The sequence below is a fragment of the Heteronotia binoei genome, chromosome 6 (genome assembly GCF_032191835.1).
Source record: "Heteronotia binoei isolate CCM8104 ecotype False Entrance Well chromosome 6, APGP_CSIRO_Hbin_v1, whole genome shotgun sequence".
In the NCBI taxonomy this organism is placed as follows: Eukaryota; Metazoa; Chordata; class Lepidosauria; order Squamata; family Gekkonidae; genus Heteronotia; species Heteronotia binoei.
This window is the reverse complement of record NC_083228.1, coordinates 143,328,579-143,394,412: the sequence shown is the minus strand read 5'-3', so window position 1 is coordinate 143,394,412 and position 65,834 is coordinate 143,328,579. Positions and strand designations below refer to the sequence as shown.

At 50.0% G+C, this 65,834-nt stretch overlaps 1 protein-coding gene across 1 annotated transcript; it reads left to right on the top strand.

Moving 5' to 3' along the window:
• The first annotated feature begins 5,224 nt into the window (after positions 1-5,224).
• TFRC (transferrin receptor) lies at positions 5,225-54,383 on the top strand. Its single transcript, XM_060242842.1, has 18 exons — positions 5,225-5,297; positions 8,164-8,377; positions 10,200-10,425; positions 10,527-10,667; positions 11,888-11,987; positions 12,843-12,965; positions 14,145-14,243; positions 14,677-14,816; positions 18,270-18,436; positions 25,423-25,542; positions 25,643-25,728; positions 30,543-30,606; positions 31,886-31,953; positions 34,343-34,386; positions 35,935-36,016; positions 41,267-41,503; positions 45,966-46,106; positions 51,679-54,383. The coding sequence occupies exons 1-18, from the start codon at positions 5,265-5,267 to the stop codon at positions 51,919-51,921; spliced, it is 2,328 nt and encodes a 775-aa protein (XP_060098825.1). The 5' UTR covers positions 5,225-5,264; the 3' UTR covers positions 51,922-54,383.
• Positions 54,384-65,834: the final 11,451 nt, after the last annotated feature.

Here is a 65,834-nt window from a genome sequence, read left to right as displayed (position 1 = left end):
GTCTTGTCTTCTCAGACGGCAGCGACTCTCCAGGGTCTCAAGCTGAGGTTTTTCCACACCTATTTGCCTGGACCCTTTTTTGGAGATGCCGGGGATTGAACCTGGGACCTTCTGCTTCCCAAGCAGATGCTCTACCACTGAGCCACCGTCCCTCCCCTTAAGTGCTTTGCCTTGGATGTAGTTTCACAATTGCTCTGCAGGTGTAGTAATTCTTGCACAACTAGTTCCTAATGCTATAATCCAGAACCTTGTAATATCATTGTGGAGGAAGTTGAGTAATCGATGTGTCTGGGGTGGAATTTTACTCAGTCCTGGAGATGATGCAGGAAGGTTGTCAAAATATAGCGTGCAGGGGGCATTTGACCCCTTAGAGAATCCCCAGCACAACTCACTGGCAACGGAGAATGCGTCTGCTCCACCCATCCGACGTTCTTTTAAAGACTGAAATGTCAGCAGGACATCATAAGTGTTAGGGCAGCAGAAGTTCAAAGAACAAGGCAACTTAAGCAAAAAGAGATGGTGTTGTAGGGAGATTCTTGGCGCTATAAACCGAGACATCGGTTATCGCCTTCCGTAGAAATCTCTCCGCCCTTCTAGGGAAAGGTGGAGTTCAGTTTATGCTTTATCTAGCGCATAGCAGCTAAACGCTGGCTAGTTTTCCTTGAAGCACTTATCTCCTGCCGCTGCATGCAGAATGCGTTGGGTGCATAGCTGAGATCTCGGGCTGCCTCTCTACGGTAAGGTCGAGCCAATTTGTAGACTTCAGTTTGTAGAAACAGATATTGACTGATTGGTTCCTGTGCGCACACGGTTTCTGTGCAGGTGTTTCTGCTTTGTAAGCATATATGGGCACTGAGATTTATTCTACAGTCTACATTTCTCACTAAGGTGGATTTCACAGTGCAAGTAAGTATAAGCGGTTGAGTGAAGACATAATACAATGGGATTAAGACTTCAGAAATCTGAAACAAGGCATGGTATTAAACAGGGGTGGCACACCTATCGTGTGCCTGTCTCAAAGTCCCACCTCCCAGCTGGCCAGCTTGGAGAAGGCATTTCTCGCTTTAAATCACTTTTCCAAGCCAAACCAAGCGGCAGCTTGGACAATGCATTTAAAAGTTAAAGTTGCTTTATTTCCACTTCTCTCTCCCTCCTCTGCCCCCCCCTCCTCCTGTCCCCCACTTATTAGCTTTCTTTCCACCTTTCTTCCCCCCCCCTTTCTTGTCTTGCGGCTCTCAAGCAGCTGAAATTTATTCTATGTGACTCTTACATGAAACTAAGTTTGGCCAGCCCTGCATAAAACATGATATGTTAATTCGTGAAAATTTACTACGTTCGATGCAAGGACAGCAAGATAAAAATATAGAGCAACAGGTAATGATATGAATAGTATAGTAGTATAATCCAGTCTCCTCCTGTCTTGCAATGCCTTCCTCAGTCACTCTGTTATAGTGCAGCCATATTTCCTTCGTAAAAATGCCCTCGTGAGCAATTCTGTTTTGTGTCGCTTGCAGATAAGAGCCAGTTTGGTGTAGTGGTGAAGTGCGCGGACTCTTATCTGGGAGAACCGGGTTTGATTCCCCACTCCTCCACTTGCACCTGCTAGCATGGCCTTGGGTCAGCCACAGCTCTGGCAGAGAGAGGTTGTCCTTGAAAGGGCAGCTTCTGGGAGAGCCCTCTCCAGCCCCACCCACCTCACAGGGTGTCTGTCTCCTGAGAGCCAGTTTGGTGTAGTGGCTAAGTGCGCGGACTCTTATCTGGGAGAACCGGGCTTGATTCCCCACTCCTCCACTTGCAGCTGCTGGAATGGCCTTGGGTCAGCCATAGCTCTCATAGACCTTCTTTCCCTGTAGTGGTTAAGTGTGCAGACTCTTATCTGGGAGAACCGGGCTTGATTCCCCACTCCTCCGCTTGCACCTGCTGGAATGGCCTTGGGGTCAGCCAGAGCTCTGGCAGAGGTTGTCCTCGAAAGGGCAGCTGCTGTGAGAGCCCTCTCAGCCCCACCCACCTCACAAGGGGGGGTCTGTTATGGGGGAGAAAGGTAAAGGAGATTGTAAGCTGCTCTGAGTCTCTGATTCAGAGAGACGGGCGGGGTATAAATCTGCAGTTCTTCTGCTGCTTCACAGTAATAGGCTTAAATTACTGGCAGAAAGATACCAGCTGGCTGTCAGGAAAAATGATGATTCAATGATGCAGGTGATTCAGCAGTGGAATCAGGTGCCTAGGGAAGTGGAGAGCTCTCCCTCACTGGCCGTCTTCAAGCAGCAGCTGGAAGAACACTTGCCCAGGGACGCTCTAGGCCAAGGGTGGGCAAACTGCGTCTCGGAAGCCACCTGTGGCTCTTTTACGCATATCGTGTGGCTCTCGAAGACCCCACCGCTGTCAGCCGGCTGGGAGAAGGCATTTCTCTCTCGAAATCATTTCTCCAAGTCAAGCCGGCTGGTGGCTTGGAGAATGTAGGTTAAAGTTGCTTTCTTTCCACCTCTCTCTCCCTCCATCTCCCTTCCTACTCTCAAACATCTGGTGTTCACGTCTTGCGGCTCTCAAGCGTCTGACATATTATCTTACGTGGCTCTTGGCGTTAAGCTCTAGGCTGATCCTGCATTGATTGGGAGTTGGACTAGATGGCCTTTGTGGCGCCTTCCAACTCTGCGGCCCTGTATGCAAAAGTCTGCAGTGGAGGCTGCATTGGAAAGGAACAGGGAGCCTCTGACGCCTCAGATACTTGTCAGACAGCTTCCTCTGTTCAACTTTGTCCTTTCTGCCGCGACTGACATTTTTTTTTTGCGCGCTCGGCTCTTTAATGCTGGCCCTGCTGCTGGCTCGTTAGCATGCTCAATGTTAATTAAAAGCCAGTGTTGGGATGGGCTTTTATTACACCTTTACCTGCTGGGAGTGGCCTGATCTTATCGGAGCTCATGAGCTAAGCGGGGTCCGCCAACCTTATTACTTGGATAGGAGACCCTCAAGAAAGACCAGGGGTTATCACTGCCTGCTGTGAAAAGTGACTGGACTTTGGACTTTTGGGGGGGGGGGGAGTTCAGAAGTAGGCCAACAACTGGAATTGCACTCTCTGTGGTGACAAGAAGGCGTATTCTCTCCTATTGCTAGACTAAGGGCAGAGCAAAATGCTGCCGAAGGGATTGATTTGTGCTTTCTGAAAGTGCTTCTGCCTCTCCCCCCCCCCCTTTTCCGGAATGTTAACCTTTCTAATATTGCCACCGAATTATATATGGACATAGGAGAAGCCATGTTGGATCAGGCCAGTGGCTCCTGTAGTCCAACGCTCTGTGTCACACAGTGGCCAAAACCCAGTTGTCATGAGGAGGTCCCACCAGTGGGGCCAGGACACTAGAAGCCCTTCCACTGTTGCCCCCCGCCCCACACCAAGCACCAAGAATACAGAGCATCACTGCCACAGACATAAGAACATAAGAGAAGCCATGTTGGATCAGGCCAGTGGCCCCTGTAGTCCAACACTGTGTCACACAGTGGCCAAAACCCAGTTGCCATGAGGAGGTCCAGCAGTGGGGCCAGGACACTAGAAGCCCTTCCACTGTTGCCCCCCCCCCCCCAAGCACCAAGAATACAGAGCATCACTGCCCCAGACATAAAAACATAAGAGAAGCCATGTTGGATCAGGCCAGTAGCCCCTCCAGTCCAACACTGTCTCACAGTGGCCAAAACCCAGTTGTCATGAAGAGGTCCAGCAGTGGGGCCAGGACACTAGAAGCCTTCCCACTGTTGCCCCCCCCCCCCAAGCACCAAGAATACAGAGCATCACTGCCCCAGAGTGTTCCATGTATACCTTGTGGCTAATAGCCATGGATGGATCTCTGCTCCAGATGTTGATCCAGTCCTCTCTTGAAGCTGTCCATGCTTGTAGCTGCTACCTCTGCTAAAGACAAGCACAAGTTTCTAAGCGCATGTAAGCTAAAGCTCATCTACTATTTAAGAGTGTCTTATTATAATAACTAGATTTTATCCATCAGTTGGCATAGTTGTAGTGCAGAGATCTTGTGGAAATACACCTGGGTGATACTGGCTTAGTCAGGTGCCATAAGACTAAGAGGTTCTGATCACTGATTGGTGCTATTTTAACTTGTATATTTCAGCCACAACAGATCTGTCTAGTGCAGGGGTAGGGAACAGTGAACTCTCCAGATGTTTGGGGGTTTTTTTTGCCTACAACTCCCATCAGCCCCAGCCAGCATGGCCAATGGCTGGGGCTGAACATATGAAGCTGCCTTATACTGAATCAGACCTTTGGTCCATCAAAGTCAGTATTGTCTTCTCAGACTGGCAGCGGCTCTCCAGGGTCTCAAGCTGAGGTTTTTTTTCACACCTATTTGCCTGGACCCTTTTTTGGAGATGCCGGGGATTGAACCTGGGACCTTCTGCTTCCCAAGCAGATGCTCTACCACTGAGCCACCATCCCTCCCCATGGAAGTTGTAGGCAAAAAAACATCTGGAGAGCCACTGTTCCCTACCCCTGGTCTAGTGTAATTTCCACAGAACTTGGTTTACTTAAGCTGTGAGGACCCAAGTCCCGAAACCTGTCTCTGAAACTGGTTCTGACTTACGTATGGCACAGCCTTGTTTAGTCTTTAAAACTGAGCCACAGTTTTAATTTTAGATCTCATCTGTCACTTTTGGAGGTCTTCCTGATGGTGGGGCAAATATGTACCGTATTTGCCGGCGTATAAGACGACTTTTTCCCCCTGAAAAACATGCCTCCAAGTGGGAGGGTCGTCTTATACGCCGGGTGCACTTCAGTTGGGATAGACATAGCTGCCCATAGTGGCCTCCCGATGCCCGCCCCACCTCATTCGACATACCGTCCAGTATCGCGCGGTATCCAGTGCGGCCGCGGCGGGTCATCAGCGTGCCTGCGGCGAGCATCAGCAGCGAGACGGGTGCCAGCCTTTTCGGCGTGACCGGCCTGTTCTGCTCGGCGGGAAGCGGCGGCGCTCCGGCCCGCCCCTTGTCTACGCAGAGCTCGCACATGCGCACTAGTGCCGGTCACAGGGAGATGCAGGGGCGGGCCGTACAATGTTCTTTTACGCTTTATTTGGTGTGTGGAAGGTGTGCGGTAGTCGTATACGGCGAGTATATAACAAACTCTATATTTTGAGTGGAAATGTTGGGGGGTCGTCTTATACGCTGGCAAATACGGTATGTTGCCTACCATACCACTGAAACAGCTAATCTGTTAATCTTTTGAACTTCTAGGTTTCAGTCACATACCTGAAGAAGTCCCAACAATGGATCATGCTAGGAAAGCAATCTATAACTTGGTGAGTGGGATGCATGCAACCGTGTTGGTGTAGATCTAGATGCAGCAATTAGCTCCGTGCTCTCTGCAGTAAGCTCACTGTTGCCTTTGCAACACAGGACAAGTTTTACAGGCTAAACTTGTATTTGAACAGGCAAATGGGGAGGGGGAACGTGAGCATTTTAAACAAGATGAGAGGAACTGATATTCCAGTTCAGACTCGGCCGTTGTCTGACTTGCCCATTTGTGTGTCTGGTGTCAAGCCGCAGTGATGGTAAAGTTCTCAGGTGAGAGCTTAAGGGTGAAGAATCTTTTCTAGTCCTTCCTTCCTCAGTGTAGTGTTATATTTTTCTACCAGCCCGCACTTGGGTCCTGGCTATTTGCAGAAACCTGCCTTGACTGTGTGCGATCGCTCTTGCATGCGCTTCTTCCTCTGTCACAATAATTTTTAGTTGTAATTTTTAGATCCTTGAAGCTCCTTATTCTGTCCATTGTCTGACCATCGAGTGAGCGTGGTGTCTGTGGTTAGAGTGTCAGACTGGAATCTAGGAGACCCGGGTTCAAATCCTCACTCTGTCTTGGGAACTTGCTAGAAGACCTTGGGCCAGGTAACACGCACTCAGCCTAACCAGCCTCATTTGGCTGGTTTTGAGGACAAAATGGAGGAGAGGAGAATTATTAGTATTTATTGCATTTGATCAGTCGCCCTATCCCAGCTAGTGCCAGCCCCAGGGCAATGTACAGTAGTAAAGGAGAGCCAGTTTGGTGTAGTGGTTAAGTGTGCGGACTCTTATCTGGGAGAACTGGGTTTGATTCCCCACTCCTCCACCTGCACCTGCTAGCATGGCCTTGGGTCAGCCATAGCTCCGGCAGAGGTTGTCCTTGAAAGGGCAGCTGCTGTGAGAGCCCTCTCCAGCCCCACCCACCTCACAGAGTGTCTGCTGTGGAGGAGGAAGGTAAAGGAGATTGTGAGCTTCTCTGAGACTCTTCAGAGTGAAGGGCGGGATATAAATCCGATATCTTCATCTACCTCACAGGGTGTCTGTTGTGGGGGAGGAAGGGAAAGGAGATTGTGAGCCCCTCTGAGACTCTTTGGAGTGGAGGGCGGGATATAAATCCAATATCTTCATCTACCTCACAGGGTGTCTGTTGTGGGGGAGGGAGATAAAGGAGATTGTGAGCCGCTCTGAGACTCTTTGGAGTGGAGGGCGGGATATAAATCCAATATCTTCATCTACCTCACAGGGTGTCTGTTGTGGGGGAGGAAGGGAAAGGAGATTGTGAGCCGCTCTGAGACTCTTCGGAGTGGAGGGTGGGATATAAATGGAATGTCTTCATCTACCTCACAGGGTGTCTGTTGTGGGGGAGGAAGGGAAAGGAGATTGTGAGCCCCTCTGAGACTCTTTGGAGTGGAGGGCGGGATATAAATCCAATATCTTCATCTACCTCACAGGGTGTCTGTTGTGGGGGAGGGAGATAAAGGAGATTGTGAGCCGCTCTGAGACTCTTCGGAGTGGAGGGCGGGATATAAATCCAATATCTTCATCTACCTCACAGGGTGTCTGTTGTGGGGGAGGGAGATAAAGGAGATTGTGAGCCGCTCTGAGACTCTTCAGAGTGGAGGGCGGGATATAAATCCAATATCTTCATCTACCTCACAGGGTGTCTGTTGTGGGGGAGGAAGGGAAAGGAGACTGTGAGCCGCTCTGAGACTCTTCGGAATGGAGGGCAGGATATAAATCCAATATCTTCATCTACCTCACAGGGTGTCTGTTGTGGGGAGGAAGGGAAAGGAGATTGTGAGCCGCTCTGAGACTCTTCAGAGTGGAGGGCAGGATATAAATCCAATATCTTCATCTACCTCACAGGGTGTCTGTTGTGGGGGAGGAAGGGAAAGGAGACTGTGAGCCGCTCTGAGACTCTTCGGAGTGGAGGGCGGGATATAAATCCAATATCTTCATCTACCTCACAGGGTGCCTGTTGTGGGGGAGGAAGGGAAAGGAGATTGTGAGCCGCTCTGAGACTCTTCGGAGTGGAGGGCGGGATATAAATCCAATATTTTCATCTACCTCACAGGGTGTCTGTTGTGGGGGAGGAAGGGAAAGGAGATTGTGAGCCGCTCTGAGACTCTTCAGAGTGGAGGGCGGGATATAAATCCAATATTTTCATCTACCTCACAGGGTGTCTGTTGTGGGGGAGGAAGGGAAAGGAGACTGTGAGCCTCTCTGAGACTCTTCGGAGTGGAGGGCGGGATATAAATCCAATATCATCTTTTTTTTCTAAAAAACACACACAGATAAAATCAATTACATTAAAATTTACAGACCGTGATGGCGTCTTTAAAGTTCTCTTAGTTATTACGTCACCTCAGGAATAATGTCAGCTGCTTTGGGTCCCTCTGGGGGAGAAAGGCCAGTCAGAAACGAAACACACGCATATCAGTAAGTTTACTGATAATGAAATAAAGTTCGAATGCAGCTCATTGAACTCCTAGCTGGCAGATGCAACCCCTGAGCCTCGGCAGTGGGTCGTTCCCTCTGTTGCCTGTTCTGTGGGTTGAAACGTCTTTGCCTCCGTGAAAGGTTGCAAGTGAGCAAGAAGTTTTGGAAGGCCTTGTTTCAGATGTCACAGACTTTGCAGATTTCTTGGGTTCTTTGAAACGGAGATGGGGGAGCGGGGAGAAGAGGGCTGTGGCAGAGAAGGTCTTGGAGCAGCTGATCACAAGCTTTGTGGAGGTAGCTCAGAGTTCAGCTGAATACCTTCAACACTGCTCATAGGGCAGCTTTGTTCCGAAAACGTTCCTCGCTTTGGCTTGAGCTTGCTGTGCTGGATGTGTCATCTGTGCAAATAACAGTGTTACTTTAGCTGGCTCGATCTTTCCTTCCCAGTTTGGAGGAGAGCCCCTCTCGTACACCCGGTTCAGCCTGGCTCGGCAGCCGGATGGAGACAGCAGTCAAGTGGAGATGAAGCTTTCCGCGGAAGAAGAGGAAGGAGGCGAAAACGGAGTCGTCGACCACATTCACACCCAGACAGTGAAGCCCCGGAAGACCAGTCGACACCTCTGCTGCGTGTTCTCTGCAGTAGCACTTGTATTTCTTGCAGGTAAGAGCTGCAGGGCTAGGAACAAATGTCATTGACACAGTGAAAGCCATACTTTTTGTTTTGCTCTTGGTAGGATTATCTTTTGGGGACTAGCGTCTTTGGTGTAGTGGTTTGGAGAGCCAGTGTGGTGTAGTGGTCGAGCGTGCAGACTCTTATCTGGGAGAACCGGGTTTGATTCCCCACTCCTCCACTTGCAGCTGCTGGAATGGCCTTGGGTCAGCCAGAGCTCTCTTATCTGGGAGAACCGGGTTTGATTCCCCACTCCTCCACTTGCAGCTGCTGGAATGGCCTTGGGTCAGCCAGAGCTCTCTTATCTGGAAGAACCGGTTTGGTGTAGTGGTTAAGTGTGCGGACTCTTATCTGGGAGAACCGGGTTTGATTCTCCACTCCTCCACTTGCACTTGCTAGCATGGCCTTGGGTCAGCCATAGCTCTGGCAGAGGTTGTCCTTGAAAGGGCAGCTGCTGTGAGAGCCCTCTCCAGCCCCACCCACCTCACAGGGTGTCTGTTGTGGGGGAGGAAGGTAAAGGAGATTGTGAGCCGCTCTGAGACTCTTCGGAGTGGAGGGCGGGATATAAATCCAATATCTTCATCTTCTTCTTCTTATATGTGAGAGAATGGGGCATCAAACCTGGTTCCCCCAGATTGGAGACGGCGCACTTAACCACTACAACAAAATGGCTTTCACGATGAGAGATTGCCTGCCTCTGCGTAGCGACCCACGGCTTGCCTGGTGGCCTCCCATGCAAGTACTGACGACGGCTGACCCTGCTCAGGATCTGAGATCTGACGAGCTCAAGCAGGCCCACTCCGTCCATCTTAGAGCATAGTTGCAGCTATGCACCTGTGTGCGAAGGGCCATCAAGTCGTAGCTGACTTAGTGACCCCATAGGGTTTTCAAGGCAACTGATGGACAGAGGTGGGTTGCCAGTGCCGCCCTTGGCATCGCTGGTATTCCTTGCCAGGCCCCCATCCAAATACTGACCAGAGCGAGCCCTGCTTAGTGCTTGAGATCTTGCTAGTCTGGGCTGCCAGAGCCAGTTCCTGGCCTGGCTTCCAGTCATTTTTATAGCAAAGGCCTCCTATGCATGTACATAGGTTATTTTTTTAATGGCAGGTTTGAGTAGAAGATGAAGATGATTTATATCCCGCCCTTCACTCCGAAGGGTCTCAGAGCGGCTCACAATCTCCTTTCCCTTCCCCCCCCACAACAGTCACCCTGTGAGGTAGATGAAGATATTGGATTTATATCCCGCCCTCCACTCCAAAGAGTCTCAGAGCGGCTCACAATCTCCTTTACCTTCCTCCCCCACAACAGACACCCTGTGAGGTAGATGAAGATATTGGATTTATATCCCGCCCTCCACTCCGAAGAGTCTCAGAGTGGCTCACAATCTCCTTTATCTTCCTCCCCCACAACAGACACCCTGTGAGGTGGGTGGGGCTGGAGAGGGCTCTCACAGCAGCTGCCCTTTCAAGGACAGAGTCTCAGAGAGGCTCACAATCTCCTTTCCCTTCCTCCCCCACAACAGACACCCTGTGAGGAGGTGGGGCTGGAAGAGCTCAGACAGTAGCTGCCCTTTCAAGGACAGCTCTGCCAGAGCCATGGCTGACCCAATGCCATGCCAGCAGGTGCAAGTGGAGGAGTGGGGAATCAAACCCGGTTCTCCCAGTCTGCACACTTAAGCACTACACCAAACTGGCTCTCCGAGTATAATTTGCTGCCTCGATCTTTGATGTTTACATGACATTTCAGTGTCGTGTATCGGTTGCTTAGCTAGCAGGGCTTGACCTCCTTTCATCTGACGCCCCAAATCTCTTAGGGTTCCTGTTTGGCTACCTGAGCTTCCGTGCGCGGATGTCGGCGCCGAAAGAATGCGCGAATGAACTCGAATCGTGTAAGAGTGCGCAGTGTGCGTCCGTGGAAGATCCTGTTCAGCCCAAGGTGCCGAATCTGAGACCTGAGCACGAGCCTGTGATGTACTGGGGTGAGCTTCGAAACAAATTAGCGGAGAAATTTGACGGCATAAGCTTCCAACCTAGAATCAGGTAACCCTCTGCAAAAAGCCCCTCGAACCACTGGCGTGGCAGTGTTGGTTTTTGTCACGATTGCAAACCACCGTTGACGACGCATGGTCCTCTGTTTCCAGAAAGGTCTCTGCTTCTTCCCACGAGGCTGGCACAAGTGGTGACGAGGATCTGGTCAACTACGTCTTCAGCGAGTTTGGCAGCCAGAAGCTGGACGAAGTCTGGAAGAACGAGCACTACGTTAGGGTGCAGGTCCCCGGAAGGTAGGCACTGCCCTTCGTCATTAAGCCCCTGGTCTTCTTGGCTTCTCTTGAACACGAAGGCCTAGTTACGTTGTCGAAGGCTTTCATTAGTTACTGTAGATTTTCCGGGTTGTATGGCCTGTGAGCAAAGCGCCACCTGCCCCAGCCAAGAGGAAACAACCCGAAAACCCAGGCTTTGGAACGAAGGGACTGGGATTTTAAGGAATGCTAAGAAACCGGCTCCATGTTTCCCTGAAAACCGGACTTTGCCGAGCTGATTTGTCATATAGGACAGTTCTCGCAAGATCTCCTAAATAAGTTATGGGTTCCTCACTCCGCGGAAGTTTCACCACACTCAGTTACTCAGAAAAAACTACTCAATCACTCAGTTGCTTTAGTTGCTGTAGGTTTTCCAGGCTGTATGGCCGTGGTCTTGGCGTCGTAGAACCTGACATTTCACCAGCAGATTTAGATCCTTGAAGATATCCTCAGGATAGTAGGATATCTATGTTGTAGGAGTTTCGCAGACTGTAACATGCTAATGGAGCTTTCCTGAGGAGGTTCTACTCCAATCCATATGCAAAAGAACCTCCTCAGGAAAGCTCCTCCATTAGCATGTCACAGCCTGGGGAACACTTACAAGATAACGACTCGGCCATACCCCAACTTCCTGAGTAAGATATACATTAACTGCCTAGCATCTTCTCACTTTGACACAGAGAGAACTTCTGTGTTATACCTCTGAGGATGCCAGTCACAGCTGCTGGCGAAACATCAGATTTGACAATGCCAAGACCACGGCCATATAGCCTGGAAAATCTACAGGAACTAAAGGCCTAGTTCTTCTTGAGCAATTGAGTGTGGTGAAACTTCTGTGGAGTGAGGAACCCAGAACTGATTTAGGAGATTTTGCGAGAACTGTCCTATATGGAAAATCGGTTCTACAAAGTCCATTTTTCAGGAAAACATACAGCTGTTTTCTTAGTGCCCCTAAAATCCCAGTTCCTTCCTTCCAAAGGCTGGGCATGCTGGGCATTTCCTCTTGGTTGGGGCAGGTGATGTTTTGGTCACAGGCTCAGTCTTGGGTAAGCATCAGATAACAAACCAAGCAGGAACTGGAAAGATCTCCCAGACCTGTGATCACAGACCCAGTATCTTGGGGGGCCACTTTGGTGTTCTTTCTCGACAGGGAGTTTTCCTAGTGCCGTTTAAAGCTGTATACCTGTATCTCTTCCCTTTAGCTCTCCAAATGTCATTTCACTGGAAGTTCGTGGCGGCAGCAGAGAAGTTCTCGAAGTGGCCAAGGCTTACGTGGCATACAGCGGAACTGGGGACGTTTCTGTAAGTTGGCTTCGCGTGTCTGGACCACTCGCGTGGTGTTGTAAGATACTAACCCTATAGCCCTATATGGCCTAGGACCTGCCTACCTGAGGGACCGTCTCTTCCCACACGTTCCCCAGAGAGTACTGAGATAGGGAACTCAAAATCTCCTTGTTGTCCCCGGGCCAAAGGAAGCCCGTTTGAAATCTACAAGGGATAGGGCCTTCTCCGCAATGGCCCCTTCCTGGTGGAACCAGCTGCCGGAAGAGGTAAGGGCCCTGCGGGAGCTTGCTCAATTCCGCAGGGTCTGTAAGACAGCCCTCTTCCGGCTGGCTCACAACTAACCGGCACTGAAACCTGAAACCGAGTGTAGTTTGTAAGATCGCTGTATTTTTTTAATGTTTTAAGTCTATAACTGTGTGAAATGTTTAGGTTTTTAACTATGTAAATTGTGAATTGCTTAAACTTTTATGCTTAATTTTATACTCTTACGTTAGATTTTATATGTTGTAAGCCGCCCTGAGCCACCTGGTGGGAAGGGCGGGATATAAATTACAAATAAATAAATAAATAATGCAGCAGCCGGCGTCGCATCTCAGTCTTCCTTCGGCCAACGGAGTGCCCTACGGTGGGTCGGCAAGGCAGACGACAAAGCATTGGACTCCTTCCTTCATGTCTTGACACTTTGTCTTCAACTGTCAGAACGGATGGGCATGCTTTGTACTGCAGTGGTCCTCCTTCACTGCTGTAGCATCGCTGAGTTTTGGAGGGTGTCCAGCAGGGTGTTAAGAAGAACAGCCGTGGTCTTGGCATAGCGGCCCCCTTGAGTTCGATCCAGAGGGATAGGCTGAGACACAATTGTATTTTCTCTCATAGGGCAAGCCGGTTTATGCCAATTTTGGCCGCAGCGAAGACTTCAACACCCTGAGGGAGAAAAATATTTCCGTAAATGGGACTGTGATCCTTGTCAGAGCTGGAAAGATTACATTTGCTGAGAAGGTAAGAATTGTCTGCATCTCATCGGAACTGGGGACTGGAAATATGCTGCATTGGTGGCAGTTTCAGGGGGTTAACAAAGCTGAACGGAAAGACCATCTCAAAAAAATCAACAAGACAGTGACCAGAAAGACCCTGCCTTAAGACTTCAGACCTTCTCATGATTCTCCTAGAGTTCTAGTTGTAGTTTTGTATTATAAGCGGCAAAGAGCAATATAGAAACATAGTCCTAAATGCTAAAAGTTCGGTCCTCAATAAGTGCTGTCTTCCCTACTAAGCATCTAAGAATGTAAGAGAAGCCATGTTGGATCAGGCCAATGGCCCCTCCAGTCCAACACTCTGTCACATAAGAACATAAAAGAAGCCATGTTGGATCAGGCCAGTGGCCCCTCCAGTCCAACACTGTGTTCCACATAAGAACATAAGAGAAGCCATGTTGGATCGGGCCAATGGCCCCTCCAGTCCAACACTCTGTGTCACATAAGAACATAAGAGAAGCCATGTTGGATCAGGCCAATGGCCCCTCCAGTCCAACACTCTGTGTCACATAAGAGAAGCCATGTTGGATCAGGCCAATGGCCCCTCCAGTCCAACACTCTGTGTCACACACTGGCCAAAAAACCCAAGTGCTTTCAAGACGTCCACCAGTGGGGCCAGGACATTAGAAGCCCCCTCCAAGCACCAAGAATTACGAGCATCACTGCCCCAGACAGGGTTCCAATGATAAGCTGTGGCTAATAGCCACTGAAGGACCTTTGCTCCATATGCTTATCCAATCCCCTCTTAAAGCTGGCTATGCTTGTAGCCGCCACCACCTCCTGTGGCAGTGAATTCCACATGTTAATCACCCTTTGGGTGAAGAAGTGCTTCCTTTTATCTGTTTTAACCTGACTGCTCAGCCATTTCATGGAATGCCCACAAGTTCTTCTATTGTGAGAAAGGGAGAAAAGGACTTCTTTCTCTCTACTTTCTCCATCCTATGCATAATCCAGTAAACCTCTTTCATGTCACCCCGCAGTCGACGTTAATCCAAGCTAAAGAGCCCCAAGCGTTCTACTAAATTCAGCAATTGCTTCTTTAGCTTGCAAAAAGAAGAAACCCTCCCTGTCAGGTATGGGGGCAGATTAAGGGGCCTATGGAACAGAATTCCCAACCAGTTCTCCAAACATCTGTCTGTTCTAGGTGGCGAACGCCCAGAAGCTGGGTGCTGTCGGAGTCTTGATATTCCCTTCCCCAGTTGACTACGAAGGCCTTGGAGAAAACGTAGCACAGTTTGGCCATGTGAGTATCTCATCTCTCTCCTGGGTGAACGCGGGTGGGTTATTTTGCCTTGCCCTCCGAGGTGGGCTTTCTCTGCGATTCGTGCAGAGCCAAACTGAATGAGCTTCTGTCTGCCTTGAAGTTGCCAGCTGCATTGTGGGAAATTCCTTGGGCTTTGGGGGCGGAACCTTAAGAGAGGGGTGGGGTTTGGTGAGGGACCGTGGCGAGGTGAAATGCCACGATCAGATTTCCAAGGCAGCCATTTTCTCTGAGGTTACTGACCTGTGTTAGCTGGAGATCAGCTTTAATTCCAGGAGCCTTTTAGGTCCCTCCTGGAGGTTGGTAACCATATTCCAAGTAAATGCAACCACATTCCCTTGCATTAGTGACCTTCTGTTCACGTGCCCCTGTTCTTCGTTACGCATCGAACCCTTGGTTTTTTTCCTTTTGGCAGGCTCACCTTGGGATGGGTGACCCTTTCACCCCGGGGTTCCCTTCTTTCAACCACACCCAGTTTCCACCCGGTGAATCCTCGGGACTGCCGCGCATTCCTGTGCAGACCATCACTAGTTCTGCTGCACTTAAGCTGTTCAGGTAAAATTCATTTTCTCTTTCCAAAGGCAGGCAGACAGTACTCTGTTGGCGTCCTTGGGAATAAGCAGGTGAAGTAGCATGTTGGAGAGAAGCAGAGAGCTGGGAAGGACGTTAGGTGTCTAGTCCAACCCCCTGCACAACTCAGAAAATTCACAGCTACTTCCCCTTCGCTCCCCCAGGGACATAAGAACATAAGAGAAGCCATGTTGGATCAGGCCAGTGACCCCTCCAGTCCAACACTCTGTCACATAAGAGAAGCCATGTTGGATCAGGCCAATGGCCCCTCCAGTCCAACATTCGGTGTCACATAAGAACATAAGAGAAGCCATGTTGGATCAGGCCAATGGCCCATCCAGTCCAACACTCTGTGTCACATAAGAACATAAGAGAAGCCATGTTGGATCAGGCCAATGGCCCCTCCAGTCCAACACTCTGTGTCACATAAGAACAGAAGAGAAGCCATGTTGGATCAGGCCAGTGGCCCCTCCAGTCCAACACTCTGTGTCACATAAGAACATACGAGGAGCCATGTTGGATCAGGCCAGTGACCCCTCCAGTCCAACACTCTGTCACATAAGAGAAGCCCTGTTGGATCAGGCCAATGGCCCATCCAGTCCAACACTCTGTGTCACATAAGAACATAAGAGAAGCCATGTTGGATCAGGCCAGTGGCCCCTCCAGTCCAACACTCTGTGTCACAGAAGAACATAAGAGAAGCCCTGTTGGATCAGGCCAGTGGCCCCTCCAGTCCAACACTCTGTGTCACATAAGAACATAAGAGAAGCCATGTTGGATCAGGCCAGTGGCCCATCCAGTCCAACACTCTGTGTCACATAAGAACATAAGAGAAGCCATGTTGGATCAGGCCAGTGGCCCCTCCAGTCCAACACTCTGTGTCACATAAGAACAGAAGAGAAGCCATGTTGGATCAGGCCAGTGGCCCCTCCAGTCCAACACTCTGTGTCACATAAGAACATAAGAGAAGCCATGTTGGATCAGGCCAGTGGCCCCTCCAGTCCAACACTCTGTGTCACAGAAGAACATAAGAGAAGCCCTGTTGGATCAGGCCAGTGGCCCCTCCAGTCCAACACTCTGTGTCACATAAGAACAGAAGAGAAGCCATGTTGGATCAGGCCAGTGGCCCATCCAGTCCAACACTCTGTGTCACATAAGAACATAAGAGAAGCCATGTTGGATCAGGCCAGTGGCCCCTCCAGTCCAACACTCTGTGTCACATAAGAACAGAAGAGAAGCCATGTTGGATCAGGCCAGTGGCCCCTCCAGTCCAACACTCTGTGTCACATAAGAACATAAGAGAAGCCATGTTGGATCAGGCCAGTGGCCCATCCAGTCCAACACTCTGTGTCACATAAGAACATAAGAGAAGCCATGTTGGATCAGGCCAGTGACCCCTCCAGTCCAACTCTCTGTGTCACATAAGAACATAAGAGAAGCCATGTTGGATCAGGCCAGTGGCCCCTCCAGTCCAACACTCTGTGTCACATAAGAACATAAGAGAAGCCATGTTGGATCAGGCCAGTGGCCCCTCCAGTCCAACTCTCTGTGTCACTTAAGAACATAAGAGAAGCCATGTTGGATCAGGCCAGTGACCCCTCCAGTCCAACACGCTGTGGCTAGTAGCCACTGATGGACCCCCGCTCCATATTTTTATCCAATTTCCTCTTGAAGCTGGCTATGCTTGTAGCCCCCACCACCTGCTGTGGCAGTGAATTCCACATGTTAAACATCCTTTGGGTGAAGAAGTACTTTCTTTTATCCATTTTAACCTGACTGCTCAGCAATTTCATCGAATGCCCACGAGTTCTTGTATTGCGAGAAAGGGAGAAAAGTACTTCTCTCTCTACCCTCTCCATCCCATGTAGAATCTTGTCAACCTCTCTCATGTCACCCCGCAATCGACGTTTCTCCAAGCTAAAGAGCCCCAAGCATTTCAACCTTTCTTCATAGGGGAAGTGTTCCAACCCTTTAATCATTCTAGTTGCCCTTTTTTGCCCTTTTTCCAATGCTATAATGTGCTATGAAGGAGAAACTGCAATAAGTTCTTTTAAAAAAAATAAACTTGAATGGACTTGGGAAAAGAGGCAGTGTAAGCCAGAAGTAGTGTGCGCTGTGTCGGGTTAACAGGGGCACGCTCTAGTGTAGAATTTGAAGCCGTTCTTGGTTGTGCGAGTGAAACTCGTGTCTTCTGGGAAAATTGCTGCACAGCTGAAATCTCTTCTTTGTTGAGCTGCGGGTAGCCTGAGCGGGAGCTACTTCCTGTACCTCCTGAATTTTGCAATGGAGATAAAGCAAGATGGGTAGCTATGTCAGTCTGCTTGCAGCGGTCAAAAAGCTCAAGAGCCTAGTGGTGCCTTGAAGGCTAGCAAAATTGGTGGCAGGGGTGATGCTTTCGTGAGTCGTCGTTCACTTTTTCAGATACCTGAATCTGAAAAGGCGAGCAGCAACTAACGGAACCTCATCCCCTGCCACAAATTGCTAGTCTTTAAGAAGAAGATATTGGATTTATATCCCGCCATATAGTCTGAATCTCAGAGCAGTCAAAATCTCCTTTCCCTTCCTCCCCCACAACAGACACCCTGTGAGGTGGGTGGGGCTGAGAGGGCTCTCAGTAGCTGCCCTTTCAAGGACAGAGGCTCAGAGCGGCCTACAATCTACTTTCCCTTCCTCCCCCACAACAGACACCCTGTGAGATGGGTGGGGCTGAGAGGGCTCTCCCAGTAGCTGCCCTTTCAAGGGCAGAGGCTCAGAGCGGCCTACAATCTCCTTTCCCTTCCTCCCCCACAACAGACACCCTGTGAGGTGGGTGGGGCTGGAGAGGGCTCTCCCAGCAGCTGCCGTGTCAAGGACAGAGGCTCAGAGCAGCCTACAATCTCCTTTCCCTTCCTCCCCCACAACAGACACCCTCTGAGGGAGGTGGGGCTGAGAGGGCTCTCACTGCAGCTGCCCTGTCAAGGACAGAGGCTTAGAGCGGTCTACAATCTTTGTTCCCTTCCTCCCCCACAACCGACAGCCTGTGAAGGGGGCGGGGCTGAGAGAGCTCTGGTACAAGCTGCCCTTTCAAGGACAACTCTTGTGAGAGCTCTGGCTGACCCAAGGCCATTCCAGCAGATGCAAGTGGAGGAGTGGGGAATCAAACCCGGCTCTCCCAGATAAGAGTCTGCGCACTTAACCACTACACCAAACTGGCGGCTGCTGCTGCTACCGGAGTCTCGCTCTTTTCGGCTGAACCCTACAAAACGGTGCAGTCTGTTTCCTAAACCTCTGTCTGCCATCCTTGCGATGGGATTTTACCCACAATGCCTTGATCAGCCTGACTCCTGGTCTCCAGAACAGTGAAAAGAGTCCTGAAAGGTAGCCGAGGCCTCGGAGGGAGGGAAAAGGGGTCAGTGGAGTCAAGACAAAGCGGGTTTCAGGCTCGGGCTCTGCTTTCAGCCGCATGTCCGGGATGACCTGTCCGACGGATTGGAACGGCAGCTCCGCTTGCAAATTAGATTCGGGGGACCCTGCTGGAGTGACCGTGAACCTCCAAGTCAACAACGTTCTCGTAGAGAGGAGAGTCCTGAATGTCTTCGGAGCCATCAAAGGCTTTGAGGAGCCAGGTAAGCCCCGTGCTGCTTCGGCTGCGGAAGAGCTCGTGTGAGAGGCGGTGCTGCGGTCACATGACCGAACAGCTGGAAAACACCAGATATCTCCCTTGTATAATGAAAGGAAAGGTCCCCCGTGCAAGCAGCAGTCGTTTCCAACTCTGGGGTGACGTTGCTTTCACAACGTTTTAACGGCAGACTTTTTACTGGGTGGTTTGCCATCGCCTTCCCCAGTCATCTATGCTTTCCCCCCCAGCAAGCTGGGGACTCCTTTGACCAACCTCGGAAGGATGGAAGGCTGAGTCAACCTTGGGCCGGCTACCTGAATCCAGCTTTCTCTGGGATCGAACTTGTCGTGAGCAGAGAGCAGATCACAGTACTGCAGTACTGCTGCTTTACCGCTCTGCGCCACGGGGCTGCTAAAGAAATAAGGAAAGGAAAGGTCCCCTGTGCAAGCACCAGTCGTTTCCAACTCTGGGGTGACGTTCCTTTCACGTTTTCACGGCAGACTTTTTACGGGGTGGTATGCCATTGCCTTCCCCAGTGTTTTGCACTTCCCCCCCCCCCTCACCAAGCAAGCTGGGTCCTCATTTGAACGACCTCGGAAGGATGGAAGGCTGAGTCAACCTTGGGCCGGCTACCTGAATCCAGCTTTCGCTGGGATCGAACTCAGGTCGTGAGCAGAGGGCTCCGACTGCAGTGCTGCAGCTTTACCGCTGCATAATGAAAACAATGTGCTTAATACCTTCAGCACATAAATAATACACAAAACACTAGTATTACGTATGCGCACTCACTGCATCCCGTGTCTCGGTCTGAATGATGTTTATATCCCTGACACCGCCTTTTCTCGTTTTTGTTTTAATGGTTTTAACTGTTCAATTTTGAACTGTTTTATTTTGTCGTAATCCGCCCTGAGCCCATCTTGCGAAAGGGCAGACTAAATTCACAAAATAAATAAATAGAAGAAGATGGAAGAGATTGGATTTATATCCCGCCCTCCACTCCGAAGAGTCTCAGAGCGGCTCACAATCTCCTTTTCCTTCCTCCCCCACAACAGACACCCTGGGAGGTAGATGAAGATATTGGATTTATATCCCCCCCCTCCACTCCGAAGAGTCTCAGAGCGGCTCACAATCTCCTTTACCTTCCTCCCCCACAACAGACACCCTGTGAGGTAGATGAAGATATTGGATTTATATCCCGCCCTCCACTCTGAAGAGTCTCAGAGCGGCTCACAATCTCCTTTACCTTCCTCCCCCACAACAGACACCCTGTGAGGTAGATGAAGATATTGGATGTATATCCCGCCCTCCACTCCGAAGAGTCTCAGAGCGGCTCACAATCTCCTTTACCTTCCTCCCCCACAACAGACACCCTGTGAGGTAGATGAAGATATTGGATGTATATCCCGCCCTCCACTCCGAAGAGTCTCAGAGCGGCTCACAATCTCCTTTCCCTTCCTCCCCCCCAACAGAGACACCCTGTGAGGTAGATGAAGATATTGCATGTATATCCCGCCCTCCACTCCGAAGAGTCTCAGAGCGGCTCACAATCTCCTTTACCTTCCTCCCCCCCAACAGACACCCTGTGAGGTGGATGAAGATATTGGATTTATATCCCGCCCTCCACTCCGAAGAGTCTCACAGTGGCTCACAATCTCCTTTCCCTTCCTCCCCCCCAACAGACACCCTGTGAGGTAGATGAAGATATTGGATTTATATCCCGCCCTCCACTCCGAAGAGTCTCAGAGTGGCTCACAATCTCCTTTCCCTTCCTCCCACACAACAGACACCCTGTGAGGTAGATGAAGATATTGGATTTATATCCCGCCCTCCACTCCGAAGAGTCTCAGAGCGGCTCACAATCTCCTTTACCTTCCTCCCCCACAACAGACACCCTGTGAGGTAGATGAAGATATTGGATTTATATCCCGCCCTCCACTCCGAAGAGTCTCAGAGCGGCTCACAATCTCCTTTACCTTCCTCCCCCACAACAGACACCCTGTGAGGTAGATGAAGATATTGGATTTATATCCCGCCCTCCACTCCGAAGAGTCTCACAGTGGCTCACAATCTCCTTTCCCTTCCTCCCCCCCAACAGACACCCTGTGAGGTAGATGAAGATATTGGATTTATATCCCGCCCTCCACTCCGAAGAGTCTCAGAGTGGCTCACAATCTCCTTTCCCTTCCTCCCACACAACAGACACCCTGTGAGGTAGATGAAGATATTGGATTTATATCCCGCCCTCCACTCCGAAGAGTCTCAGAGCGGCTCACAATCTCCTTTACCTTCCTCCCCCACAACAGACACCCTGTGAGGTAGATGAAGATATTGGATTTATATCCCGCCCTCCACTCCGAAGAGTCTCAGAGCGGCTCACAATCTCCTTTACCTTCCTCCCCCACAACAGACACCCTGTGAGGTAGATGAAGATATTGGATTTATATCCCGCCCTCCATTCCGAAGAGTCTCAGAGCGGCTCACAATCTCCTTTACCTTCCTCCCCCACAACAGACACCCTGTGAGGTAGATAAAGATATTGGATTTATATCCCACCCTCCACTCCGAAGAGTCTCAGAGCGGCTCACAATCTCCTTTCCCTTCCTCCTCCACAACAGACACCCTGTGAGGTAGATGAAGATATTGGATTTATATCCCGCCCTCCACTCCGAAGAGTCTCAGAGCGGCTCACAATCTCCTTTCCCTTCCCCGCCCAACAGAAACCCTGTGAGGTAGATGAAGATACTGGATTTATATCCCGCCCTCCCCTCCGAAGAGTCTCAGAGCGGCTCACAATCTCCTTTCCCTTCCTCCCCCACAACAGACACCCTTTGAGGTAGATGAAGATATTGGATTTATATCCCGCCCTCCATTCCGAAGTCTCAGAGCGGCTCACAATCTCCTTTACCTTCCTCCCCCACAACAGACACCCTGTGAGGTAGATGAAGATATTGGATTTATATCCCGCCCTCCATTCCGAAGAGTCTCAGAGCGGCTCACAATCTCCTTTACCTTCCTCCCCCACAACAGACACCCTGTGAGGTAGATGAAGATATTGGATTTATATCCCGCCCTCCACTCCGAAGAGTCTCAGAGCGGCTCACAATCTCCTTTCCCTTCCTCCTCCACAACAGACACCCTGTGAGGTGGATGAAGATATTGGATTTATATCCCGCCCTCCCCTCCGAAGAGTCTCAGAGCGGCTCACAATCTCCTTTCCCTTCCTCCCCCACAACAGACACCCTGTGAGGTAGATGAAGATATTGGATTTATATCCCGCCCTCCACTCCGAAGAGTCTCAGAGGGGCTCACAATCTCCTTTCCCTCCCTTCCCCACAACAGACACCCTGTGAGGTAGATGAAGATATTGGATTTATATCCCGCCCTCCACCCCGAAGAGTCTCAGAGCGGCTCACAATCTCCTTTCCCTTCGTCCCCCACAATAGACACCCTGTGAGGTAGATGAATATATTGGATTTATAGCCCGCCCTCCACTCCGAAGAGTCTCAGAGGGGCTCACCATCTCCTTTCCCTTCGTCCCCCACAACAGACACCCTGTGAGGTAGATGAATATATTGGATTTATAGCCTGCCCTCCACTCCGAAGAGTCTCAGAGCGGCTCACAATCTCCTTTCCCTCCCTTCCCCACAACAGACACCCTGTGAGGTGGGTGGGGCTGGAGAGGGCTCTCACAGCAGATGCCCTTTCAAGGACAACCTCTGCCAAAGCTATGGCTGACCCAAGGCCATTCCAGCAGGTGCAAGTGGAGGAGTGGGGAATCAAGCCCGGTTCTCCCAGATAAGAGTCCGCACACTTAACCACTACACCAAACTGGCTCTCCAAATAAAGAAGAAAAATTCAAAATGTTGTAATGCGCACTCTGTTGCCAATAAATACAATAACCAGAATAACATCAACCGAACCGCCAATGTCCATTACAGTTCCAGGCTTCCGAGGAATATGTAAAGACTTGCGCAACACTCAAAAGGTGATGTAAATATATTCTCCCAACTGTGCATAAAGTATGTTCTCAGTGGGATTTCGATTGTTATATTTCCCGTTTCGACTAGTATCTTTGTCAAGAGATGCACATACGAATAACTTAGGCCTTTACTCTGAGGCTTTCTAAACCGTATGTCAGCTTCAAAAGTATTTATTTTAGTATTTCTTATCTCTGGAGCCTTACAGCCTCTGCAATATTCACGAGTCAGTGGTACATCCTTCCTGCTGGGTCAGTAGCTCTTGGTGGTTTGGTTTATGTTGTTCTGAATATTGTAGTTATTGGCAACTGTGTGTGTGTGTGACATTGTGAATTTTTCTCATAAGTAATACTAGTGTTTTGTGTATTATGAACATATGAAGCTGCCTTCTACTGAACCAGACCCTCGGTCCATCAAAGTCAGTCTTGTCTACTCAGACTGGCAGCGGCTCTCCAGGGTCTCAAGCTGAGGATTTTCACACCGATTTGCCTGGACCCTTTTTAGTTGGAGATGCCGGGGATTGAACCTGGGACCTTCTGCTTACCAAGCAGATGCTCTGCCACTGAGCCACCCTCCCTTTCCCTGAATATCATTATTTATGTGTTGGAAATACCAAGTACATTGTTTTCATTGTACAAGGGAGATAGTTGGTGTTTCCTGGTGGTTTAGTCTTTTTCTCCATCCCTGTTTTTTCATTGCGGTCACCTGACCGGGCATAGAGCTGAAGCTGGGGTTACAAGCTTTTGGGCTCATTCTCAAATGAATTAGGCCTCCGTGACTTATCAGTCAGCATGTCTTTGCTTCCCTTCTTGCTACGTTCTCGAGGGTGCTTTCTGCGCAAAAGAGTGGGCAAAGCCGAATCTGAATGTGATGCAGCACAGCTCAACGCACAAGGGAAAGAATGAGCATGTGATGTGCTGTCAAGTTATTTCAGTGACCTTATGAATTCATGACCCTCAGAATGTCCTATCGTTAACAGCTCAGGTCTTGCTAACCCAAGCTGGTGGCTTCCTTGGCTGAGTCTGTCCGTCTTCTGCTGGGTTGTCCTCTTTCCTCGCCGCCTCCAGCTTTCCCTAGCATGGTCTTTTTCAGAGATTTCGTCTTCTCATGATGTGACCAGAGCACAATAGGGAAACAGTACTTCTAGGCGTTTTCCAGGCTACTTTAGGGCTGTAAGCTAAGAGAAGAACCCAAGAGAAGCCCTGTTGGATCAGGCCAATGGCCCATCCAGTCCAACACTCTGTGTCACATAAGAACATAAGAGAAGCCCTGCTAGATCAGGCCAGTGGCCCCTCCAGTCCAACACTCTGTGTCACATAAGAACATAAGAGAAGCCCTGTTGGATCAGGCCAATGGCCCATCCAGTCCAACACTCTGTGTCACACGGTGGCCAAAAAACCCCAAGTGCCACCAGGGGGTTCACCAGTGGGGCCAGGACACTAGAAGCCCTCCCACTTTGTCCCCCAAGCACCCATAATACAGAGCATCTCTGCCCCAGACAGAGAGTTCCAACGATAAAAAAAAAAGTAAAAGTAGTCCCCTGTGCAAGCACCAGTCGTTTCCAACTCTGGGGTGACGTTGCTTTCACGTTAGACTTTTTACGGGGTGGTTTGCCATTGCCTTCCCCAGTCATCTACACTTCCCTCCTAGCGGGCTGGCTATTCATTTTACTGACCTCAGAAGGATGGAAGGCTGAGTCAACCTGGAGCCAGCTACCTGAACCAGCTTCTGCTGGGATCGAACTCAGGTTGTGAGCAGAGGGCTCCTACTGCAGCTTTACCACTGCACCACGGGACTCTTCCAACGATAAGCTGTGGCTAATAGCCCCTGATGGACCTCCGCTCCATGTGCTTATCCAGTCCCCTCTTGAAGCTGCCTAAGCTTGTAGCCGCTTCCACCTCCTTTTCCAAACATAGTGGCAGCTGAGGTCCAACATGAGTTGGCTTTTCAAAATCCATTGGCTCGCGCCAAGAAGAAAGAATACAGCCCATCTTCAGAGGGCAGGATGCCGTCTAAAGTGAAGTGGGAAATGTTGGTGGCCCAAGCCATGGCTTTTGCGGGAGGGGAGGGGGAATTGCTGGTATTGTGTGATGTGGAAATGGGCCCCAACACATCAGTTGGAGGTGTTGGGGTCATGTTAACATTCCAGGGTAGACCCCAAAGCTGTGGCACTGGCCATATGTGAAGCTTCCGCTGAACATACGGAGGGTGGGGAGTGTATGTGCATGGAGCACTAATTGTGCCGTGAGCCCTGGATCTTAAGAAGAGACTGGATTTCTACCCCACCCTTCTCTGAGTGGCTTAAAATCCAGTTTGGCGTAGTGGTGAAGTGCGCGGACTCTTATCTGGGAGAGCCGGGTTTGATTCCCCACTCCTCCACTTGCAGCTGCTGGAGTGGCCTTGGGTCAGCCAGAGCTCTCGTAGGAGTTGTCCTTGAAAGGGCAGCTTGTATCAGAGCTCTCTCAGCCCTACCCACCTCACAGGGTGTCTGTTGTGGGGGAAGGAGATAAAGGAGATTGTAAGCTGCTCTGAGACTCTGATTCAGAGAGAAGTACGAGTTATAAATCTCAGTCTTCTGTCCTTCCTCTCCCCACAGCAGACAACTTGTGAGCGGTGTTCCCTCTAAGCCGAGTTGGCGTGAGCTAGCTCACAGGTTTTTAGCCTCCAGCTCGCACCGTTTTGTCTCAGCTCAGGAAGGATGGCCCCAGAGCACACTAATTTCTGCAGGAGCTCACAACTTTATTGCCAGTCGCTCACAAAGTAGAATTTCTGCTCACAAGACTCCACAGCTCAGAGGGAACATTGCTTGTGAGGCGGGCGGGGTTGGGAGAGCTCTGAGAGAATTGTGACTGGCCCGAGGTCACCCGGCAGCTGCATGTAGAGAAGTGGGGAATCAAACCCTTTCTCCAGATTAGAGTCTGCCGCCGTTCACCACCGCACCGAACTTGGCCGTCTTCGGAATCTCTCCACAATGCCTGGCTTGCACATTTGACCAAATTGTCCTTTTGCGCCGCAGATCGATATGTCGTGGTTGGAGCCCAGCGTGATTCCTGGGGCCCTGGAGCCGTCAAGTCCGGGGTGGGCACTGCCATTTTACTGGAGCTCGCCCGGGCAGTCTCGCAGCTAGTGAAGAACGGTAAGGGTCTTTTCCCCACCCACCCCGGGTTGCCGCGATGAGGTGCTGGATTCTCCTGTACCCGCAAATGATGATTCATCTGCCCTCTTCCGCTTTTCAGACGGCTACAAACCCCGGCGAGGCATTGTGTTCGCCAGCTGGAGTGCCGGTGACTTTGGAGCGGTTGGTGCCACGGAATGGCTGGAGGCAAGTAGGAACTGGCGGCGGGAGAAGGGGGGTCTTCTTCCAGCAGGACTGGTGTCAGTGTGATTGGAGGCGGGGCAGCTGCTGGGACCGGGTCTCCTGGTGATGCTGAGGGGTTCCCAGGTCTGACTCCGGAAGTATTTGGAGACTTTGGGGGCGGAGCCAGGAGCAAGGTTGCGACTGTCAGACGATGGAACCTCAAATCAACCAGACATGATTGGATACAAAGTAGTGGAGAGCCAGTTTGGTGTGGTGAAGTGTGTGGACTCTTATCTGGGAGAACCAGGTTTGATTCCCCCCTCCTCCACTTGCACCTGCTGGCATGGCCTTGGGTCAGCCATAGCTCTGGCAGAGGTTGTCCTTGAAAGGGCAGCTGCTGTGAGAGCCCTCTCAGCCCCACCCACCTCACACGGTGTCTGTTGTGGGGGAGGGAGGGAAAGGAGATTGTGAGCCGCTCTGAGACTCTTCAGAGCGGAGAGCGGGATATAAATCCAATATCTTCATCTACCTCACCCGGTGTCTGTTGTGGGGGAGGAAGGGAAAGGAGATTGTGAGCTGCTCTGAGACTCTTCGGAGTGGAGGGCGGGATATAAATCCAATATCTTCATCTACCTCACAGGGTGTCTGTTGAGGAGGAGGAAGGGAAATGAGATTGTGAGCCGCTCTGAGACTCTTTGGAGTGGAGGGCGGGATATAAATCCAATATCTTCATCTACCTCATAGGGTGTCTGTTGTGGGGGAGGAAGGGAAAGGAGATTGTGAGCCGCTCTGAGACTCTTCGGAGTGGAGGGCGGGATATAAATCCAATATCTTCATCTACCTCACAGGGTGTCTGTTGTGGGGGAGGAAGGGAAAGGAGATTGTGAGCCGCTCTGAGACTCTTCGGAGTGGAGGGCGGGATATAAATCCAATATCTTCATCTACCTCATAGGGTGTCTGTTGTGGGGGAGGAAGGGAAAGGAGATTGTGAGCCGCTCTGAGACCCTTCGGAGTGGAGGGCGGGATATAAATCCAATATCTTCTTCTTCTTAAGGTTTTATTTGATAGTTCATAGTTTCTGAGCATGGCGAGATTGGAACTGAGACATTCTCCCGGGTGAGGAGTCATTTTAACCGATAGTACATCAGAGGTATTCGAAACAAAACTACGCTCCCGAGCATTCTTAGTATGAAGTGTTGCTTTTCACGCAGCTCCTCCCGCTTATCTCTTTGTGGTTCTTGATCTCACAGGCATGGCCAGGCTGCCGTCCCCAGAGGCATCTTCTCTTCAAAGGGGGATTGCCTTTGTTAGTTCTCGGGACAGGAATTCACGCCACTGTTAGTTGTCAAGACGTGGAACTTCAAACAGAGACGGATCATAATGTTGCAAAATGAATCCATTTATTCGAGAACCAGCAGTCTAGCAAAGTAGCAAGTTGAGTTTGATAACAGTCTTGCCCTTTTGTGCATTTCAGAAAGGGGAAACAATACAGCATTCTCACGCCCTTGGAGACAGTCGGCGCTTCCCATACTTCCTTAGCTCTCTCCCAGGAAGCTACCCACTAGTTACCTTGAATATGCTAACTTCAGAGGCCCAGATGGCTTTTAGGCCTAGTGTGAAATTCTTCTCCTTGCAGTTAGGAATTGCCTTGGGGGAAAATGCATGTTGCTTTTTCTCACGGTTAGTAGAAGCAGGGAACACAGCATAGCAGAATGCAATATGGGGTTAGTCATGTCAAGTAGCCGTCAGAACTGGCAGAACTTCAAATAAGGCCCAAGACTTAGTTGCAAAGCATAGGCATTTATTGAGAACTACGGAGCTGAAGGTACAGGATAACACTGATAACGAAAGTTAGCAAGGGATACACTTTATGCGATTCTGTTGACAACAATAAAGCCGTCTTTCACACGGTCGAAGACAACAGTCTGTTTCTCAGGGATTCTTATCAAGTAGGGAGGATGGAGTCCTGCTGAGAAAGTGCAGGCGGCTCGGCTTCAAAGGCCGTCTGCAGATGTTGACCCTGGGCTATCTGTCACCCTTCAGTGATCACAGCTTGTTTGAAATGCACAGAACTACACAAGATAAATGCGGGTTAGTGACTAAGGCAAAGTTGCATGAGTTAGTGTTAGCTTTCAATATGGAGTCGCTCAGGTCAACAGCATACAGGAAAGTTACAATTTCTGACAGTAGCTACACTCTACCCGTTACAGTATTATAGCTAAGTTACACATCTGACATTAGTAAATACTATGTCTCTACTTTGATATGCAAGGCTGCTTCTCTTGGTTAGTAATACAGGCTAGAAAATGGAGTCAGTTAAGCTAAGCATTTCATCACATTCAGTTTAAGCTGGGCATTTTAATACAGTAGTTTTCCAGAGTCTGACGGTGACGAGCACGATTGAACTCCAAAGGGAGCTCTGGCCAGCCCATTCCTTTTAAATGCTTTCCTAGTCCACAGGGGTGGGGAACAGTGGCTCTCCAGATGGTTTTTTTTTTTTTGTCCTACAACTCCCATCAGCCCCAGCCAGCATGGCCAATGGCTGGGGCTGATGGGAGTTGTAGGCAAAAAACATCTGGAGGCCACTGTTCCCCACCCCTGTTCTAGTGGAATTAATGGAGGACGGGGGGGCACCTCCTTTTGGAGCTCATAGAATTGGACCCCCTGGTCCAATAGGGTTGCTTTTTCTCAGATGCTATGCTGAAAATTCAGTGCCTCTACCTCAAAAAAAATAGCACCCCAAGCCCCTGTCACGACTCAGGGGGGTAATACCAATTGTTGCCACCACTCTGGATTAAGGGTTCCCCTTGAGAAGGCCCAGAATTCCCTCCCAAGCCCTTCAGGCCTCTTGTAGCTTAGGCCACAGAATAGGCGTGAGGACCAGGCAGAGTGAACAACAGGGAAAAAATGGTTTCTTTAAAAGATCAGTCAGTGCAATATAACAAACAAGGTGCATTAAACAGTAAAAGGGGTGAAGGGAAAACAAATGCCCTGACGCGCTTCTCTATACAGTCCCTACTCTAATACCAACACTTTACCCCCTTGGGTAAGGGAGCTTTCCCCTACTGCAAGCTCTCCAGGCTGCAGCCTGCCTCCAGCACAGCCTTCCAGGAAAAGAACACCCCCTGCCTGGACTTGGCCCTTTTATGTTCTCTTCCCAGGCCCCACCCCTTTCAGGGCCTGTTTCCCTCCAAAACCTTGCCACCCAATCAAAGGGACAGAAGGGATCCTGGGAAATGTAGGCTGAGTCCGAGGCAGGCTTCCCTGGAGCCTGTAGGGCCTCACTAGGCCCAGGATCATGACAGCCCCAGATACCTGCGGGTTGATTCTCCATTATGCCTTATGGGGAGCAGTCTCCATAGGGCATAATGGAGTGCTCAGCAGACATTTCCTTCTCCCCCTCCCTTTGCTTTCTGATAACTAGGGGAATCCCCTGCCCCCCTTCCCCCCATTTGGGAATTGGCAACCCTAGCACTGGGGCCCGATGCTGCCGGACTCTCACCCGCACACCTCCTCCGGCCTCGGTTTACACGCTGTTCATCACCCGTGTGCTTGGAAGCACTCTGCCACTCGTGTTTTCAGCTGCACGCTGAGCGAAAGCGTGAGGTGTGCAGAGGTGATCCTGCAGCACTTCCAGATCCGTGCGCCAACCAGCCAGTGTTGGTGGGGGGGAAGGTCGCCACAGGCAGTTGAGCATGGGCGGTGGGAGGGGCCTACAAGGGTGAGAAGGTGGGAGGTGGAAGTGTATGAAGCTGGTGGGGCGGATGGGGGACCTCGGCGACGTCTGCGCTCCAAACCCAGAACCCGCTTTGTGCCAGGCTTTGCTCATTCACTGTATCATTAACCATTGCTACTAACCATAATCAGATATGTAGGGGGGAATCCTGACTAACCCGAAATGGGGCCAACTAGGAGGGAGGAGGGAAGAGTAGAGAGCCGTTTCCCAGGACTATCAAAGGCTGCCAAGAGTCTTTGAAGCCACCCGTAGGTGCCAGCTTGGTGTAGTGGTTAAGTGTGCGGACTCTTATCTGGGAGAACCGGGTTTGATTCCCCACTCCTCCACTTGCACCTGCTGGAATGGCCTTGGGTCAGCCATAGCTCTGGGAGAGGTTGTCCTTGAAAGGGCAGCTGCTGTGAGAGCCCTCTCAGCCCCATCTACCTCACAGGGTGTCTGTTGTGGGGGAGGAAGGGAAAGGAGATTGTGGGCCGCTCTGAGGCTCTTCGGAGTGGAGGGCGGGATATAAATCCACTATCTTCATCTACCTCACAGGGTGTCTGTTGTGGGGGAGGAAGGGAAAGGAGATTGTGAGCCGCTCTGAGACTCTTCGGAGTGGAGGGTGGGATATAAATCCACTATCTTCATCTACCTCACGGGGTGTCTGTTGTGGGGGAGGAAGGGAAAGGAGATTGTGGGCCGCTCTGAGGCTCTTCGGAGTGGAGGGCGGGATATAAATCCAATATCTTCTTCTCAACTCCTCTCTGGAGGCTCCAAGGCCAGCGCCTCTGGGCAATGTAACCACCAACGGAAGAGATAAGGGAGAAGGGCTGGGAATGTCTCATATGCAAAAGCAGCCTTTTGTTTTGGGAACTGTGGGGTAGATGTGAATGCTTTGAAGTAGGGGATAAATAGCTATATATTGAAACCCTCGCTATCAGTTCCAATTTACCTGCCTGCTTGGAGTAACTCTGAAGTATCCAATAAATGCAACTTTGTTTTAAACTACCAAGTCTGCGTTCTTGTGAGCTTCAATGAACCCACGCCTGACACTTTGTCTCAGAGCCTTGCGGTACGCCAATAGCAGCTGCTAATCGCTCCCGTGTTCTCTCTCCTGTCTTAGGGCTACGCTGCCACTCTGCACCTGAAAGCTTTTGCGTACATCAACTTGGATTCAGCAGTGGCAGGTAACGGCTCAGGAAATGGGATATCTTAAGATAGGACCCCAACCGAAAGGCAAAATGTAGTAGTCCGAGGGTCACCCCCTGGAATCTTCTAGGCCTCGAAAGACGCTTGGTCTGGTTGAACCCCTGGAAAGCTGCTGCCAGTCAGAGTAGACCAAACCGGCCCAGATAGCTGCTTTGTCCTGTCTTTTAACCGTTTTCGCACACAGCTTACCACGGGGTCACATTCCTGTACTCTCCGCAGCATCCGTCGGATTTCCCATTATCTGCCCCGAAGTTACAGGAAGTACCGCGGCTTTTGCGTAGCAAACGTAAACCGCTAAAGCCCAGTTTACGTTTGCTACGCAAAAGCCGCAGCACTTCCTGTAACTCCGGCGCAGATAATGGGGAACCCGACAGACGCTGCGGAGAGAACAGGAACGTAACCGCGTTGTAAGCTGTGTGCGAAAACGGTCAGTGTATAAAGCACCTTTGTGGGTCGTGCTAAGCTTTTGCTGGTCTCGATGAAGCTGAGATATGAGACACAGCAGCTTACTAAAACAGCCCCAGAGTGCGTTTAGGTCTGTTAAACTGTCCTTGGGTGTGAAATGGGAGCCTATCCCATGTGGGTTCAGGATACGTGACTGGCTGCCAAAGGCATGTAGCTGCCCATGGCGGATCATCTTTATAGAGAGAAGTTTGCTTCCTAGTTCATGCAAGATTTCACGAGCTGGATGAAGAAATAAATTAAGAAATTGCCAATGCCGGAACCTCTATAGCATTGGGAAAAGTCCAGAAAAGGGCAACTAGAATGATTAAAGGGTTGGAACACTTTCCCTGTGAAGAAAGGTTAAAACGCTTGGGGCTCTTTAGCTTGGAGAAACGTCAACTGCGGGGTGACATGAAAGAGGTTTACAAGATTATGCATGGGATGGAGAAAGTAGAGAAAGAAGTCCTTTTCTCCCTTTCTCACAATACAAGAACTCGTGGGCATTCAATGAAATTGCTGAGCAGTCGGGTTAAAACGGATAAAAGGAAGTACTTCTTCACCCAAAGGGTGATTGACATGCGGAATTCACTGCCACAGGAGGTGGCGGTCAGCTTCAAGAGGGGGTTAGATAAAAATATGGAGCCAGAGGTCCATCAGTGGCTATTAGCCACAGTGTGTAAATATATGTATATATATAATTTTTTTGGCCACTATGTGACACAGTGTTGGACTGCATGGGCCATTGGCCTGATCCAACATGGCTTCTCTTACGTTCTCTGGAACTGATGTTTCTTCTCCACTGCCTCTTACCAGGTTTTGGTGACTTCAGGTTCTCTGCCAGCCCCATGCTGAAACAGCTCCTCAAGGAAGCAGTCACTAACGTGAGTAGTGTTTTCCCTTGGCGCAGGCTCCTGGTTCTAATCCAACCGTGAACAGAGCTTGTCGGGAGTATTACAGAAAGGGCCACTTTTCGTATTTGCATGTTGGCAGCGTAGGGGTGTTAAACATGTCAGCCTAGAATCTGTGAGGCCTACCCCAGAAAAACGATCAACGATATATATGAACACTTCTAATAGATGTTGGAAATGTTACAAGGCAGTTGGGTCTTTTACCATAAGGCAGTGTGAAAAAGCAAAGAGTTATTGGATCCAAATTCATAGTTTGTGGCAAAAAAAATACTGAAAATAAACATCAAACATCTACCGGAGTTATACGTATTGAACGTATATCAAACCTCTATGCTGAAATTGTAAGCTAGATTTTTTAGTACATGCAACCATAGCTGCAAGAATTGTCTATGCAAGATGTTGGAAATCTCCAGAGATACCCTAAGAGAGAAGAATTTGTTCAAAAGCTATTTGAAACCGCAGAAATGGACTTTTTAATCAGTTAAATTGAAAGAAGGAAACATGAGAATATAAAGAAACCTGGCAATCCCTATATGTATGGCTGAAAGAGATAAAATGAAATTTAGTAGGTAAAAATGGTGTAGAGCCAATATAAATGAAACAGGTCAAGGGAAATATGAGATGAGAATACAAATGATGTCATTCATTGTAAAGAACAGGTTTTAAACCTTACTCTCCAGTTTTATTGTTTGTTTAGTTAGCTTAGTCTTTGTTCAGTTTGTGTATTGTAGATATGTCTTATTTTCTGTTCTAATATGTATGTTGGAAAAATAAAAATCCTTTGACAGCTAGAATCTGTGGGTCCTGGGCTCTGAAATCCACTCCTGCTTGTTGGGTGACCTTGGGCCGGTCACATGCTCCCAGGCTAACCTGCCTCAGAGGGTAGTTGGGAGGACAAAATAGAAGAGAGAACAATGTAAGCTATTTTGGGACCCTGTTGCAGGGGGGGCATATGTGACTCATACATCTACAAAATGAGTGTGTATTGCTTTCCGAGGACATTCTGTGGCTTGCGCAGTTTTGCCTTTGGTGCCACGTTAAACAGGGCTTGCTTTGTACCAGGAGCTCCTTTGCATATTAGGCCACACACCCCTGATGTAGCCAATTCTCCAAGAGCTTACAGGGCTCTTAGTACAGGGTCCAGAGCTAAAATTCTAGCAGGGGCTCCTTTGCATATTAGGCCACACGCCCCTGGTGTAGCCAATTCTCCAAGAGCTTACAGGGCTCTTAGTACAGGGTCCAGAGCTAAAATTCTAGCAGGGACTCCTTTGCATATTAGGCCACACACCCCTGGTGTAGCCAATTCTCCAAGAGCTTACAGGGCTCTTAGTACAGGGTCCAGAGCTAAAATTCTAGCAGGGGCTCCTTTGTATATTAGGCCACACGCCCCTGGTGTAGCCAATTCTCCAAGAGCTTACAGGGCTCTTAGTACAGAGTCCAGAGCTAAAATTCTAGCAGGGGCTCCTTTGCATATTAGGCCACACGCCCCTGGTGTAGCCAATTCTCCAAGAGCTTACAGGGCTCTTAGTACAGGGTCCAGAGCTAAAATTCTAGCAGGGGCTCCTTTGCATATTAGGCCACACGCCCCTGGTGTAGCCAATTCTCCAAGAGCTTACAGGGCTCTTAGTACAGGGTCCAGAGCTAAAATTCTAGCAGGGGCTCCTTTGCATATTAGGCCACACACCCCTGGTGTAGCCAATTCTCCAAGAGCTTACAGGGCTCTTAGTAAAGGGTCCAGAGCTAAAATTCTAGCAGGGGCTCCTTTGCATATTAGGCCACACGCCCCTGGTGTAGCCAATTCTCCACGAGCTTACAGGGCTCTTAGTACAGGGTCCAGAGCTAAAATTCTAGCAGGGGCTCCTTTGCATATTAGGCCACACACCCCTGGTGTAGCCAATTCTCCAAGAGCTTACAGGGCTCTTAGTAAAGGGTCCAGAGCTAAAATTCTAGCAGGGGCTCCTTTGCATATTAGGCCACACGCCCCTGGTGTAGCCAGTTCTCCAAGAGCTTACAGGGCTCTTCTTAGTGTAAGCTCCGGGAGGATTGGCTACGTGGGGGTGGGGGTGGCCTAATATGCAAAAGAGCTCCTGCTACAAAGTCAGCCCTGATGCTAATCGTTGCGCACATGAAGCCAAGAGCTCATTGCACACTCAAAGAGCAATGTGCAGCAGCCACTCGGCATTTGACATTTGCAAGCAGCGGGCTCAAGAGGTTGCAGTGTAGTTCTTTGAATCCAAAAGCCACAGGACTTAGCCCCTTTTTGGAACGGCGCTAGAAGCATTTGTGTGCTGCCCGAGCTAGGAGAGTCTCCGTAATCTTCTGAGCCCATTTGGTGACGTCCGTGTTTTATCCCTTCTCCTAGTTGAAGGAGCCGCGTCGTCTCAGTAACATGTTGCCCACTAAAGAGTAAGTATCGTGACTTCTCCGTTTGGAAGGACAGTGGTCTGTTGAGACACTTTTGCTTTTCTGCTTTTAGGAGAGGTTAATATTTATATCATGGCCTTATGTTTAGGGGGAAAGCTGCTCAGCTTGAGCTGAGTTGCTGAAGCAAAGCTTTTCTCTCTTTGCCCTTCTAGGCAATGTAAATGTACGATAATACATGAGAGTAGGGTTGGACCATTGCTGCATCTAGCCCAGTTTTGCCCACTCTAGCAGTGATGATCAAAAATCTTTGTTTTGAGACTCTCCCGATCCCACTAAAAGAGTCCTTTCCCTACAGATGCTGGGAGATTGACCCTGGAGATTGACCCCTGTATGCTAACTTGCAAATAACGACCACAGAGTTTCAAAAGCTAGAATGGCTGATTAGGTCTTTAAGGATTCCAAGGCCCTGCGTATGAAGTAGGAGCTCTGTCGCTAACCTTTATGCGTGCCCTCCTCAATATAGGGCTGCCAAGTTCCCGCCAAGGGCGGGGGATCTCCTAGATCCCTGCTCCCCAGAAACCCCTTGCTGCGTGGTGCCCGGAAGTGACGTATCACAGGAAACATCCGCTCTATGAATTTGCGGGAAACTATAATTTTACGGGGATACTCTAGCCATTTGGAGGGAACCATATAGTTTTCGCCTCCAGATTGCTAGAGGTTCCTGCACAAGACCATAGTTTCCATTTAGTTCCTAGACGTGTTCCCGTGTGACGTGCCTGGCATGATATGTCACTTCCGGGTGGTGTCGTCACACCATGCGCATGTGCGAATAAAAGTCCCCCGCCAGCAGCCATAGAGAAATTGGCAACCCTATGGTAGGGTAATGCTTCATGTATAAATTAGCAGGATTCTGTCGCTGCCTCTCTTGGGAAAGGATGGAGAACTAAATTGGCCTTGGAATCCTTAAAGACCTAATCAGCCATTCTAGCTTTTGAATCTCTGTGGTCGTTATTTGCAAGTTAGCATACACGACAGTGACCAGTAATGCTCCTTCTTCTCTCTTTCTGCATAAGAACCAGGGTGCTTAAACAGAACAGTGCTCCCAACTGCTTCTGGGAGAGCCCTCTCAGCCCCACCCGCCTCACAGGGTGTCTGTTGTGGGGGAGGAAGATAAAGGTGATTGTGAGCCTCTCTCTGTCCTTGAAAGGGCAGCTTCTGGGAGAGCTCTCTCAGCCGCACCCACCTCACAGGGTGTCTGTTGTGGGGGAGGAAGATAAAGGAGATTGTGAGCCACTCTGAGACTCTGTCCTAGAAAGGGCAGCTTCTGGGAGAGCTCTCTCAGCCGCACCCACCTCACAGAGTGTCTGTTGTGGCGGAGTAAGGTAAAGGAAATTGTGAGCCACTGTGACTGATTCAGGGAGAAGGGCGGGGTATAAATCTACGGTCATCTTCTTCATTATCAAGCTAGCCCTTAGCCTTCCAGGTCAGAGCTCTGAGTTAAACCTTGGGTATTTTTGGTGCGTGTGAATCTTTAAAATGTCAGGTATGGTAGTTGAAATGGTTTGGCAGTTGAAATATGGTTTTCTGCAGGGTCGCCTTTCGCATGGACAATGCTGCCTTTGCCTTCCTGGCGTATTCGGGAATCCCGTCTGTTTCGTTCAGCTTCACTAACGTAAGCACTTCCATTTTGCTCTTCGGCTCACCTGTAACCGCTTCCAGCCGGGATCAGAGCCTAACTACTCAACTCCCGGATGAGAACTTGCAAGCTAGGGCAGCTTGATTTTTTGTTTCCTTGGCCCAGGGGTTATCAGGTAATTGATAACGGATAACCACCCCCTTAAACTGTTGTTGAGAGGAATAGCTCTTTCGACCAAGACTCGCTTGTTAGGTAGGCGCAAGAAGTAGGTGCAGTAGTTCGGCTGCACCTCTGTGCCAGGTCACGCACACATAAAGCTGCCTTGTCAGACTATTGGTCCGTCGGTCAGTGTTGCCTGCTTAGACTGGCAGCAGCTCTGTCAAAGGCAGAGGTCTTTCCCACCACCACCAGTAGGTCCTAACTGGACATGCCAGGACATTGAACCTGAGACCTTAAGAACAGAAGTTGGGTCAGGCCAATGGCCCATCCAGTCCAACAATCTATGTCACATAAGAACATAAGGGAAGCCATGTTGGATCAGGCCATTGGCCGCTCCAGTCCAACACTCTGTGTCACATAAGAACAGAAGAGAAGCCATGTTGGATCAGGCCAATAGCCCCTCCAGTCCAACACTCTGGGTCACATAAGAACATAAGAGGAGCCATGTTGGATCAGGCCAATGGCCCATCCAGTCCGACACTCCGTGTCACATAAGAACATAAGAGAAGCCATGTTGGATCAGGCCAGTGGCCCATCCAGTCCAACACTCTGTGTCACATAAGAACATAAGAGAAGCCATGTTGGATCAGGCCAGTGGCCCATCCAGCCCAACACTCTGTGTCACATAAGAACATAAGAGAAGCCATGTTGGATCAGGCCAGTGGCCCATCCAGTCCGACACTCTGTGTCACATAAGAACATAAGAGAAGCCATGTTGGATCAGGTCAATGGCCCATCCAGTCCGACACTCTGTGTCACATAAGAACATAAGAGAAGCCATGTTGGATCAGGCCAATGGCCCATCCAGTCCGACACTCTGTGTCACATAAGAACATAAGAGAAGCCATGTTGGATCAGGCCAGTGGCCCATCCAGTCCAACACTCTGTGTCACATAAGAACATAAGAGAAGCCATGTTGGATCAGGCCAATGGCCCCTCCAGTCCAACACTCTGTGTCACATAAGAACATAAGAGAAGCCATGTTGGATCAGGCCAATGGCCCCTCCAGTCCAACACTCTGTGTCACATAAGAACATAAGAGAAGCCATGTTGGATCAGGCCAGTGGCCCATCCAGTCCAACACTCTGTGTCACATAAGAACATAAGAGAAGCCATGTTGGATCAGGCCAGTGGCCCCTCCAGTCCAACACTCTGTGTCACATAAGAACATAAGAGAAGCCATGTTGGATCAGGCCAGTGGCCCCTCCAGTCCAACACTCTGTGTCACATAAGAGAAGCCATGTTGGATCAGGCCAGTGGCCCATCCAGTCCAACACTCTGTGTCACATAAGAACATAAGAGAAGCCATGTTGGATCAGGCCAGTGGCCCATCCAGTCCAACACTCTGTGTCACATAAGAACATAAGAGAAGCCATGTTGGATCAGGCCAATGGCCCCTCCAGTCCAACACTCTGTGTCACATAAGAACATAAGAGAAGCCATGTTGGATCAGGCCAGTGGCCCCTCCAGTCCAACACTCTGTGTCACATAAGAACATAAGAGAAGCCCTGTTGGATCAGGCCAGTGGCCCATCCAGTCCAACACTCTGTGTCACATAAGAACATAAGAGAAGCCATGTTGGATCAGGCCAGTGGCCCATCCAGTCCAACACTCTGTGTCACATAAGAACATAAGAGAAGCCCTGTTGGATCAGGCCAGTGGCCCATCCAGTCCAACACTCTGTGTCACATAAGAACAGAAGAGAAGCCATGTTGGATCAGGCCAGTGGCCCATCCAGTCCAACACTCTGTGTCACATAAGAACAGAAGAGAAGCCCTGTTGGATCAGGCCAATGGCCCCTCCAGTCCAACACTCTGTGTCACATAAGAACAGAAGAGAAGCCCTGTTGGATCAGGCCAGTGGCCCATCCAGTCCAACACTCTGTGTCACATAAGAACATAAGAGAAGCCATGTTGGATCAGGCCAGTGGCCCCTCTAGTCCAACACTCTGTGTCACATAAGAACATAAGAGAAGCCATGTTGGATCAGGCCAGTGGCCCCTCCAGTCCAACACTCTGTGTCACATAAGAACATAAGAGAAGCCATGTTGGATCCAGCCAGTGGCCCATCCAGTCCAACACTCTGTGTCACATAAGAACATAAGAGAAGCCCTGTTGGATCAGGCCAGTGGCCCCTCCAGTCCAACACTCTGTGTCACATAAGAACAGAAGAGAAGCCATGTTGGATCAGGCCAGTGGCCCATCCAGTCCAACACTCTGTGTCACACAGTGGCCAAAGAAACCAGGTGCCATCAGGAGGCTTCTTTTATGTTCTTATTGGGGGAGAAGAGCTCGGCTATATAATCCAGCCTAAGGATGCGAGGTGGGTGGAAGTACAGGGACAGCACTGGTAATGCAGCTTCTCATTCCAGTTCCTTCAGATGCTCAGCAGGACAAAGTGTGCCAGTGGGGCATACTGGGTGCTAAGAGTGCAGCCTATGAACTAGAGCCATGGTGGGAAAAAGTGGAGAGGGAAGTGCATCGAAAGGGGTGGGGGGTGGGACTGGTTGGGTCAGAAGACCTGGCCACTTTGTGACTCAGCAGCTGCATGGTGACTGCTCAGTTTAATGTCGTCTGCGAGCCAGCCGCTAAAGATAGCAGCCACTGCGAGATCCGCCTTTTTCCATCTTAGGCAGGCACCACAGCTGGCTCCCTTCCTAGAGCACAGTGACTTAGCAACAGTGATTCATGCAACGGTCACCTCGAGACTAGACTACTGTAATGACCTCTGCGTGGGGCTGCCCGTGTCCCGAATCCCGAAGCTGCAGCTGGTGCAGAATGCGGCAGCCAGGCTGCTATTGAGTGTCTCTCTTCGGGACCATATACAGCCGGGGCTGTGGAGACTGCACTGACTGCCAGTAGTATTCCGGATTCGCTACAAAGTGCTGGTTATTACCTTTAAAGCCCTATATGGCCGAGGACCTGTCTACCTTAGGGACCGTCTCTCCCCATATATTCCCCAGAGGGTACTCAGATCTCGATCTCAAAATCTATTAGAAATCCCCGGGCCGAGGGAGGCGAGACTGAAGGCTACCAGAGAAAGAGCCTTCTCTATTGCGGCCCCCCACTGGTGGAACCAACTCCCAGGCGATGTTAGAACCTTGCGGGACCTTGCCCAATTCCGCAAGGCCTGCAAAACAGCATTATTTCGTATGGCCTTCAACCAAAGTACATAGATGCCCAACATCATGGCATGGAAATTAGCACCAAAACTGTTGTTTTAAAATTTGCATTAATAATTTTAAATTGTAAATTGTTTAATTTTAACTGATATTATTGTGATTGTTTTTATTGTTTTATTGTTGATATTCAATGTTGTTAGCCGCCCTGAGCCTGCTCCGGCGGGGAGGGCGGGATATACCCGTATTTTTCGCACCATAAGGCGCTCTGGAGGATAGGACGCACCTTCCTCCTGGGGGGCGATCCGCTGCCTCTGCCTCCGATCCGGCACTTCCCCCGCGCCTGCCTGCCTGGCTCCATCTTTTTCAGGCAAGCGCTGGGATCGCTCCACGTGGGCCCACCGCAAACCCAGCGCTTCGCAAGCACCGGCTGCGGAGGGGGCAGCGTGCTTCCTCCTTGCCTGTGTGCCTGGCTTCAGCTGTGATGCTTAAAGCAAGCACTGGGATCGCTCCCTCTGCCCTCCGATCCCAGCGCTTGCTTTAAACATCACAGCTGAAGCCAGGCACACAGGCAAGGAGGAAGCACCCGCCCCCTCCGCAAACCCAGCACTTCGCGAGCGCCGGCTGTGGAGAGGGCAGCGTGCTTCCTCCTTGCCTGTGTGCCTGCCTTCAGCTGTGATGTTTAAAGCAAGCGCTGGGATTGGAGGGCGGAGGGAGCGATCCCGGTGCTTGCTTTAAGCATCACAGCTGAAGCTAGGCACACAGGCAAGGAGGAAGCACGCTGCCCCCTGCGCAGCCGGCGCTTGCGAAGCGCTGGGTTTGCGGTGGGGCCACGTGGAGCGATCCCAGCGCTTGCCTGAAGAAGATGGAGCCAGGCAGGCAGGCGCGGGGGAAGCACCGGATCGGAGGCAGAGGCAGCGGATCGGCCCCCCCCGAAGGTACGTACCTTCAGACGATAAGACGCACACACTTTTCCCCCCACTTTTTTTGGGGGGGGGAGTGCGTCTTATGGTCCAAAAAATACGGTAAATACGAAAATTACTGTAATGCCCTCTACATGGGGCTGCCTCTGTGCCGAACCCGGAAGCTGCAGCTAGTGCAGAACGTGGCTGCCAGACTGTTGCTGGGGCTCCCAAAGCGGGAGCACATACAGCCGGGGCTGCGTGAACTGCACTGGCTGCCAGTTATATACCGGATTCGTTACAAAGTGCTGGTTATTACCTTTAAAGCCCTATATGGCCGAGGACCTGCCTACCTTAGGGACCGTCTCTCCCCGTATGAACCCCAGAGAGCACTGAGGTCAGCAGGGAAGAACCTGCTGACTATCCCCGGGCCAAAAGAGGTAAAACACCAGAGTACCCGTACCCGGGCTTTCTCTGCTATGGCTCCACAGCTGTGGAATCAGCTCCCAGAAGAAATGCGGGCCCTGCGGGACTTTGAACAGTTCCGCAGGGCCTGCAAGAACATTTTGTTCCGAATGGCCTTCACCAGCTGAGACTGCCAAACTGCTAAGCAAACTTGCCAGCGATCATAGTACCAAATACACTAATGTTCTTTTTTAGAATTTTTTTTTTAGAATTTTAACAGATTTTAATCAATTGTAGTTAAATGTTATGTATTGTATAATGTATTCATTAAGTTCTTGTTGTTAGCCGCCCTGAGCCGCTTTGGCGGGGAGGGTGGGATATAAATAAAACGTGACTTACTGACTGACTGAAAAAGTTAGCTAATGCTAACTCAGCTTAGAGAGAAACACTGGTCTCCACCTCTTTTTTTGGGGGGGGGGAGGCATTCCACAGCACTGGAGCGACGATGGAGAAGGCCCTGGTGGGGGGGAGCAGCTCGGGTCGATGCCAGGTGGGCTGCTCGAAGCGGTGGAGATAGCCAAAAGATGGAGGGTGGGATTTAAATACGAAAAATAAATAAAATAAAGCGGCGTTTCTTTCTAGGCGGGCGGCAGAGAGTATCCCCATCTCGGCACGACGGAGGATACTCCGGAGAAGTTGATTAGCTACCTCGGTTCAGGGGACCGTCTGGACACCACGGTCCGTGCTGCTGCCGAAATCGCCGGCCGCATGGCAGTCAGGATGACGCACGACCACGAATTGTACCTGGACTTCCAGAGCTACGACGACAAGCTGCTCAATTTTGCACGCAAGCTGATGTCGTACAGCCAGGATTTGCAGGTGAGCCACGAACAGTTGAGTTTGCTGGAAGGATTGGAGTAAAACAAGAGTCCGGCAGCGCTGCAAAGACTGTATTTAGGCCTTAGGAAGCCGCTGGGCGTTTGATTTGCTGTTAAAATGGAACATTGTGACAAAAGGAAAAGCTGTATAGAAGTAATTGTTAATACAGGTCTTGGCTTGCTGTTCCGTATTTTGAAACAAGCAATTTGATTTCAGTATTAACACAAAACACACTCGATGCCAGAATATAACAACAGTTGGCAGAATTATACTAGAAGCTTGATATTACGGCGACAGCCACAATGGATTGCCTGGGTAACTCTCCATTTCATTCTCCAGGTTGCCGTACAACAGGTAAAGCCTTGAGTTCAATGACTGAATATTCAGTATTTCCTTCAAATTTACAATCGCTGTGCAGAAAGCTGCAGTTGGAGCCTCAGAGATCAGCAGCCTTCCATTAGGGGCTACCCTTTCTGAGATCCAAAATGTCTCAATTATAATACCGAGATCAAATTGTTTGTTTCAAAATACAGAACAGCAAGCCAAGGCTTGCATTAACCGTTGCTACTTCTGTACAGTTTTTCCTTTTGTTACAATGCCACTTTTCTGTATAGCCGCATCGGGGGTTTTTTGTTGTTAAGATGAAACACGGCTGCCGTCCAGTCCCGAAAGAAATTAGCTGTGGATAGCCTGGAGCTAACTTTGCATTGAGCAAAGATGCCTTCTCTAGTTGATGTGATCTCCTTGGCTAGCTGAAACATTTATAGGAATTGGCTGTTCTACCCAGCCTTCTGTCTTTTAGGAACAAGTGGGATTTGAATCCAGGCAAGACAGAGGGGTAAGGCTGATTGGGAAGGTTGGATGCTCCAGAGGGACTGAACCCAATTCTCCCAGATGGAGTGATGTTGGCTTTTTTAGAGGAGGTGAAGAGCTTGGGGGAGGGTGCTCACGGATCTCGCCCGGCTGTTTGGAGGAGCAGGCTAGCGTGGTGGCGAGAAGTGCTGTGCGTCCATTGCATCCGATTCACCGGCTCTCTCATTAGACTCGGCTGATCTGGCCATGCTGACACGTGCCTCCGTAGCCTCATTCTTGCATCACTGCGACTCATCCTACGTGGGGCTGCCCTTGAAGACAGGCTGGAAACTTGGCGCCTTGTCCAGAACGCTGCAGCCGTGCTTCTTTCGGGAGCCAGCAAGCAGGAACTTGTGCGGTCCGTTTTGAAACAGCTATGTTGGCTGCCAGTCTGTTTCCAGGTTCACTTGAAGGAGCTGGTGATGACATTCAAAGCATCTCACGAGCTTGGGGCCCTTAGATACAAAGGACCATCGTCTGCCCTGTGTCGCCTGTGCAGCAACCACAGTTGTCAAGCGGCCATCTTTTGGCTATCTCCACCGCTTCGGGCAGCCCATCTGGCATCGACCAGAGCCGCTCCCCCGCCCAGGGCCTTCTCCATTGTGGCTCCAGTGCTGCAGAATGCCCCCCCCCCCCAAAAAAAAGAGGTGGAGACCAGTGTTTCCCTCTAAGCTGGAGTTAGCATTAGCTAACTCAAAGATTTTTAGCCTCCAGCTCACACATTTTTGTCTTAACTCAGGAAGGATGACCCTAGAGCAGGGGTGGCCAAACTGTGCCTCGGGAGCCACATGTGACTCTTTCGTATATATTGTATGGCTCCTGAAGAAGATGATATTGGATTTATATCCCGCCCTCCACTCCGAAGAGTCTCAGAGCGGCTCACAATCTCCTTTCCCTTCCTCCCCCACAACAGACACCCTGTGAGGTAGATGAAGATATTGGATTTATATCCCGCCCTCCACTCGAAGAGTCTCAGAGCGGCTCACAATCTCCTTTCCCTTCCTCCCCCACAACAGACACCCTGTGAGGTAGATGAAGATATTGGATTTATATCCCGCCCTCCACTCCGAAGAGTCTCAGAGCGGCTCACAATCTCCTTTCCCTTCCTCCCCCACAACAGACACCCTGTGAGGTAGATGAAGATATTGGATTTATATCCCGCCCTCCACTCCGAAGAGTCTCAGAGCGGCTCACAATCTCCTTTCCCTTCCTCCCCCGCATCAGACACCCTGTGAGGTAGATGAAGATATTGGATTTATATCCCGCCCTCCACTCCGAAGAGTCTCAGAGCGGCTCACAATCTCCTTTCCCTTCCTCCCCCGCAACAGACACCCTGTGAGGTAGATGAAGATATTGGATTTATGTCCCGCCCTCCACTCCGAAGAGTCTCAGAGCGGCTCACAATCTCCTTTCCCTTCCTCCCCCGCAACAGACACCCTGTGAGGTAGATGAAGATATTGGATTTATATCCCGCCCTCCACTCCAAAGACTCTCAGAACGGCTCACAATCTCCTTTACCTTCCTCCCCCACAACAGACACCCTGTGAGGTAGATGAAGATATTGGATTTATGTCCCGCCCTCCACTCCGAAGAGTCTCAGAGCGGCTCACAATCTCCTTTACCTTCCTCCCCCGCAACAGACACCCTGTGAGGTAGATGAAGATATTGGATTTATGTCCCGCCCTCCACTCCGAAGAGTCTCAGAGCGGCTCACAATCTCCTTTCCCTTCCTCCTCCCCCACATCAGACACCCTGTGAGGTAGATGAAGATATTGGATTTATATCCCGCCCTCTAATCCGAAGAGTCTCAGAGCGGCTCACAATCTCCTTTATCTTCCTCCCCACAATTGACACCCCATGAGGTGGGTGGGGCTGAGAGAGCTCTTACAGCAGCTGCCCTTTCAAGCACAACCTTTATGAGAGCTATGGCTGACCCAAAGCCATTCCAGCAGCTGCAAGTGGAGGAGTGGGGAATCAAACCCGGTTCTCCCAGATAAGAGTCCGCACACTTCACCACTACACCGATCTGGCTCTCGCTGAAGCCCCCACTGCCCCACTGGCTGGCTTGGAAAAGGCGTTTGTCTCTTCAAATCACTTCTCCAAGCCAAGCCAGCTGGCAGCTTGGAGAAGGCATTTAGAGTTAAAGTTTCTTTCTTCCACCTCTCTCTCCCTCCTCCCACCCCATCTATTTGCCTTCCTTCCTTGTCTCCCAGCTTTCAAATATCTGATGTTCATGTCTTGTGGCTCTCAGACATCTGACATTTATTCTGTGAGGCTCTTACGTTAAGCAAGTTTGGCCACCCCTGCCCCAGAGCAAACGAATTGACGCAGGAGCTCACCACTTTCATGCCAGTCGCTCACAAAGTAGAATTTGCGCTCACAAGACTCTGCGGCTTAGAGGGAACTTTGGCGGAGACCTCCGTGGGGACCTAGATGTGCTGCAAACCCTGCTGGTTTGCCAGCAGGGGGCGGGGTTGAACAGCGGACATCTTTTAAACAGGGGAGAAGTTGGGTTTGTTAATTTTGGTTTTAACAGAAAATGTGCTAACCATCGTTAAGCCGCCTTGAACCAAGAGGTAAGGCAGGGTGTCAGTGTTTTCAGAAGCCGGTTCCGCCAACCATGCGGGCTACATTCCTTCCCCCTAACTGACTCGAGCTTGCGGGAGTGCCCTGGACTTTGTGCTCCCGACAGCACTCTCGTAACTTGGCTCCAAGTTAAAACTGGTCACAGAGCAGTAGGCTCACATCTTTGTTGGCCAGAGATATGCTGTGCTATTTTGGGGGGGCGGGGGGTTTGCTGGTGGGGAGTAGAATGCAAACCTGCCAGAGGTGAGCTGTAGCTCAGCCCTTTCGGTGCTACGTTTTTCTGTTTGCAGAGTAACGGTAAAAGGAGAACATAGAAACCCTTTCTTCTGTTTCTAGTTCCATGTGGAACGGTTGTTCGCGTCTAGAACGGTGAGGCAGCGAGCGTGGCTTCGCTAAGGATATTAGAAGAGCCCGGCTCCAGTGGTCCATCTAATCCAGCATTCTGTCTCACACAGTGGCCAGCCAGTTCCTCTGGAGGGCCAGCAACAGGGCAGAGAGGCTGAGGCCTTCATAAGAACGTTGGAAGAGCCCTGCTGGATCAGACCAGTGAGGGTCCCATCTAGTCCAGCATCCTGTCTTACACAGTGGCCAATTAGTTCCTCTGGAGGGCCCACAACAGGGCAGAGAGGCCAAGGCCTTCCCTTGAGAGGAACATCAGAAGAGCCCTACTGGATCAGACCAGGGAGGGTCCATCTAGTCCAGCATCCTGTCTTACACAGTGGCCAATTAGTTCCTCTGGAGGGCCCACAACAGGGCAGAGAGGCCAAGGCCTTCCCTTGAGAGGAACATCAGAAGAGCCCTACTGGATCAGACCAGGGAGGGTCCATCTAGTCCAGCATCCTGTCTTACACAGTGGCTGACCAGTTCCTCTGGAGGGCCCACAACAGGGCAGAGAGGCCGAGGCCTAGCGGTGAATTAGCTCTGAAACGTTTCTAGTTGAACTGTGAACAGGGGGCTTAAAAATCAGTGGGAGCTCTCCTGACGCGTGTATTGCATCTGAGGTATCGTTTTCTCTCGCACACAGAACATGGGGCTGCACCCGCGATGGCTCTTGGTGGCCCGTGGGGACTTCAGTCGTGCTACGAACGCCCTGAAGAATACCGTCCTAAACACCGACCTGAACAACAAGGTTGCCTGCCGCGCTTTGAATGACCAGATCATGAAAGTAAGTTCCCCCGGGGAAAAGGAGGTGGAATCCAAAATGTGTGTTCCTGTGAGAACTCACCCCACTCCCAACCTCGCCCTCACGCGTAAATGCACATGGCATGCAAATAGATTACTGTAACGCTCTGTACACAGGGCTGCCCTTGACTCGGGTTCGGAAGCTGCAGCTGGTGCAGAATAAGAACATAAGAGAAGCCATGTTGGATCAGGCCAGTGGCCCCTCCAGTCCAACACTCTGTGTCACATAAGAACATAAGAGAAGCCCTGTTGGATCAGGCCAGTGGCCCATCCAGTCCAACACTCTGTGTCACATAAGAACATAAGAGAAGCCATGCTGGATCAGGCCAGTGGCCCCTCCAGTCCAACACTCTGTGTCACATAAGAACATAAGAGAAGCCATGCTGGATCAGGCCAGTGGCCCCTCCAGTCCAACACTCTGTGTCACATAAGAACATAAGAGAAGCCATGTTGGATCAGGCCAGTGGCCCCTCCAGTCCAACACTCTGTGTCACATAAGAACATAAGAGAAGCCCTGTTGCATCAGGCCAATGGCCCCTCCAGTCCAACACTCTGTGTCACATAAGAACATAAGAGAAGCCATGTTGGATCAGGCCAGTGGCCCCTCCAGTCCAACACTCTGTGTCACATAAGAACATAAGAGAAGCCCTGTTGGATCAGGCCAGTGGCCCCTCCAGTCCAACACTCTGTGTCACATAAGAACATAAGAGAAGCCATGTTGGATCAGGCCAGTGGCCCCTCCAGTCCAACACTCTGTGTCACATAAGAACATAAGAGAAGCCCTGTTGGGTCAGGCCAGTGGCCCCTCCAGTCCAACACTCTGTGTCACATAAGAACATAAGAGAAGCCCTGTTGGGTCAGGCCAGTGGCCCCTCCAGTCCAACACTCTGTGTCACATAAGAACATAAGAGAAGCCCTGTTGGATCAGGCCAATGGCCCCTCCAGTCCAACACTGTGTCACATAAGAACATAAGAGAAGCCATGTTGGATCAGGCCAATGGCCCCTCCAGTCCAACACTCTGTGTCACATAAGAACATAAGAGAAGCCATGTTGGATCAGGCCAATGGCCCCTCCAGTCCAACACTGTGTCACATAAGAACATAAGAGAAGCCATGTTGGATCTGGCCAATGGCCCCTCCAGTCCAACACTCTGTGTCACATAAGAACATAAGAGAAGCCATGTTGGATCAGGCCAATGGCCCCTCCAGTCCAACACTCTGTGTCACATAAGAACATAAGAGAAGCCATGTTGGATCAGGCCAATGGCCCATTCAGTCCAACACTCTGTGTCACAGAAGAAGATAAGAGAAGCCATGTTGGAGCAGGCCAGTGGCCCATCCAGTCCAACACTCTGTGTCACATAAGAACATAAGAGAAGCCATATTGGATCAGGCCTATGGCCCATTCAGTCCAACACTCTGTCACATAAGAACATAAGCCATGTTGGATCAGGACAATGGCCCATTGAGTCCAGCACTCTGTGTCACGTAAGAACATAAGAGAAGCCATGTTAGATCAGGCCAGTGGCCCATCCAGTCCAACACTCTGTGTCACACAATGGCCAAAATATATATATATACACACACACTGTGGCTAATAGCCACTGATGGACCTCTGCTCCATATTTTTATCCAATCCCTTTTTGAAGCTTACAGCTGCCACCACCTCCTGTGGCAGTGAATTCCACATGTTAATCACCCTTTGGGTGAAGAAGTACTTCCTTTTATCCATTTTAACCCGACTGCTCAGCAATTTCATCGAATGCCCACGAGTTCTTGTATTGTGAGAAAGGGAGAAAAGTACTTCTCTCTACCCTCTCCATCCCATGTGTAATCTTGTAAACCTCTCTCATGTCACCCCGCAGTTGACGTTTCTCCAAGCTAAAGAGCCCCAAGCGTTTTAACCTTTCTTCATAGGGAAAGTGTTCCAAACCTTGAATCATTCTAGTTGCCTTTTTCTGGCCTTTTTCCAATAATATAATATCCTTTTTTGAGGTGCAGTGACCGGAATTGTACACAGTATTCCAAATGAGACCGCACCATCAATTTATACAGAATATTATACAGAATGCTGCAGCCAGGCTACTAACGGGGCTCCTTTGTCAGGAAAACATTCAGCCTGCACTGAGGGCACTGCACTGGCTGCCTGTTGCATACCGAATCCGTTTCAAGGTGCTGCTATTAACCTGCAAAGCCCTGTATGGTCTAGGACCTACCTATCTACAGGACCACCTTAAGAAGAAGACTTCAGGTTTATACCCCGCCCTTCTTTCTGAATCAGAGTCTCAGAGCAGCTTACAATCTCCTTTGTCTTCCTCCCCCCACAACAGACACCCTGTGGGGTTGGTAGAAGAAGAAGAAGATATTGGATTTATATCCCGCCCTCCACTCCGAAGAGTCTCAGAGCGGCTCACAATCTCCTTTCCCTTCCTCCCCCACAACAGACACCCTGTGAGGTAGATGAAGACATTGGATTTATATCCTGCCCTCCACTCCGAAGAGTCTCAGAGCGGCTCACAATCTCCTTTCCCTTCCTCCCCCACAACAGACACCCTGTGAGGTAGATGAAGATATTGGATTTATATCCCGCCCTCCACTCCAAAGAGTCTCAGAGCGGCTCACAATCTCCTTTCCCTCCCTCCCCCACAACAGACACCCTGTGAGGTGGGTGGGGCTGGAGAGAGCTCTTACAGCAGCTGCCCTTTCAAGGACAACAACTATTGAGAGCTATGGCTGACCCAAGGCCATTCCAGCAGGTGCAAGTGGAGGAGTGGGGAATCAAACCCGGTTCTCCCAGATAAGAGTCCACGCACTTAGCCACTACACCAAACTGGCTCTCAGGAGACAGACACCCTGTGAGGTGGGTGGGGCTGAGAGAGCTCTCCCAAAAGCTGCCCTTTCAAGGACAACCTCTGCCAGAGCTCTGGCTGACCCAAGGCCATTCCGGCAGCTGCAAGTGGAGGAGTGGGGAATCAAACCCGGTTCTCCCAGATAACAGTCCGCACACTTCACCATTACATCAAACTGGGTCTCAAGAGACAGACACCCTGTGAGGTGGGTGGGGCTGGAGAGGGCTCTCATAGCAGCTGCTCTTTTAAGGACAACCTCTGCCAGAGCTCTGGCTGACCCAAGGCCATTCCAGCAGGTGCAAGTTGAGGAGAGGGGAATCAAACCCGGTTCTCCCAGATAAGAGTCCGCACACTTCACCACGACCCCAGACTGGCTCTCGTGTTCCCCAGAGAGCACTTTGATCTAGTTCTCAAAATCTTCTGGTTGTTCCTGGGCTAAAAGAGGCTAGGCTAACTTTTGCCAGAGCCTTCTCTGTGGCAGCCCCAATAATCTAGGACAGCCTCCCAGAAGCCATCAGAGCCCCGCAGGACTTATTGCAGCTCCGCAGGACCTGCAAGACTGAATTGTTCCGGATGGCATATGGCAGGGGCGGCCAAGGGTAGCTCTCCAGGTGTTTTTTTTGCCTACAACTCCCATCAGCTCAGCCATTGGCCATGCTGGTTGGGGCTGACGGGAGTTGTAGGCAAAAAAAACATCTGAAGAGCTACCCTTGGCCACCCCTCGCATATGGCATCTAAATGGGAGAGGGCTGCCACCTCACCTGGACCTACCGTGTATTAATACCAACTGCTTAGGATTCGATGGCCTTTGAGAGAGGATGATACTTTACGATCCTGCCTATAATAGATGTAGCAGCACCATTGTGATTTAATGTGATTGTTTTATTGTTAACGGTTTTAATACTGTTTACTCATATTGCCTCTGTTTATTTTACTTTATGGGAGGGCCGGTGGCTCAGTGGTAAGAGCATCTGCTTGGTAAGCAGAAGGTCCCAGGTTCAATCCCCGACATCTCCAACTCAAAAGGATCCAAGCAGATAGGCGTGAAAAACCTCAGCTTGAGACCCTGGAGAGCCATGAATGGGGCTGTGGCTCAGTGGTAGAGCATCTGCTTGGGAAGCAGAAGGTCCCAGGTTCAATCCCCGGCATCTCCAGCTCAAAAGGATCCAAGCAGATAGGCGTGAAAAACCTCAGCTTGAGAGCCATGAATGGGGCTGTGGCTCAGTGGTAGAGCATCTGCTTGGGAAGCAGGAAGGTCCCAGGTTCAATCCCCGGCATCTCCAACTCAAAAGGATCCAAGCATATAGGCGTGAAAAACTTCAGCTTGAGACCCTGGAGAGCCATGAATGGGGCTGTGGCTCAGTGGTAGAGCATCTGCTTGGGAAGCAGAAGGTCCCAGGTTCAATCCCCGGCATCTCCAACTCAAAAGGATCCAAGCATATAGGCGTGAAAAACCTCAGCTTGAGACCCTGGAGAGCCATGAATGGGGCTGTGGCTCAGTGGTAGAGCATCTGCTTGGGAAGCAGGAAGGTCCCAGGTTCAATCCCGGGCATCTCCAAAAAGGGTCCAGGCGAGAAGGCATGAAAATCCTCAGCTTGAGACCCTGGAGAGCTGCTGCCAGTCTGAGAAGACAATACTGACTTTGATAGACCAAAGGTCTGATTCAGTATAAGGCGGCTTCATATGTTCATATATGTTGTTAGGCGCCTCGAGTCTTTGTAGAAAATGGGCAGGATATAAATGAAGTGTAACCAATAATAATAAATAAATGACACTGTCTGATTCAGGCCCTTGGTTCATAAAGTTCAGCATCTTGTGTAGACTATCCGTGGCTCTCCAAGGTCTCAGACAAGAGGTCTTTCGCATCACCGGCTGCGTGGTCCTGTTGAACTGGCAAAGCCAAGGACAGAACTGGCCCTTTCTGCATGCTAAGCAGAGGCTTTTCCACTCAGCCACAGCCCCACCCCCCCCAGTGCAGTGCTGAACAGAGCTTCATTGGTATGGCAAGCCATCCCCACCACCACCACCACCACACCAAAAAAAATCCTATTACCGGGGGTGGGATTCTAGCAGGAGCTCCTTTGCATATCGGGCCACACACCCCTGATGTAGCCAATTGTCCAGGAGCTTACAAAAAAGAGCCTTGTAAGCTCTTGGAGGATTGGCTGCATCAGGGGGGCGTGGCCTGATATGCAAAGGAGCTCCTGCTAGAATTCCACCCCGCCTATTGCAGTCAGCTAGGTTTTGCTTCCAAGTGGTCCAACAGAAGAATTAAGTTTTAAAAAACGGGAGCTTTTTCTTTTGGTGTCGACTTTGTGGAGCTGTTACAAACAGCTACTGCTACGTCCCTAAAATGTCGTCTGCGTTTTGACACTGCTGTATTATTTGCACAAGTATTTTAGTAGTATACCTCTGATAGATTTGTACGTTTTACTTTTTATTTCTGCTAGATTTGCGCTTTTTATCTGGTCTGTGACAGTTATAATAAAACTCAACCACAGCTGAAGCCAAGACTGGCCAACTTTTCCATCCCCTTGGAGTCTCTCTAATCTAGCATAGCCTTTCTAGTCAATTGACCAGGCGCCAAAACACGTTGTGTGCCGGTTGACCTTTGCTGACAACTCGTGTTGTCGTCTTCTGGGGCTTCCTAAAGACCCTCACCCAGCCCTGGTGCGGTTGTGACCCTTGTGTTCCTTTGCCCTCCAGGTGGAATACCACTTCCTCTCCCCGTACGTCTCACCGAAAGACACACCTCTGCGGCACATCTTCTTTGGCTCCGGCTCCCACACTCTTCAGGCTCTGTTGGACCACCTGAGTCTCCTAAGAACCAACAAGAGCTCCTTCGACGAAGACCTGTTCAGGAACCAGCTGGCCCTGGCGACGTGGACGATCCAGGGGGCCGCCAACGCCCTCTCGGGTGACATCTGGGACATTGACAATGAGTTTTGAGAATGCCGCGCGCTTAATTCTGAAGTGCAGCGACAGGGAGCCCCCTACCCCGCCCCCACTTGCCCTGTAGCGCAGAACAAATTCCTCTTAGCCCCCCCCCCCCGAGGACTTTTAGAAGTCCAGCCTAAAATGCAGAGCAGTTCAGAATTACTTGAAACGAGACTTCCCCCCCCCCTCCACTCCCTCTCAATGCACTGTCCTTAACTTGGGGAGGCTCAACAAGGGGCCGTTACTGACGTTATCACAGCCTCCTTCAGGTCACAGCGGAAGCATTGGCAGATCTCAAAAGCGGCCTCTCAAACCGCATCGCACGAGTGTAGAACGATCCTTGAAACGTTAACCATTTGCAGCTTGCGAAAGCAGAAGGCAAACTCGAAGCGCCTGGGAAGAGGAATCGACCTCTCGCTTGGGTTAAAGGGGGGGTCTTCCCGATCTCTTCCCCATCGGCTGTCGAGGCTCCTCTTGTCACAGGTTTGGTCCTGCCCGGGTCGAGTAGACCTTCTGCTTTCCCAAGGGAAAAAAGGAGCCCCCGGGATGGGGCTTCCTTTTCCGATTCCTCAGCCTGACATTAACAGTGCCTCGGATGGCCCTGTCTCGTGCTAGTTCAAAATGCTAACCGGGTATCCCGTTTTCCTCTCCGGGCGAGCCTACGAGTCGTACTCCGTCCCTCGTTTTTCCGGAGTCTTCTCCGCTCGCCTCAAATCTGACTGTCGTTTGCTGGGGAGAACGCTGAAGTATTTATTCGTTATTTATTTATCAGTGGCAGTGTTCACTATAAATGGTGTTTTGGTTTTTTTTTCTACTGAATATAATTATCGGAAGCAGTGACTTCCATAATTATGACAGTTATACTGTCGTTTTTAAGAAAGCAGCATCTGCTATTACGATCCACCGTGGCGCTGGAAGCTCGCCTTCGACGGCGGCCGCGATTGGGAACCTGAAACCCGACGGAAGGCTGCTTTTTCTTTTTAAAAAGCCGCCAGAGAAGCAAGTGAAGGAGGCAACCGAGGGAAAGCTGGCTTTGTCCAGCTATCATCTGTCAAACGATATGGAAAAGAGGAATAAGAACTGATGATACTTTCCGCCAAACGAAGGGGTCAATTCTCTTGCTTCTCCGCTGGGCTCGGCCGTCGCGGGCTCGCGACGTTAACCTTGGGCTTGAATCAAATAAAAAATGGCAGCTTCTACGTAAAAATACTTCCAGTGCCACGGTGTACCATCAGAACCTAGATCGCATTATCGGGTGCAGTGCCTCCCATAATGCTCAAGAACCAAGGTAGTTTTTGCCTACCACGTTGTTATATCGGAGGCAGTGACCTCCATATGGCGCACAAAGGGGTGTCTTAATTATCGGGGACAGCGTTTCCCATAATTTTCCTTAAATGCTCTCCAATGACATCTGTGGAGCATGATCGTTAGTATCTAACATGTGTATATTTGAACTTCTGCGATTGTCTCTTCTCTGTCTGGAATTGTTTCACACCGGCTGCCTTCCTTCGGTGGCTTGTATCCCACCCCCGCCCCCTGGAACGGAGTCCCAAGATGGCCGGCTGGTTTTTTTGTGCCCGTGATGGCTGAGGATACATTCCAGCAATCGAAAGAACCAGCGGGGGTTCTCTTGACTCTTTGAGTAAATGTTTTGCTTTTGTTCTTCTTGCTCTGTGAAAACTGCTGGACTGAATCTGTAGAGCCGGCGTAGACTTTTGAGTTCCTTGGGTTTAAATAGGGATCTGACTGGGAAACGTAGCAGCAAGAGTCTGAGCGGACCAGCGTTAAACTTGGTTCCATTTCCCAGAATTAGAGCAGTTCCCCAATCCTCTCGCCCTGCTTCCGGTGAAATTCGGTTGCCCTTTCTAAAGACTCCCTTAAACTGAAACAAAGGCGGTGTCTTTTTTTCCCCCACAAAGGCGGCTTCTTTCACATTGGTTTGGAGGCACTGCTGTTGAACGAGGTGCCGTCCAGACCCCGAGTACCACCGTGTGCCGCACTGGAGAAATCGTGACGTGCGGGGCAGTTGGATTCTTTGTTCAACATGTCTAAAATTAGTCCGACCCATTCAAACTCTACCCTCTTAATAGCCAGAATTCAGTTTAGGTAAAGCCCATGTACATTTCAAAGCTTGTGTGTTTGTGTGAGTGAAAAGATCTAGCTTAGTACTAATTTCCTGTGCATGATCTCTCTGTTTCATTAAGCGAATCACCTCTCTGGCATGGATCTTCGTGTGTGTTCTTCTGTTGTGTTGCATTGCATGTGATTGGTACGGGTAATAGTGCGCTAGACATAGCAGCAGCAGTATGTGGACAGAATACGATGTACATGAGCCTTATGAATATTGTGTTCATGGGTTTTGTGCCTCTGTGCTTGGACTTGATCTGGAATTGGGGACTGACCCTCTTGGAGGGACGGCTGGTTTGAGAATCTGGAAGACGTGATTGTCCGTAATAAAAGAACAAGAAATAAAAGGTTGGACTGTTCGTGAAGTCTTAATGCTGCTAGCAGTTTTTCCGCTGCGCTTCTGTTAGTTCTGACACTCTGGGAAGGGACTGGCTTGGGGTATCCAGGAAGATGTCACAGTTGGTTAAGACTAGGAACATGGGGCTGGAAGGGGATCCCAAGGGTCCTCTAGTCCATCGCTTCACACGGTGCAGGAAATTCACAGCTTTCCCCCCACACATTCTCCCAGTGACTCCTCTGTCTCCCCCTAGAGGAAGGCAAAAAACCCTCCAGGATTCCTTCTGGATTCTGAAGTGGTGGCTGCTATTACCCAATGAAGATCCTGTGAATTTAAGGGGAGACGTTTGTGAATTTCCTGCATTGTGGACCGTGGAGGTCCCTTCCAACTCTTGATTCTATTATTCTACCCTGGGCCAGCGTTCCCTCTAAGTGTGAGCTAGCAAGATCACAAATTTTTAGTCTCCAGCTCTCACATATTTGTCTTAGCTCAGGAAAAATGGCCCCAGAGCAGACTAATTTAATGCAGTAGCTCTCGACTAATGCCAGTAGCTTACAACTGTAATGCCAGTAGCTCACGAAATAGAATTTTTGTTCACAAAACTCCACAGTTTAGAGGGAACGTTGCCTGGGCATATACGGAAGAAGTGGAAGGTAGTCCCCTGTGGAAGCACCGGTTGATTCCAACTCTGGGGTGACATTGCATCACGACGTTCTCACTACGTACTTTTTCACGGGGTGGTTTGCCATGGGTCGTGAAGAGTGGGGTATAAATCCAATAAGGAAGAAGAGATTGGATTTATTCCTCACTCTTCACTATTCGAAGGAGTCTCCGAGCACTTTACAATCTCCTTTCCCTTCCCCACAAGAAGAAGAAGATAATATTGGATTTATATCCTGCCCTCCACTCTGGAGAGTCTCAGAGCGGCTCACAATCTCCTTTCCCTTCCTCCCCCACAACAGACACCCTGTGAGGTGGGTGGGGCTGGAGAGGGCTCTCCCAGCAGCTGCCCTTTCAAGGACAACCTCTGCCAGAGCTATGGCTGACCCAAGGCCATGCCAGCAGCTGCAAGTGGAGGAGTGGGAAATCAAACCCGGTTCTCCCAGATAAGAGACCGCACACTTAACCACTACACCAAACTGGCTCTCACAGATCCCCTGTGAGGTAGGTGGGGCTGTGAGAACAGAACAGCGTTGAGAGCCCTTGTGTGCTGCTCGAAGGGCACTCGGTGGAATTAGTAGACTTCTCAAAGCCACCAAGTAATACACCGTCTTTCAGTTTGCAGAAATATATTACAAGGATTGTGTACAACACACAATAAACAATACAATATTGATAGAGGCCAGCGATGCTAAGGCCTTTTAAAGTCACAGAAACCCCAAGGGGGGGGGGGCAAAAAACCTGTCCCCAAATGAAGAGATAGAAGTCCAAACTTGGAAATAGTCCCAACTGAAAATCACAAGGTGGGTGCTCCTAAGGAATTGAGCTTCCACGCAGCCGCTTTCTTAAAAAGACGTCTCTAGTTTTTGATTACGTTTCAGTTCCTCCTTCAGTTTTAACTGCTCAATTGTTTAGGAACTCCGTTCTACATTCTCTAATCACAGCATTAAGTTTCTCATTTTCAGTGTTAACGTGGGGCTCCTGAGAAAACTTGTCCCAGGGTCATGGTCAACAGGTGCATGTGGAAGAGTGGGAGGAATCAAACCTGGTTCTCCCAGTTAAGAGTCCACGCACTTCACCACTACACCAAACTGAACGGCCATGAGAGCCAAGCACTGGCTTATCCATTGCCCCCTTCTTCTCATGACCTGCCTAAATTCACAGAGTCAACATTGCTGTCAGATGGCCATCTAGACTGCATAAAAGGCTACAAAGCAGGGGAGTCTACCATCTGAGGAAACCTGTTCCACTGAGGAACTGGCCTGTCTGGAAAATCTTCCTGGTGTTCAGCCAAAAAACATAACAGAAGAGAAGCCATGTTGGATCAGGCCAATGGCCCCTCGAGTCCAACACTCTGTGTCACATAAGAACATAAGAGAAGCCATGTTGGATCAGGCCAGTGGCCCATCCGGTCCGACACTCTTTGTCACATAAGAACATAAGAGAAGCCATGTTGGATCAGGCCAGTGGCCCATCCGGTCCGACACTCTGTGTCACATAAGAACATAAGAGAAGCCATGTTGGATCAGGCCAGTGGCCCATCCGGTCCGACACTCTGTCACATAAGAACATAAGAGAAGCCATGTTGGATCAGGCCAGTGGCCCCTCCAGTCCAACACTCTGTGTCACATAAGAACATAAGAGAAGCCATGTTGGATCAGGCCAGTGGCCCATCCAGTCCAACACTCTGTGTCACATAAGAACGTAAGAGAAGCCATGTTGGATCAGGCCAGTGGCCCCTCCAGTCCAACACTCTGTGTCACATAAGAACATAAGAGAAGCCGTGTTGGATCAGGCCAATGGCCCCTCCAGTCCAACACTCTGGGTCACATAGGAGAAGCCATGTTGGATCAGGCCACTGGCCCATCCAGTCCAACACAGTGTCACACAGAGGCCAAAACAAAAAAACAGGTGCCATCAGGAGGTCCATCAGTGGGGCCAGGACACTAGAAGCCCTCCCACTGTGCCCCTCCGCAAGCACCAAGAATACAGAGCATGATTGCCCCAGACAGAGTTCCAACAATACGCTGTGGCTAATAGCCACTGATGGCCCTCTGTTCCATATGCTTATCCAATCCGCTCTTGTGGGGGAGGAAGGTAAAAGGAGATTGTGAGCCGCTCTGAGACTCTTCGGAGTGAAGGGCGGGATATAAATCCAATATCATCATCATCTTGAAGTTGGCTATGCTTGTAGCCGCCGCCACCACCTGTGGCAGTGAATTTCACGTTTTAATCACCCTTTGGGTGAAGAAGGATTTCCTTTTATCTGTCCTAACCCGACTGCTCAGCAATTTCATGGAGTGCCCACGAGTTCTCGTATTGTGAGAAAGGGAGAAAAGGACTTCTTTATGGCACGGCGAGCTCTCCCTTTTGGCAAGCTTTTAAGCAGTGACTGGACACCGTCGCCAGTGAAAAGTACTGGGTTCGATCCATGTGGATGCTTATGAGAGAGTGAATTCAGCTCTTTATTTTGTGATTGCAGCATAGCAGAATAAAAACTGAGCTGGTTTGCCCCACTTATATACATGCAAATAACCCCACCCCAAACCCAACACACATAACTATTGGTACACGGACTGGCCTAAGGACTCCTGATTGGCCTTCTCCCAGAATCCAGATGGCTATTGTTAACGGAGCCTCAAGTTCCGCAAAATTTCTGGTAGAACCTTAAGAAGAAGATGAAAAGTTCCCCTGTGCAAGCAGCCGTCGTTTCCGACTTTGGGGTGACGTTTTCACGGCAGACTTTTTTTACGGGGTGGTTTGCCATTGCCCAGTCATCTACACTTTCCCCCCAGCAAGCTGGGGACTCATTTTACCGACCTCGGAAGGATGGAAGGCTGAGTCAACCTCGAGCCGGCGACCTGAACCCAGCTTCCACCAGGGATCGAACTCAGGTTGTGAGCAGAGCTTAGGACTGCAGTACTGCAGCTTTAATATTGGGTTTTATATCCAACATTGGATTTTATGACTTTATATCTCGCCCTCCACTCCGAATCTGAGTCTCAGAGCGGCTCGCAATCTCCCTTTCCCTTCCTCCCCCACAACAGACTCCCTGCGGGGTAGGTGGGGCTGAGAGAGCTCTGACAGAAGCTGCCCTTTCAAGGACAACTGCGAGAGCTATGGCTGACCCAGGGCCATTCCGGCAAGTGCAAGTGGAGGAGTGGGGAATCAAACCCGGTTCTCCCAGAGAAGAGTCCGCACACTTAACCACTACACCAAACTGGCAAGTTCCAATTCCAATACATAACACAAATACCTGTCAGGGATGGTTCTCTATTATTCTCCTGGGACTGCCAGGGAGAAAGGACCCGCTCCGTGCATGAGTGGGAGGAAGCACCGGTCGTTTCCATCTCTAGGGTGACGTTGCTTTCACAACGTTTTTACGGCAGGCTTTTTACAGGGTGGTTTGCCCTTGCCTTCCTCAGTCATCTACCCTTCCCTCCCAGCAAGCTGAGGACTCCTTTGACCGACCTCGGAAGGATGGACAGCTGAGTCAACCTCGAGCCAGCTACCTGAAAACCCAGCTTCCGCCGGGGATCGAACTCAGGTCGTGAGCAGAGCTAAGGACTGCAGTCCAGCAGCTTTAACGCTCTGCCCCACGGGGCTCTTCTGCATGAGTGACAGAGCACACCCTAAAAAAAAAAAATCACTTAAAATTTCTCAGGCAATATTCTACCTCTTCCTGTCCCTGCTTGTCCGGGGCCATCTCTCCTTGCCGCTTTTCTTTACTCTTTCTGACTCATTTTCTGCCTGGGAACTTGGCGAAATTCTGCCCTAACTCCCTCCTGGCTCCTCCTTCCCTTCCCTCAGGAACAGGCACCTGTGGAGAAGCGCAAGTCAGGGCAAGTCGTATGAGCGGAAGGGCTGTCTCCACGTTCCCTGCAAAACCAAGCCCCAAAGCGCCACACCTGATTTCCCCACCGGCTTTCCTCTCCCCCTTTCTCTCTCTCGCTGGAACCAAACCGATCTCTTCCGAAACAAGAAACCCACTTCACAGTAAAGCGGGAGAAAGCAGGTCCCCCGTTTTAATAATAACCATCCTGACGCTTTTCTTGATAAATTTTAACAATAAATTAAATTTTATCGATACATTTTATCGATAAATTAAAGTGTCCTAAGGCAAAACCATTGCACTCATTTCACATGCCAGCAAGGTCATGCTAAGGATCCTACAAGCTAGGCTTCAACACTACGTAGATCGGGAACTGCCAGAAGTTATATATATATATATATATTGGCCACTGTGACAGTGTTGGACTGGATGGACCACTGGCCTGATCCAACATGGCTTCTCTTATGTTCTTATGTGACACAGTGTTGGACTGGATGGGCCACTGGCCTGATCCAACATGGCTTCTCTTCTGTTCTTCTGTGACACAGAGTGTTGGACTGGAGGGGCCTTTGGCCTGATCCAACATGGCTTCTTTTATGTTCTTATGTGACACAGAGTGTTGGACTGGAGGGGCCACTGGCCTGATCCAACATGGCTTCTCTTCTGTTCTTCTGTGACACAGAGTGTTGGACTGGAGGGGCCTTTGGCCTGATCCAACATGGCTTCTTTTATGTTCTTATGTGACACAGAGTGTTGGACTGGAGGGGCCACTGGCTTGATCCAACAGGGCTTCTCTTATGTTCTTATGTGACACAGAGTGTTGGACTGGAGGGGCCACTGGCCTGATCCAACATGGCTTCTCTTATGTTCTTATGTGACACAGAGTGTTGGACTGGATGGGCCACTGGCCTGATCCAACATGGCTTCTCTTCTGTTCTTCTGTGACACAGAGTGTTGGACTGGAGGGGCCTTTGGCCTGATCCAACATGGCTTCTTTTATGTTCTTATGTGACACAGAGTGTTGGACTGGAGGGGCCACTGGCCTGATCCAACATGGCTTCTCTTCTGTTCTTCTGTGACACAGAGTGTTGGACTGGAGGGGCCTTTGGCCTGATCCAACATGGCTTCTTTTATGTTCTTATGTGACACAGAGTGTTGGACTGGAGGGGCCACTGGCTTGATCCAACAGGGCTTCTCTTATGTTCTTATGTGATACAGAGTGTTGGACTGGAGGGGCCACTGGCCTGATCCAACATGGCTTCTCTTATGTTCTTATGTGACACAGAGTGTTGGACTGGATGGGCCACTGGCCTGATCCAACATGGCTTCTCTTATGTTCTTATGTGACACAGAGTGTTGGACTGGATGGGCCATTGGCCTGATCCAACATGGTTTCTCTTATGTTCTTATGTGACACAGAGTGTTGGACTGGATGGGCCATTGGCCTGATCCAACATGGTTTCTCTTATGTGACACAGAGTGTTGGACTGAAGGTCCTAGGTTCATAAGAACATAAGAACATAAGAGAAGCCATGTTGGATCAGGCCAACGGCCCATCAAGTCCAACACTCTGTGTCACACAGTGGCAAAAAATGTTATATACACACATACACTGTGGCTAATAGCCACTGATGGACCTCTGCTCCATATTTTTATCTAACCCCCTCTTGAAGGTGGCTATGCTTGTGGCCGCCACCACCTCCTGTGGCAGTGAATTCCACATGTTAATCACCCTTTGGGTGAAGAAGTACTTCCTTTTATCCGTTTTAACCTGTCTGCTCAGCAATTTCATCGAATGCCCACGAGTTCTTGTATTGTGAGAAAGGGAGAAAAGTACTTCTTTCTCTACTTTCTCCATTCCATGCATTATCTTGTAAACCTCTATCATGTCACCCCGCAGTCGACGTTTCTCCAAGCTAAAGAGTCCCAAGCGTTTCAACCTTTCTTCATAGGGAAAGTGCTCCAGCCCTTTAATCATTCTAGTTGCCCTTCTCTGCACCTTCTCTAAAGCTATAATATCCTTTTTGAGGTGCGGCGACCAGAACTGCACACAGTACTCCAAATGAGACCGCACCATCAATTTATACAGGGGCATTATGATACTGGCTGATTTGTTTTCAATTCCCTTCCTAATAATTCCCAGCATGGCATTGGCCTTTTTTATTGCAAACGCACACTGTCTTGACACTTTCAGTGAGTTATCTATCATGACCCCAAGATCTCTCTCTTGATCAGTCTCTGCCAGTTCACACCCCATCAACTTGTATTTGTAGCTGGGATTCTTAGCCCCAATGTGCATTACTTTGCACTTGGCCACATTGAACCACATCTGCCACGTTGACGCCCACTCACCCAGCATCCCCGTTCAATCCCCGGCATCTCCAACTAAAAAGGATCCAGGCAAGTAGGTGTGGAAAAACCTCAGCTTGAGACCCTGGAGAGCCACTGCCAGTAGGAGCAGACAAGACTGACTTTAATGGACCGAGGGTCTGATTCAGTAGAAGGCAGCTTCATCTGTTCAAGGAAGGAAGGAGGGACATCTGCTTGGTAGAGCATCTGCTTGGTAAGCAGAAGGTCCCAGGTTCAATCCCCGGCATCTCCAACTCAAAAGGGTCCAGGCAAGTAGGCGTGAAAAACCTCAGCTTAAGACCCTGGAGAGCCACTGCCAGTCAAGGGAGGGACGGTGGCTCAGTGGCAGAGCATCTGCTTGGCAAACAGAAGGTCCCAGGTTCAATCCCCGGCATCTCCAAATAAAAAGGGTCCAGGCAAAGAGGTGTGGAAAAATCTCAGCTTGAGACCCTGGAGAGCCGCTGCCAATCTGAGCAGACAGTACGGTGACAGTGATGGACCGAGGGTCTGATTCAGTATAAGGCAGCTTCATCTGTTCATATGTTCAAGGAAGGAAGAAAGGAAAGCAAATAGACGGGGCTGGAAAGAAAGCAACTTTAACTTTCAATGCATTTTCCAATTCACCAGCTTTGGTTTGGAGAAGTGGTTTAAAGAGAGAAATCTCCGACCACCGTCCCTCCTTCCTTCCTCTCTCAAATACCTGACATTTATTCTATGTAGCTCTTACATTAAGCACGTTTGGCCACCCCTGCCAAAGAGCCCACCGTTCCCAGCAGCCATTTCCCCCAGGGGCTCTGATCTCTGGCAGCTGGAGATCAGTTGCAAAAGCAGGAGATCTCCAGGCCCCACCTGGAGGCTGGCAATCCTGTCTAAGTGGCACCTGTTCCATATGCCCGCAGTCTTGGGTTACTAAAAAAAAAGATGTTGTTAGACCAGGGGTGTCAAACATACAGCCCGGGGGCTGAATCAAGCCCCTTTAGGGCTCCTATCGGGCCCCCGAGCAACTGGCTGTCATCTGCTTCCTTCTCCCTCTCTCTTGCTTCCTTCTGCATCTCAGCTTGCTTTGCAAGGCTTGCTCAATCACACAGGAGCTACAGAGCAAAGCCTCGGTTTCCTCCATTGACTGAGGCTCCCCCTTGGGGAGGAACGGGGGAGGGAAAGCTTGCTTTGCCAGGCTCTCTTAATCGCACAGCAGAGCTACTGAGCCAAGCCTCTCTTCCTTCTATTGGCTGAGGTTCTCCCACCCCCCACCCCCTCCCACAGTTCCCTGGGGAAGGAAGGAAAGACCTAGAGCTTCCTTTGCCCAGTTCCCTGGATCCCATGGCAGAGATACAAAGAAAGCATCTTTAAGAGCAAGGAGTGCTAACATTTTAAGCATGTTTGAATTTTTTTTAAAAATATATATATTTGTGTTTGTCTGTGTCCTTTATAAAATTATAAAATTGCTCAGTTCCCTGGATCCCATGGGAGAGATACAACGAAAGCACCTTTAAGACCAATAAGGGCTAATGTTTTAAGCAGTTTTTAAAGGTTTTTTTTTTTTTTTTAAGAAGCTTTAATTGTATTTTTCTGTGTCCATTATAAAGTTTACATTTCTGCTCCCTGGCATTACATTTTATGATACACATGTTCTCATTTATTTCAGTTCCGGCCCTCATGAGTTTGACACCCCCGCGTTAGAACGGGTTTGGGGGGGGGGGGCGGTGTGGAATACTTTTTACACCTACAGTGCCTCCATTTGTCCTGCAGATGGCACTATAGGACCGCGCAATGGCTTTTATAGATATTTTCTCTTCACCCCGTCTGCAGTTTCCTCTGCGAAGGAGAGCCTGAATACTCAGCGACTGGCACATTTGAAAACATGCAGGGTGGAAAGCGTGTTTAGGGAAGGGGAATAATTTCTACACATTTTGCCCTTGGAACAACCTCTTAGTCCTCATGCCCATCTAAGTTTCAGTATAGATTTGGCTGGGTAGCTCTTAGGGTTGCCAAACTCCAGGTGGGGGCAGGAGATTCCCCCCCCGTTCGGAGGCCCTCCCCCCGCTTCAGAGTCATCAGAATGCGGGGGGGGGGGGGAGAAATGTCTGCTGGGCACTCCATTATTCCCTATGGAGACCAATTCCCATAGGGTATAATGGAGAACTGGTCTGTGGGTATCTGGGGCTCTGGGAGGCTGTGTTTTGCGATAAAGGCACCAAATTTGCAGCATAGCATCAGATGCCCCTCCTCTAAACACCCTCCGAGTTTCAAAAAGATTGGACCAGGGGATCCAATTCTATGAACCTCCAAAGAAGGTTCCCTTATCCTTCATTATTTCCAATGGAGGGAAGGCATTTAAAAGGAGTGCGGTCCCTTTAAATGTGATGGCCAGAACTCCCCCTTTGAAGTTCAGTTATGCTTGTCACAACCTTGCTTTTGGCTCCACCCCCAAAGTCTCCTGGCCCCACCCCCAAAGTCCCCAGGTATTGCTTGAATTGGACTTGGCAACCCTAGTAACTGTGTTGCTCTGAAGCAACAGAACCCAGTTTGGGTCCAGCGATGCCTTTAAGACTAACCAAGTTTAATTCTGGGCATAAGCTTTCCTGTATAGGCACACTTCTTCAGATACGTTGAAACAGACATCCTTGCATATAGGTAGAGAGAGGTTGCTATTCACAGACCTTACCAAATGCATTATTCCAATCTTAGCTGTACATCTTTGCTCTACTTCACCCTTTGTGGCAGCTACTACCCCTCCCCATAGGTAATCCTTGAGGAAAGCTGTTTCATTGTATGACGATATTGGATTTATATCCCGCCCTATACCCTGAGTCTCAGAGCGGTCACAGTCTCCTTTCGCTTCCCATCCCCACAACAGACAGCCTGTGAGGTGGGTGGGGCTGAGAGAGCTCTCACAGCAGCTGCCCTTTCAAGGACAACTCCTAGGAGAGCTATGGCTGCCCCAAGGCCATTCCAGCAGCTGCAAGTGGAGGAGTAGGGAATCAAACCTGGTTCTCCCAGATAAGAGTCCGCGCACTTCGCCGCTACACCAAACTAGCTCTCTATTAGAGCTATGGCTGACCCAAGGCCATTCCAGCAGCTGCAAGTGGAAGAGTGGGGAATCAAACCCATTTCTCCCAGATAAGAGTCCGCACACTTCACCGCTGTACCAAACTGGCTACACCAAACTGGCCTCAATATTAATGTGTTTGAAGTGTGCATAGACGCATGCTAAATCTCTCACTTCTCACTTATACCCCAAACTGAACTTTGTTGATCTTACCACGGGATTGAGACTTACTTCTCCCAGCTGCTGTTAACTCTTTCGTTATCTGTATGCTAGTTTGCTGTTATCCACAGGTTTTAGCAAGGGCTTTAATCCAGTCTCAGCTCCATTTATCCCCCAGTTGCTTATGCATCTTGGCTCTAGCTAGTCCTTCCAGGCAGCTAATTCCACCCTCCACCTATATGCAAGGTTTGAGGAAGTCTGCTTCCACGGATCTGAAGGTATGTGTGTGTATACAAAAGCTTATACTAGAATTAAACTCGGTTAGTTTTAAAGTCTTAAAGGAGCCCCGTGGCGCAGAGTGGTAAAGCTGCAGTACTGCAGTCGGAGCCCTCTGCTCACGACCCGAGTTCGATCCCGACGGAAGCTGGGTTCAGGTCGCCGGCTCAAGGTTAGCCTTCCATCCTTCCGAGGTCGGTCAAATGAGTACCCAGCTTGCTGAGGGAAAAGTGTAGATAACTGAGGAGACAAGGGGAAACCATTCCATACAATTCTGTAGCCACGCTGGGCGTTTAAGATCTGTATGTTGTTGCTATCTTTAAACTGATTTTTTAAAATTTGTTTAATGGCTGATTCTAAGTTTAATATATTTGGGGATTTTTAAGAAAAATTGTAAGTCACTTTGAGTTTCAGGATGAGATGCAGAATTTAATATTTTACATCTATGAGGTGAGTAGTTAGAGTTTCCCAGAAGGGCCTCAGAGGCTTGGGTTTAAATTCTCCCTTGGCTGGGATGTTCACCTTGAGTCAGTCTGTGTCGGTTAAAAAGGTTAAAACATGGTAGAGGTATACAAGATTATGCATGGATAGAGAAGGTAGAGAAAGAAGTCCTTTTCTCCCTTTCTCACAACACAGTCACAAAACGTTGACTGAGGGGTGATATGATGGAGGTTTATAAGATTACGCATGGGATAGAGAAGGCAGAGAACGAAGTCCTTTTCTCCCTTTCTCACAATACGAGAAATCGTGGGCATTCAATTAAATTGCTGAGCAGTTGGGTTCGTACGGATAAAAGGAAGTCCTTCTTCACCCAAAGGGTGATTAATGCATGGAATTCACTGCCACAGGAGGTGATGGCAGCTGCAAACATAGCCAGCTTCAAGGAGGGATTGGATCAACATCGGGAGCAGAGGTCCATCAGCGGCTATTAGCCACAGTGCATTGTTGGAACTCTCTATCCATGGCAGTGATGCTCTGTATTCTGGGTGCTTGGGGGGCACAGTGGGAGGTCTTCTAGTGTCCTGGCCCTACTCTCTCGGCTTGGCTTCGCGAACGAAGATTTAAGAAGAGTGCAATAGTCCACGTTTGCTGCAGGCTCGCTGGTGGCTGACAAGACCAATGTGGGACAGGCAGGT

Coding starts and splice junctions, on each gene's coding strand:
- TFRC (XM_060242842.1), top strand. CDS start 5,265: ATGGATCATGCTAGGAAAGCAATCTATAACTTG. Junction 10,668..11,887: donor AGGGTGCAGGTCCCCGGAAG/GTAGGCACTGCC, acceptor TCTTCCCTTTAG/CTCTCCAAATGTCATTTCAC. Junction 14,244..14,676: donor ACGTAGCACAGTTTGGCCAT/GTGAGTATCTCA, acceptor TCCTTTTGGCAG/GCTCACCTTGGGATGGGTGA.